Source organism: Schistocerca gregaria, chromosome 4, assembly GCF_023897955.1.
Source record: "Schistocerca gregaria isolate iqSchGreg1 chromosome 4, iqSchGreg1.2, whole genome shotgun sequence".
NCBI lineage: Eukaryota > Metazoa > Arthropoda > Insecta > Orthoptera > Acrididae > Schistocerca > Schistocerca gregaria.
The window spans coordinates 212,621,098-212,693,186 of NC_064923.1; positions in this window are offsets into that span (position 1 = coordinate 212,621,098).

The following is a 72,089-nucleotide window of genomic DNA, read 5'->3' on the forward strand; positions in this document are numbered from 1 at the left end:
TAAGAGCGCTTTCGGTACACATTTAGACAGAGAAATACATTCGGTAGGAAATATAGAGAATAGTATGAAAGTGTTGCACACGGAGCCAAAAGGGCAGCTACTGAACCTACTCGAGACCTGAATGCTTATTTTAATGAATTCAGAGACCTACTAGTTTTAGCAGCGGTTGAGCACCAAGCAGCTTGCCGTGCAGTCGTGTGCGCAGGCCGCCGTCACAAGGAGAAGGAGACAGTGCCTTCCTCCACAAGTTCCGCTACAAGAAAACAAACACGTCACACAGAGAAGCCACGAGGCGGCGCCATTGAGATCCTACTCCACGTGTGTTATCTCTTATCCACTTTTTAATTAATAGCCTCTGTTCCGTTAATAACCTACACTTACGGTTACGGTATAATCCCTTTGTCGTACAGGAATATTCCGTCTTACACATGTGATTTTATTCATAATCTTTTCGTACTACTTTTTACACAATTGTGCATTTTTCTTTGCCAGGCTAGGAGCTTCACATTATTACTATTTGCGCTTTTTATGTGGATCTTTAGTGTGGATCTTATTCCACATATGTTATGTTAGTACATGTTTCATTGTTAGATGCTCATTTTTCTATGTGAAGCAATTTTAATTAATCACAACACACACTGCATTTTAACCACTACATGTGCGATACCGGTTACTCATGCACCCTTTATCTGCATAATTACCAGAAGCATGCTGATCATCACCAACACTTACTATGTATATACATGTATAATTTCACGTTGATGCCTATATCAGGATATTGTACGTTATGTATGGCTGGTATAAATGGCTGTTAATGCAGCCAGTTGGCTCCATGCTTTTTATAATAACTTTTTCATTTTTCGAGTTCATTGATGTTTTTGGCATCTCATTCTCCGCTGAAGAAGGCACCGTTAACAGTGAAGGAAAATGTGACAGGGATAAACTGTGGTGCCCACTCTTGAGCATTGGACATACAGATGTGACCCAAATTACTTACTTACTTTCTCTTCCTCGACAATATTACGTTGACTTTTCTCTGACTTTGCTGTTCAATGTTCGCATAATTGTTTCATCCATGTATTACACTCGATGAAGCTTCTTCTTCCATTCGTCATCATCATCATTAAAAGATAAATGATTACTAAGACAAGTGCAGTTCAGTACTCGTTGTATTATTTGATTGCCACTTTTTATTTGGGCTCTATTTGGCTACTTATCTTGGCATCTCGCAGCTTTTGTTTCCGCCTTAGAAATCAGAATTTTAGAACGCTTACGAACGATATTTAGCATACATAGTGATTTTTTAAGCTTACCTTCATCGTTTGTATGATGAATTGGTCATATGCAACAAGAATATTACTTACCTACAAAATGTTACTCAATTTTATTCAAGGTTGCATATGACTCTTACATTTCTTAATTATTTCGTCAGTATACAGACTGAAGAGCGTTGGAGAGAAGCTGCAACCTTGACAGTCTCCTTTACTAATTTTGCTTTCTTCCGCTAACTTACACCCGACACCTGTGTCGACTCAAAAGTCGCCACTGTTTCGATGCATTCCTGCGCCGAGCACTTCGATGGGCTGCACTGCAGTCGCAGTTGACCGCAGTGCGACTGTGGCGCCTCCTTAACCTATATGCCGCCATCTGCCGCAGAGTGACCTCTCTTCCGCCACCAGCTTCGAATCTGTAGCGGCCATCGACGGTGTCCCGCTGGATATCTCAACATTTTTGGTTTTCTAACTATGCGTCGCCAACAGCTGCGTCTACGATCGAATGATCCAATGTGCTAATAGTCGCCTGTTCTAGGTTGTACACATTGGTGTACCTCGTTGACTTGGCAGAAGTTCTGGGTGGTCTTATTCTTCACAGAGGCTCTGATTGTGATTCAGAAAAGCACTGGCTTTGCTGGCCTAAGGCAAAATGGCTTTTCTAAATTCATGAGCGAGGCGGCTCCAGTATTATTGGTTGGCTGTACGAGTATTTAATCGGATGCCACTGATGTGAAAATTCTTAATACCGATACGTTTATTTACTGCTGCGATAAATTCGTATGATATTGTCGCCTGCGTGAAATTTTTTTTTTTACGTTATTGAGACAATGCTTTTCATGTACCAGCAGTATTTTCCGTGCAGTGATAATGAGGATTTATAAATTTGCTTTAATAAAACGTTTCTTTACGGTGTCTTTCATAAATTCCTCTAGTGGCATTATTTAATTTGCTGGAACTTGTGGAGGTACCTCTATTCTACTATTTAAGGTAATGTTGTCCTAAATTGATTTGAATAATATTGTTCTCTGGTGATCAGAACATTTTGAAATAAATGTTTAATATGTAGTGAAGAAAAGTGAGACACACACACACACACATTCCATTCTGTTGATTCCTCCCTGAAGAAGTTGTTCACAGTGTGAGTGCAGTACCATTCCTGTGCGCTGTGTCGACTATCATGGGAGTCAGCAAACACACAAACAAGGAAGGAGAGAAGTTGCGGTGGTCGATGGCAGGAATCCAAAATGATCTGTACCTTTCAAACTGATAAGAGATTTTATTTCTAAAATGAAAAGAATCAAACCTACTTTCTGGAGCTGCAAAATGCAAGTACTTTTATACACTATTACTACAAACAGAACGTAGACTAAGTAGCATCTTCCTATTATTCAGTACTGATGCTCTCAAACTCTCAAAGTCTGTGGCTCCGTCCAGCGATGGTGGGCGGCTGGTTAACTCAGTGTTGACGGGGGGGGGGGGGGGGGGCACTAAACTCTTGCCATTCTGGAGATGGGGCCCTGCCCGCTCTTTCCGCTGGCACACGGATCAGCGACTTCTTGATGTCGTTTCGCGGCGCTGGTCGGTGTGTTGTCGATGCTATAGTACTACATATTGTGAAACCTTTACATTGACCTCGATAGATAAGAGAGGCGTCCAACATTAGTGTATGATACACGTTCCATCTCCTTGCTGAACACAAGAGTTTTCTTGCCATAGAGGTACATCGGTATTCAGTCGCCTGTACAGTACACAGATAATCAAACTTCATGAATAGTCTCGACTCATAGGCGAAAACAACCCGATGCCATTCATCGAGGTTCCTTTCAAAGTGTTCCTTTGACAGTCTAACAGATGTACATTCGACCAGTCAGTTGTGAGCAGGAAGTGTTAAGTAGCGAAATGAATGAAATTAAAAATGCTGACAGTTCTTTCCTGGGAGAACTCGTCATGTACGATGACATTTGTTGTTGTGAATACGAAGCTACCCTAAAACGAGGAAGAGCGTAAAGAGTCTGTGATGGCTTGCCAAGACCGAATACAGTGCGAATGTGAGGCGCGAGTTGAACAACACCCGAAATCAGGATATGTTCTGTACGTTGTACTTGAGCAGGAGAAGACTATGTAGGGTATCTCAAGAATTAGAACCATAATTTTAACTTTTATCACTGCTTTTTGTTAATCCAGAGTCGAAAAGTTTTTGGACTGAAGGGGTACGGATAGCGTATTTCCATCCTGACAGACTTTCTTGTCGTAAAACGAAAATAAACTCTCAGCTTAAAATGATCCTCTCAGGCACGTTTACAGGCAGAACACTACACGCAATCTGCAGTGTTCTATACCCGACTGGAGACACACTCCCCTTCTCTGCTGCACCGCACTGTAAATGCAGGTTTATTTTTGCTCCCATTATGCGGAGCAAATTCCTGTAGTCAATGAATCTAGAGACAGAGCTTTTCAATAAACAAAACAGAAACTATGCAAATCCCGAGGATGGTGTAATGTTTTTTTTCTTTTTCTCTACAAGCAGTAAGCGTAACCTTTTTATGGTATATACATTGATACGCTCTTATATTTCAACGCTGTGAATTTTGTTACCTTACAGAGTATAAAATAAATTGTTACAGAAATTTATTGAAAAGGGGATTTTCTCAATTGTGATCGCCGTTTCGGAAACTGAAAGCCATCTTTTACGTACTGTACAAAGGGGACCGTACTTAGGAATTACCTGCTGTGAAACGAGGATTAAGATAGAGGTTTCAGATCACGAGATCACACAAGCAACGCCGTTGTTGAGAGTGATGCGAAACATTCCTAGAACTATTCCCGCCAATCCCACAAAAAATTCAATGTAAACACGAATGAGCGGCGTATTACTGCACTCTTATTCTGCAAGAGCTTAGAATGCTGATAAAATGGAATATATTTGCTAAAACATAACGACGAAAAAAGGGAAGGAAAGTACACTGCCCAACACAGAAACGTGAAGCACCCAGAGGACATGATGAGATATCATTGTGACTACATACCTTTATACACACCATCGGCAGTTGTCAGATGTAGAGTGATCAATATAGAGGTCACGCAGATGCGGTATATGCCTGAGAGACACAGTTATCAGAGTCTTATCAGTTGAAAGGGGCTTCAGTTAGGTCTCCATTTTCCCGGCTGGAAGAATTGTGCAATGTCCAGATTTTGGGGCATTATGATATGATAGTGGCCCTATGGTGGACTGCAAGTGAATATGAGGTCATACATACTCATCGTCAAGACTGCGGTATGCAACTGCAAGGGAGCGTCGCCCTGTGCTCAGCAAGCGCAGTGTAATCCTTTCGAATCTAGGCCCCATATCAGAGAATAAGTAGTGGACGTCCGACGTCATTGTGTCATCCTGCTCCATTGATAGGGGACTAGCTAGCAGCCGGAAAAGTGAATTACCGTCCCAAGTCTAGGCTGTAATTAACACCACAACACAAATGGGTCCTTTTGGAATGGTGCCGTGACCGGGAAACGTGGGCAGCTGATGAACGGTGTCACTTTGTGTTCTGTGGTACTCTGAATAGCCATCACCGACATGGCGGGCATCTGGGAAGAGGTCCCATTCCTCCCAAAGTATCTGCGAGGCACTGCAGTGTTACACCTGGCGTGATGGCGCGGGGAGCCATGACTCCACGTCATCGAGTGAACTCTGTGGGCGCAACAGTATGTGAAGGATGTTTTGCTTCTTCATGCGTTATTTATTTCTCATGCGATAGTGAGGTGGTCCTATTTGTTAACAGGACAGTGTTCGTCCACACAAGTCACACGTCTCTGTAACACTCTGTGACGTTACGGTACGCACATGACCACCAATATTCCCACATCTGTTACCGACAGAACACTTGCAGGACCAGCTCGAATGTCAGTTCCGTCACAGAGAGTGTACCTACAACTTCAACAATTACACTCATGGTCATAAATTAAGGATAATTGCTGAATTTGGTGCCACACAACTTGGCACTACACAAAACTCGCGCTAATAGCTTAGGCACATAGGGAACACACACTACACAGATCCGTAAGTCCACAGTACAAGTCATAAGTTGATAAAACCGTACCAAAACGCATGTGGTACAAAACGCCACTGTTTGCTGCTCATCTAACGCGACATTAATATGGGATATGAACACCTTGCACACGTACACAGGCCGCACAACGGGTTGGCATACTCCGGATCAGGTGGTCGAGCAGCTGCTGGGGTATAGCCTCCCATTGTTGCACCAGTGCCTGTAAGTGATCCTGAAGCGTCGTAGGGATTTGAAGACGTGCAGCGGTGCATCGACCGAGAGCATCCCAGACGTACTCGATGGGGTTTAGGTCTAGAGAACTGGCAGGACACTCAATTCGCCTGATATCTTCTGTTTCAACGTACTACTCCACGATGCCAGCTCGGTGGGTCCGTGCGTTGTCATCCATCACGAGGAAGGTGGGACCCACCGCACCCCTGAAAAGGCGGACACACTGGTGCAAAATGACGTCCCAATACACCTGACCCGGTACAGTTTCTCTGTCAAAGACATGAAGGGGTGTACGCATTCAGAGGACGAAGATGGTGACTGAAATTTCATGAAAAGATTCTGACACCGTAAATTGCGTATCATATCCTGGGCACTCTCTCCCCTAATTCGTGGTAATATGAAACTAGCTGTCCTTGTTTGTACTTATGCGATATCCTCCGTCAATCCTATCCAATGCGGATCCTACAGCTCGCAGCAGTACTTAAAAAGAGGATGGGCAAGTGTAGAGCAGGTAGTCTCTTTAGCAAATAGAGTTTCGTTTCCTCCTCTCTTTTTTTTTTCAGGAAACGTGTTTGCCACAATACTTGCACTGCTGACAAAATATAAACACTCTATCACAAAGTACCTGTGAGACCTCATAAGGAGCAATGATAATCCCGATGACAGCACCTCCCAATCGTCGGAGACGGCGATAGGAGTCCAGCAGGAGCAGTCAAGTACTGTAGCTACGTTTAGAGTCCAGCGCAATTCGATGGTCGAAAAGCTACCTAGCTTCTGATTAATTTAATCACTAGATTATTCCTTCCATAGTGTTCTCCACCATTCTCTTATCTCAGTTTAATTTTTTACCAAACCGTTTACAAGTGTTTTCTTCGCACTGTTTCTGTTTTTACACATATCTGTACTAATTCGGTAATCCGAAACGCAAAGTTGTTGCATCTTGTAGTTCCCCACAGTCACAGTGTCGGTCTCAAGTTATCTGTCACAACATTTCGGACTCTCCAGTGTGTATCCGTTCACCATAGAGCTTGTTGTCAGCAGTGGGAAGACCTACTTTGACGCACTTGTATTGGCTTTCACTTTCATACTTCCTACACGTGCACTAGGTCTGACCTGTCAGATGGTGGAAAAAGTTCCATCGTCTCCAGAAGCATTAATTGTAGCATAGGCGTCTGGTATTCACAAACCTATAATTTCTCATATTATTTTGCTAAAGCTTCTAAACATCAACTGTTCAACCACAACCTATGTGTGATGACGCTATGTCCTTAAAGTTATGCACCACGAAAACTGAATAGTCAAAAGTAATCAGTTACTGTGCTTTCTGACTTAGAAGAGTTTCAGTGTAAGAGTCACAAGCAAAACGCTAGTTGCAACGGTTTGCGCACTCTACTCTGCAGAGACGCAGAGTAGCAGAATTCCTGCGAAGGACATCAAAGTATATTCCTAAGCTATGACGTGGGACACCATGTAACCATAGTGTTTGTAAGAGTCAAACATTGTTCACCGTATAGTACGTAAAAGTGATACTGCAGTTATATATTCTAGATTGTAACTATCTAACCAGGTTTCCAGAAGATTACTATATATCTCAGAAATGTGTGCCAGACTGTTTTGTCACGGTTGATTCACGTAATCCAAGAAAACCAAAACAACAGTGGTCTGTTGTTAGCACCGTGAATTTACTGTGTGGTTTCGTTTCTAGCGATTCTAGTAAAGAGTTATAGAGTTGTAGTGTCCGCCCCCGGTAGTTGCGTGGTCAGCGCAACGGGATGTCAATCCTTAAAGGGCTGGGGTTCGATTCCCGGCTGGGTAGGAGATTTTCTCCACTGAGAGACTGGGTGTTGGGTTGTCCTAATCATCAATTGATCCCCATCGACGTGCAAGTCGCTGACGTGGCGTCAAATCGAAAGACTTGTACCCGCAGAACGGTCTAGCCGACGGAAGGCCGTAGTCACACGTCATTTACATAGAGTTGTAATGAACCCTTTACTAGTTCCTTACTAGACACAATTTTTTCATTCTCTAATGAACCAGATATTCCACATATTTTCCCTCCAGAGCTCCACTTTGGAGGAGTAGACTTGGTAGTCCCATAACTTAACACAGATCTTATTACAGTGGTGCATATCCAGTACATACGCTGCGACTCAGACTCTCATCAAAACCGAGAGAGGTGGCGCAGTGGTTAGCACACAGGACTCTCATACGGGAGGACGACGGTTCCATCCCGTCTCCGGACATCCTGATTTAGATTTTCCGTGATTTCCCTAAATCGTTTGAGGCAAATGCAGGAATGGTTCCTTTGAAAGGGCACGGCCGATTTCCTTCCCAATCCTTCCCTAACCCTAGCTTCCGCTCCTTCTCTAATGACCTCGTTGTCGACGAGACGTTAAACGCTAACCACCACCACCTCTCATCAAAGGCCCTTCTAGTACTCATAAGAGTACTTTTTCCCTTGGAACATATATTACACTTCTGGAAATGGAAAAAAGAACACATTGACACCGGTGTGTCAGACCCACCATACTTGCTCCGGACACTGCGAGAGGGCTGTACAAGCAATGATCACACGCACGGCACAGCGGACACACCAGGAACCGCGGTGTTGGCCGTCGAATGGCGCTAGCTGCGCAGCATTTGTGCGCCGCCGCCGTCAGTGTCAGCCAGTTTGCCGTGGCATACGGAGCTCCATCGCAGTCTTTAACACTGGTAGCATGCCGCGACAGCGTGGACGTGAACCGTATGTGCAGTTGACGGACTTTGAGCGAGGGCGTATAGTGGGCATGCGGGAGGCCGGGTGGACGCACCGCCGAATTGCTCAACACGTGGGGCGTGAGGTCTCCACAGTACATCGATGTTGTCGTCAGGGGTCGGCGGAAGGTGCACGTGCCCGTCGACCTGGGACCGGACCGCATCGACGCACGGATGCACGCCAAGACCGTAGGATCCTACGCAGTGCCGTAGGGAACCGCACCGCCACTTCCCAGCAAATTAGGGACACTGTTGCTCCTGGGGTATCGGCGAGGACCATTCGCAACCGTCTCCATGAAGCTGGTCTACGGTCCCGCACACCGTTAGGCCGTCTTCCGCTCACGCCCCAACATCGCGCAGCCCGCCTCCAGTGGTGTCGCGACAGGCGTGAATGGAGGGACGAATGGAGACGTGTCGTCTTCAGCGATGAGAGTCGCTTCTGCCTTGCTGCCAATGATGGTCGTATGCGTGTTTGGCGCCGTGCAGATGAGCGCCACAATCAGGACTGCATACGACCGAGGCACACAGGGCCAACACCCGGCATCATGGTGTGGGGAGCGATCTCCTACACTGGCCGTACACCTCTGGTGATCGTCGAGAGGACACTGAATAGTGCACGGTACATCCAAACCGTCATCGAATCCATCATTCTACCATTCCTAGACCGGCAAGGGAACTTGCTGTTCCAACAGGACAATGCACGTCCGCATGTATCCCGTGCCACCCAACGTGCTCTAGAAGGTGTAAGTCAACTACCCTGGCCAGCAAGATCTCCGGATCTGTCCCCCATTGAGCATGTTTGGGACTGGATGAAGCGTCGTCTCACGCGGTCTGCACGTCCAGCACGAACGCTGGTCCAACTGAGGCGCCAGGTGGAAATGGCATGGCAAGCCGTTCCACAGGACTACATCCAGCATCTCTACGATCGTCTCCATGGGAGAATAGCAGCCTGCATTGCTGCGAAAGGTGGATATACACTGTACTAGTGCCGACATTGTGCATCCTCTGTTGCCTGTGTCTACGTGCCTGTGGTTCTGTCAGTGTGATCATGTGATGTATCTGACCCCAGGAATGTGTCAATAAAGTTTCCCCTTCCTGGGACAATGAATTCAGGGTGTTCTTATTTCAATTTCCAGGAGTGTATTTATGTGAGGGGTCCATGATAGTTTCGCATCCTGGTTTAACCCTAGATACTTCACTGCCCTCTCTACTGGTATCGACCGAGCAGCTTGAGATTCCAGGAAATGCGCTGGATTTGCTCCCTCTAAATGAAACTAAAACCGTTTTATAACTACCCGTGGTCTAGGGGTAGCGTCTTTGATTCATAATCTAAACTTCTTCGGTCCCAGGTTCGATCCCCGTCACTGCCTAAATTTTGATAAATAATCAGCATTGGCGGCCGAAGACTTCCGGCATAAGAAGTCAGCCTCATTCTGCCAACGGCCTTGTCAAAGAGGGCGGAGGGGCGGATAGAGGTTCAGTGCACTCTCTTGTTCTAGGGGTGGGAAATTGCCCCTAAAGGCGGAAGAATCAGCAATGATCAACGACATGAGGAAGCAGAAGGCAATGGAAACCACTGCATTAAAGACACGTAACGTGTATCCACAGGACATGTGGCCTGTAGTTGAAGAAGTGTCATGATGATCTCTCCATTGGCAGAAGATTCCGGAATAGTCCCGCATTCGGATCTCTGGGAGGGGACTGCCACGGGGGAGGTTACCATGAGAATAATCAACGAAAGGATAATGTTCTACGTGTCGGGGCGTTGAATGTCAGAAGCTTGAACGTGGTAGGGAAACTAGAAAATCTGAAAAGGGAAATGCGAAGGCTCAATCTAGATATAGTAGGGGTCAGTGAAGTGAAGTGGAAGGAAGACAAGTATTTCTGGTCAGATGAGTATCGGGTAATATCAACAGCAGCAGAAAATGGTATAACAGGTGTAGGATTCGTTATGAATAGGAAGCTAGGGCAGAGGGTGTGTTACTGTGAACAGTTCAGTGACTGGGTTGTTCTAATCAGAATAGACAGCAGACCAACACTGACAATGATATTTCAGGTATACATGCCGACGTCGCACGCTGAAGATGAACAGATAGAGGAAGTGTATGAGGATATTGAAAGGGTAATGCACTATGTAAAGGGGGACGTAAATCTAATAGTCATGGGCGACTGGAATGCAGTTGTAGGGGAAGGAGTAGAAGAAAAGGTTACAGGAGAATATGGGCTTGGGACAACGAATGAAAGAGGAGAAAGACTAATTGAGTTCTGTAATAGCGAATACCCTGTTCAATAATCACAAGAGGAGGAGGTATACTTGGAAAAGGCCAGGAGATACGGGAAGATTTCAGTTAGATTACATCATGGTCAGACAGAGATTCCGAAATCAGATATTGGATTGTAAGGCGTACCCAGGAGCAGATATAGACTCAGATCACAATATAGTAGTGATGAAGAGTAGGCTGAAGTTCAAGACATTAGTCAGGAAGAATCAATACACAAAGAAGTGGGATACGGATGTTCTAAGGAATGACGAGATACGTTTGAAGTTCTCTAACGCTATAGATACAGCAATAAGGAATAGCGCAGTAGGCAGTACAGTTGAAGACGAATGGACATCTCTAAAAAGGGCCATCACAGAAGTTGGGAAGGAAAACGTAGGCACAAAGAAGGTAGCTGCGAAGAAACCATGGGTAACAGAAGAAATACTTCAGTTGATTGATGAAAGGAGGAAGTACACACATGTTCCGGAAAAATCAGGAATACTGGAATACAAGTCGCTGAGGAATGAAATAAATAGGAAGTGCAGGGAAGCTAAGACGAAATGGCTGCAGGAAAAATGTGAAGACATCGAAAAAGATATGATTGTCGGAAGGACCGACTCAGCATACAGGAAAGTCAAAACAACCTTTGGTGACATTAAAAGCAACGGTGGTAACATTAAGAGTGCAACAGGAATTCCACTGTTAAATGCAGAGGAGAGAGCAGATAGGTGGAAAGAATACATTGAAAGCCTCTATGAGGGTGAAGATTTGTCTGATGTGATAGAAGAAGAAACAGGAGTCGATTTAGAAGAGATAGGGGATCCAGTGTTAGAATCGGAATTTAAAAGAGCTTTGGAGGACTTACGGTCAAATAAGGCAGAAGGGATAGATAACATTCCATCAGAATTTCTAAAATCATAAGGGAACGACTATTCACGTTGGTGTGTAATATGTATGAGTCTGGCGACATACCATCTGACTTTCGGAAAAGCATCATCCACACAATTCCGAAGACGGCAGAGTTAACAAGTGCGAGAATTATCGCACAATCAGGTTAACAGCTCATGCATCGAAGCTGCTTACAAGAATAATGGAAAAGAAAATTGAGAATGCGCTAGGTGACGATCAGTTTGGCTTTAGGAAAAGTAAACGCACGAGAGAGGCAATACTGACGTTACGGCTAATAATGGAAGCAAGGCTAAAGAAAAATCAAGACACGTTCATAGGATTTGTCGACCTGGAAAAAGCGTTCGACAATATAAAATGGTGCAAGCTGTTCGAGATACTGAAAAAAGTAGGGGTAAGCTATAGGGAAAGACGGGTCGTATAGTCGTATACAATATGTGCAACAACCAAGAGGGAATAATAAGAGTGGACGATTAAGAACAAAGTGCTCGTATTAAGAAGGGTGTAAGACAAGGCTGTAGCCTTCGCCCCTACTCTTCAATCTGTACATCGAGGAAGAGATGATGGAAATAAAAGAAAGGTTCAGGAGTGGAATTAAAATACAAGGTGAAAGGATATCAATGATACGATTCGCTGATGACATTGCTATCCTGAGTGAAAGTGAAGAAGAATTAAATGATCTGGTGAACGGAATGAACAGTCTAATGAGTACACAGTATGGTTTGAGAGTAAATCGGAGAAAGACGAAGGTAATGAGAAGTAGTAGAAATGAGAACAGCGAGAAACTTAACATCAGGATTGATGGTCATGAAGTCGGTGAAGTTAAGGAATTCTGCTACCTAGGCAGTAAAATAACCAATGACAGACGGAGCAAGGAGGACATCAAAAGCAGACTCGCTATGGCATAATAGGCATTTCTGGCCAAGAGAAGTCTACTAATATCAAATACCGGCCTTAATTTGAGGAAGAAATTTCTAAGGATGTACGTCTGGAGTACAGCATTGTATGGTAGTGAAACATGGACTGTGGGAAAAGCGGAACAGAGCAGAATCGAAGCATTTGAGATGTGGTGCTATTGACGAATGTTGAAAATTAGGTGGACTGATAAGGTAAGGAATGAGGAGGTTCTACACAGAATCGGAGAGGAAAGGAATATGTGGAAAACACTGATAAGGAGAAGGGACAGGATGATAGGACATCTGCTAAGACATGAGGGAATGACTTCCATGGTACTAGAGGGAGCTGTAGACGGCAAAAACTATAGAGGAAGACAGAGATAGGAATATGTCATGCAAATAATTGAGGACGTAGGTTGCAAGTGCTACTCTGAGATGAAGAGGTTAGCACAGGAAAGGAATTCGTGGCGGGCCGCATCAAACCAGTCAGTAGACTGATGACAAAAAAAAAAAAAAACGTTTTCTTGCCACTGAACCTTAGAACCTGTTTCCTGCACTAGCTGCATGCAATGTCTAAAGCGCATTGTGCCATTTTTCTAACACTGCTAGCAAATTTTCCGCGTACTACTGTCTCAAAATCGTCTGTGTATCCTTGGCAAAGATAGCCCTCTGTAATTGTCTCTTCAGTGAGTTCATTCATTCACCACTAGGTTCCACAGTAGTGGGGACAAAACTTTCTTCTGGACACCATTTTGTGGTGTTTATCACTATTTTCTCATCCATCATGCTGGTTCTTACCTTCTTTGCGTGGTCTTAACGCACCTTCATATAGTGGTATGAGTGACATACTCCTCTGCAACTTTAATCACTGTTACGAGGGTCATGTTGATAAAAGCCCCCTCAGTATCCAGGAAAACGCAGAGAGCTATTTCCTGAAAATGTAGAACTTTTTCCACCTTCCCGAGAAGTTACTTAAGTACCTTTTCATTTGATTTGCTTTGATATGCTCATTGATTTTCATGTACAGGAAACTCACTTAACTTTTTCTCCCTAATGTGCACACTTACCCATTTTTCTAAGAAAGGAGGATAGAATGGTCAGTCTAATATCCTTAAAGCCATAAGTGACCTATCGGGGCCAGCCGGCCGCCGTGTCATCCTCAGGTAAGGACTTAGATAGGAGGGGTGTATGGTCATCACACCACTGTCCCAGTCGTTATGATGGTTTTCCTTGACCGAAGCTGCTACTATTCGGTCGAGTAGCTCCTCAATTGGTATCACGAGGCTGAGTGCGCCTGGAAAAATGGCAACAGTACATGGCGGCCCGGATGGTCACCCATCCAAGTGGCAGCCGCTCCCGAAAGCGCTTAACTTCGGTGATCTGACGGGAACCGGTATATCCACTGCGGCAACGCCGTTGCCTCTCGTATCCCTAGGCTTGATATAGTAATTCCCCCCCCCCCCCACTGCCCCACCCCTAATTCCTCCCCCCGGCGTCGGAAAGAAAATATCCCTCACTTTCCTCCAAGAATTAAAAATGGTTCCTGCTACTGGGCTGTCCCTAAACAGTTAAGGTAAAACCACTCCTGCTTGTTGCAGTAGAGCTGGCATGATACCATATGGACCGAGTGACATGAGTGGTTGTAACGTTCCCACTCCCCACTGGACTGTTTTTAAATCAACACATTCTCTGGCAGTTTCTCCCTTTGATTATCTGTAAACCAGTGCCTCTTAGGGACTGAGTCCTGGCCTGTGTTATCTGCCAGAGTGCATTGAGGGAAGTGAGTCCTTAAGACCACATCTATATCTCACTCGCTGTCCTTGTATACTAACCATCCTTCTGGATTAGTTGGTATTCTACTGAGGATTTTAAGAAGTCTATCTCAAGTGGTTGCACCTTCCGTAGAGTAGCTTCAGGGATGATGGCATCGGTTGCTTGTTCACTAGTTTATTTTTGACAAGGGCACCCTTATATTTTGCCCATTGTCTTTTCTTCGTTACAAGGTTGAACAATATTTGTCAGGATTGGGTGTCTGTAAATCGGCATCACAATAATTTATCAATTGTTAAGCGTTGTTGAGAACTATTTCCTCCGACTTAAAAGTTTAAGCTTCCGCATTTGCATGAATGAAATGCAATTCCTTATACTTCAAGTTCGTCTTTCATGTAAATGTTGCTGCAGAAGAACGCTCACTTATCTAAGGAAGTCTTTTGTTTTTCTACAGACGATGTTGTGGGAAGGGAAATGGAAGGAGGTACAATACTGAGGCAACAATTGACACAGCAGTGAAAGACCTAAGTGGCAACAAAACACAGGCAGTGGAAAAAATTCCATCGGAATCTGTAGTATCTTTAGGAGAATGTATCTTGATAACAGTACTCCACTTGGTACACATGTGACACCCGAAGTAGCACCAGACGTTAAAAATAATGTAAATAGCTCTATTTCTAAAGAAAGCAGGTCCTGACAGCTGTTAATATTACCATCATTTTAATGAGCTATCTTTGGAAAAAACTAATTACTTACTGAACAATGGGAAGATCGTACAGACCGACATCGAGGAATATTAGTTTGCTGTCCACGGGAATGTGAGACGAGCTAGGCAGTGCAGATCCTATCCTTCCTCAGAAAATAAACCTACGTATAAAATGTATTGATTTAGGGAAAGCTTTTGATTGTGTTGTTTGACATACACTGCATGAAATCAGAGGAGGTAGAAGGGGTTAAATATAGGGACCTAAAGGTGATCTACAACTTTCGTGAAAACTGGAGTGCAGTTTCAAAGGGCACCAAAGAAAAAGCAGTGAAAAAGGATTGTGGCCTACCCTCTATTTTATCTCTTGAGTACAATGACCATCTAATAAATTAAAGTAAGGAAAGTTATAGAAAGGTAATTAGAATTCAGCAAGATGAAATAAAACTTTGACATTTACCAACGACATTCTAATTCTGTCAGGTCATGAAAGATCAGATGGAATGGATGAGTAGTGGTTTAGGATGAATAGTGGTTGTGTGATGAATACTAATAAAAGTAAATTTTCCCAAAAATACCTGAAATTTTTTTGTGAAGTTATTTGTCTAAAATCAAAAAATCAAGTACATTAGAGAAACTTTTGACGCACGTCATTTGCAGTACATGATTTCTAGCATCAATAGAAGATGTGTTATATGTTTCTGTACATGACTTCTATCGTCATTCAAAGAAGTGCTAAATGTTTCTAAAATCTATTTTATTTCTTATATGTGAACAAAGCACATCACAAAATATTTGACCGATGTTCAATGTTTTATTATTTCAAAATTTTGTTCAGAAAACGTGGTATTCTGGACACTCTATTTGTTTTCCTAGCACTTCAGTCCTGGAAATGGACTTAAGTCAGTACTTGATTCGGAGGAAACCATTTTGACGGTTAAATGTCGTATCAATGTAACTTTTAATCCACAAAATAGCTTGGTCTTGGCACTAGTTTTTGACACCTCATTTGTCTCCCTAGTGTCTGCTGGTATCATAATTGCGAACATATCGTACTTCATTTGAAGGGGGCCATTTTTAAACTTACACATCACACGTAAAACAGATATGCGTTCAAGAGATGAGCATCTTGACACTTCATTTACATAGCTGGCAGCAGCTATGGGTAAAATACGTATTCCAATTCTCTCTCACAAGTGGCTAATTAGGAGTTTTTGACTTACCCTGGTTACTTTCAACCAATTAAATATTGTTTTACTAAATTAGACTCGTACTAGTAAATTTGATAAATAATTTGTTCATTTTCCGCTCTTTGTTTGGCTATTAAAATTCGTACAAACACTCATTGTTTAATGAATGGGAGTCCTGTTGTCGCTCCACTCCAACACTTGACGAAGAAGTACCACAACCGTAAAAAAAGTGACAGAATCTAATTGTCTGATGCTTAGGGAATTACATTGTAAATGTGACACTGAAACCAGCTGTTGGATTTTTCTCTTAAGTTCCCTAAGTACTTACGGTAGCCAGGAGAGAGAGGACATAAAATGCTGATTGGCCATAGCAGGAAAATCTTTTCTGAAAGTGAGAAACTTGTTTGGCATCAAATTTAAATTTAAGCGTTAGGAAATCTTCTATGAAGATATTTGTCTGGTATGTTGCCTTGTGGGAATGTGAAACATGGCCGATAAACAGGTTCATACAAAAAAAATTACAAGCTTTTGAAATGTGGTACTACAGAAGAATGACTGTAGATTAGATGCGAAGATCCAACACGCTACTGAAGAAGTCTCCAAACTATGGACCACAATAACAAGCATCAGTACACTCAGACGAATTTTAATGAAACTGAACCACAATAAGAGGAATATGTAAAAGTAGGAACAAAATCTAAAAGAAATGAGGGATGAATGGCAACTGGAAGAAAGACTGAACGAGCGAGTTCTGACCGTCCACAGACAACTAACAAGACGCACATTTCAAGAAGTATTTGTTTCCGAACAAAAATGGCATTTTCTCTAAGAATGTTTGACACATTTTGTTAAACAATCAGTATAACGGATGTATTTATACAATCTTTTCACGACAAGCACTAATGACGTTACGCATGTCTAACGTCGTTTATTGTGCAACTATCTCTGCATTGTGCTCACTTTCATATACGTCAATTCACCTACATAAACCCTAACGTCCCAGCTGCGGTCTCACAATCACTAACGTTAATTGTTAGTGGGGTAGGAAATTGCAGCGTTATCTCGTTATTCGTTCCCCAAGATACAGTGATTACCTTTGTCAGTAGCCAGTTTAATGTGACATGGATCAATACTGTTACTGCTTTTTTCGTGCAAGCAGTCTCTGAGACCGCACCAGGCACCTCATATTATGGATTCAATAGACAGGTCTTCGGTTGCTGTACATGTTACGGACCATGACTTCGTGGGTACTGTTTTAAAATGAATTGAGGAGAGTTTAGGATGAGATGTTGGATTAGATAATGACAACAAAATCGAAAGTGAACATAATTCACAATAGGAACTGCGCGAAAATGAAGATCAATTTATTTTGACAATTATGAATTCCTCGAATGAAACAAGTGATGAAGACGCCTAGGAACTGACTCTTTAGCTAAATATTCTGCTGGAAATACATTTAGTTGAAGCCTCTTCCAACGATGGCCAATGGCGTCCTTTTTCCATAGCTTGCACCTAAGTGGTCTGAATGTGTTCCAACAAAATCGATACTCAGGTGAACCGGTTTAATTTTTTAAAGAAGCTTGCAAACTCCTTGGTGACTGCACAAATAAAAAATGGGTCAACAATTATCACAAGCCCCATGCACTTCGTACATCCATTCATCGTGTTTTGAGTGTATCAGAACCAAGACAAAAATTCGTTGTATAACGATTGAAAAAACGCAAAACATTCTCCAGCCATGACAAAAAAGGAGAGAAAGACATCTTATACACTCCTGGAAATGGAAAAAAGAACACATTGACACCGGTGTGTCAGACCCACCATACTTGCTCCGGACACTGCGAGAGGGCTGTACAAGCAATGATCACACGTACGGCACAGCTGACACACCAGGAACCGCGGTGTTGGCCGTCGAATGGCGCTAGCTGCGCAGCATTTGTGCACCGCCGCCATCAGTGTCAGCCAGTTTGCCGTGGCATACGGAGCTCCATCGCAGTCTTTAACACTGGTAGCATGCCGCGACAGCGTGGACGTGAACCGTATGTGCAGTTGACGGACTTTGAGCGAGGGCGTATAGTGGGCTTGCGGGAGGCCGGGTGGACGTACCGCCGAATTGCTCAACACGTGGGGCGTGGGGTCTCCACAGTACATCGATGTTGTCGCCAGTGGTCGGCGGAAGGTGCACGTGCCCGTCGACCTGGGACCGGACCGCAGCGACGCACGGATGCACGCCAAGACCGTAGGATCCTACGCAGTGCCGTAGGGGACCGCACCGCCACTTCCCAGCAAATTAGGGACACTGTTGCTCCTGGGGTATCGGCGAGGACCATTCGCAACCGTCTCCATGAAGCTGGGCTACGGTCCCGCACACCGTTAGGCCGTCTTCCGCTCACGCCCCAACATCGTGCAGCCCGCCTCCAGTGGTGTCGCGACAGGCGTGAATGGATGACGAATGGAGACGTGTCGTCTTCAGCGATGAGAGTCGCTTCTGCCTTGGTGCCAATGATGGTCGTATGCGTGTTTGGCGCCGTGCAGGTGAGCGCCACAATCAGGACTGCATACGACCGAGGCACACAGGGCCAACACCCGGCATCATGGTGTGGGGAGCGATCTCCTACACTGGCCGTACACCTCTGGTGATCGTCGAGGGGACACTGAATAGTGCACGGTACATCCAAACCGTCATCGAACCCATCGTTCTACCATTCCTAGACCGGAAAGGGAACTTGCTGTTCCAACAGGACAATGCACATCCGCATGTATCCCGTGCCACCCACCGTGCTCTAGAAGGTGTAAGTCAACTACCCTGGCCAGGAAGACCTCCGGATCTGTCCCCCATTGAGCATGTTTGGGACTGGATGAAGCGTCGTCTCACGCGGTCTGCACGTCCAGCACGAACGCTGGTCCAACTGAGGCGCCAGGTGGAAATGGCATGGCAAGCCGTTCCACAGGACTACATCCAGCATCTCTACGATCGTCTCCATGGGAGAATAGCAGCCTGCATTGCTGCGAAAGGTGGATATACACTGTACTAGTGCCGACATTGTGCATGCTCTGTTGCCTGTGTCTATGTGCCTGTGGTTCTGTCAGTGTGATCATGTGATGTATCTGACCCCAGGAATGTGTCAATAAAGTTTCCCCTTCCTGGGACAATGAATTCACGGTGTTCTTATTTCAATTTTTAGGAGTGTATATGTCATTGTTGCATGGAGCCAGTTTTACTTGATTTCTCTACAAAAAATTCCAGCGAATGCAAAGATTATCTCTGAGGATAAAACTAACAACCCGAAAAGCACCAGCGTAATTTAGAAATTTAAAAAAATTTTATGGGAGTTTTTATGTTTTTATTTTAACGGCACCACCGTTTAGGATAGGGAAAGTTCGTTTTGTGCGATATTCTGAGCAAACGTTACAGCCAGGTGTGGGCCAGATTACAGTGAGTTACGCATAACAACGGTTTCGAAGTAGAATGGAGGCCACAGGACAGTCGAATCGCTGAAAAGAGTAAGTGGAGCAGTTCACAAGGCACAAGCTACAGGCTGAAGGGGCCCCGTGGCGCAACCGGGGTATGGTGTGCACGTCACTCGGAGCAGCGAGTTACTAAAACACAGGTGCACAGGTGAGTATAAATAGGGGCCGTTTTCTAACAACATTCATGCAAGTGTGACAGCTCTCCTGGATGGCGGGGCGTGTCGCACCACCGGGTACGTGCAAAGCAGATGGGGAGCCAGCATTCCAGACCACAGCGGGTCGTTGGTTCGACCCTCTGAGGCCGAAGCAGGGCCCATAGCCAGCCAGCAGTGGGCCACTCTTCGACTCGCTACGCAGTCGTCTCGGCTGCCAATACATGCCAGAGACACCACTAGGCTAGGGCTGCAGATGAGACGCTGGATCACAGATGCTTGTTAGTTGAGTGATCTGAGCCACACTGGCGAGAAGAAAGACGCAGCTGACCACTCGACTGCTCCCAGCGGAGTAGCGCACAGTTAACGGGGAAGAAGAATGCCGCACCAGCTGCAGGCGCAGCCCTGACGATGAGGTCCTACAAGGATGACACACAGCAGCGTGTTTGCACTGGGTCGCTGTGGCGGTGGCCTCAGCATTTCGGGTCGCTATGACGTGGACCAGATGAATGGGGCACTGTAGTGGAAGCAAATAAATCATTTTAAACGCTCGGGCGAGTTTTAATACGGCACCTCCTGGCACTCATCCACTACATTTGGTGTCTTCCTGCTACATTTGGTGTCAGAATTGCTGATGTTGTCTGTACAGTACGAAGTTCGAGCCCACTGCCTGCATTATGGTCACAAGATGTGGTGAGTTTTGACCAGTTTCCTTTTGAGTATTGGATGTTTCCTTGCCTTTTTGTGTTTTATGTGTATGGCTCCTGGCAAGCCACATTGTAGATGTTTTGTGTGGGCATAGTATTTTTTGTTGTAAGACTAAGTTTTAGTGTATTTGGGGCAGTAAGATTTTTTTTTTCGTGGCATTTGATTCCTTTTGTATTGGTTTGAGTATGATGTTACTGAATGTGATGATACGGAGCTGTACTTAAAAGTTTTGTTCGGGACTAACTGGGAATGAATGCAACACAATGGCAGAGTCAAGGATGCAAGGTGTGTCGGAAACAAAAGTGATGCGGATTTTGATGTAAAAGATAGCACAATTGACAGCAGACAATAAACAGTTGAATTAACGGCTAGAAGTGAGCAGGAAAGCACAATGGATCAGTCTATGTTGCCTAGGGAGCAGGAGATTGATCCAGCCGCTGTGAGTTTGATTATTCCGTTTTTTCGCAAGGAATCTGAGGATGTGCGTTCGTTTGTGGAGGACTTGGAGACTTCAGCGGTGATGAGTGGTTGGTCTGATGAGCGGTTGTCACATATAGCCCAGATTAAATTAACGGGTGAAGCGAAGACATATGTAAGGTGTTCTGAGGCCTTAAGGAAGGCAGTACAGTTAAAGCAGTTGAAGGAGGAGCTTTTAAAAAGGTACCAGAAACAGAATAGCGGTCGGTACTTTAGAGAGAGTTTGAGTACAATGATGAAGAGACAGGGGGAGACGGTGGAGAAATTTGCTGAGAGAATAAGAGAAATTAACGAGTACACTTACGAGTTGGGTCAGAGTGAGGAAGCAAATAGTGTTCTGTGGCACGAGGCCGAGAAAAGGACACTTGATGTATTTCTGAGAGGGTTACCGCCGCACATGTCACGTAAAGTGCGTGAAGGGACTCCGAAAGATTTGTATTCGTCCATTCAGCTGGCAATCCAATGTGAGGAAATAGATTTGGCAAAAGCGGTACTCGAGAGGCAAACAGTGTTTACATCGAGTATAAAATGTTATAAGTGTGGTCGTATGGGACATGTGCAGAGGCAATGTACCCAGTCATCAAGGAATAGAGGAAGGGCAGGAAATCAGCAGCATGGAGGATGCAGAAGTGGCGACAGGAGAGGTGGACAAGCGTTAAATGGCAGAGGGTGCCAACACCCACCTAAGGGAGCTCCCATTTAATTGCTGTGCTACAAATACATATTCAGAGGTGGAACGTTCAGTGGTAGGATCCATAGGACCTAAAAAGTTTAAGATTTTGTTGGACACAGGGGCGAAAGTGTCAGTGGCTACTGAGAATATATTGGGACGCAGGAAGCAAGACCCAACACGTTATAGGTTGCGTTCAGTGGGAGATAAGGAGGTCACGCCTTTGCGGTCGGTGACAGTTGACTTTCGAATAGAGAAAGTCCGATTTAATGCATGCATGGAGGTAGTACCATGGGTAATCGAGGGCTGCGACATATCCTAGGAGTAGGTTTCTTGCATCAAGATTATGCCAAATATGGCCTTGGACAACGAACTGTGGAACTTGGTGGAATGTTATTTCAGCTAGGGAAAACTGTTGTCAATGCAGAGCTGTGGCAAGGAGCGTTCAACGTAATTAACAAACCAATTGAACCGCATACATTAGCATTAAGGCTTAATTCACGTGAGTGTGTGTCTAGTGGCACTGGGAAGTCGCTTTGGGTAAGCGTGGAGTCGAATCTGCCTATGGGTACGATATGTGTTGTTGAACCATTCGAGTATAATGTTTTGGGTTCATTGAGTTGCTTTGTGAAACTTAGTGTTGTACACGTACAGGATGGCCACGACAGGCGAGTAGTTCCCGTGAACGTGGGTAATTTTAGTGTTGCAGACGCGAATTTGAGGAAAGTAGTTTTAGCACCAAATTTGGATGTGCCAGATGACGAAGACTGGTGTTCGCGAGGTAGGTGAAGTGATCAACCACTAACTGCCGATAGAACTGCATTACGTGGCAAAACTAAGCATACCCGATTCCTAACATATCGGAGACTTCGGATCACTTAGGACAGCGCCAGGCCAGCCGAAGTAGCCGAGCGGTTATAAGCGCTACAGTCTGGAACTGCGTGACCGCTACGGTCGCAGGTTTCAATCCTGCCTCGGGCATAGATGTGTGTGATGTTCTTAGGTTAGTTAGGTTTAAGTAGTTCTAAGTTATAGGGGACTGATTACCTCAGAAGTTAAGTCTCATAGTGCTTAGATCCATTTGAACCATTTTTTTGACAGTCCCAGTACTTTACTATGATGGATTTGATAAGTGGTTATCATCAGTTAGAGGGGGTCCAAAAATTGCGCTCTCTACTCCAGAGGCCATTACCAGTACATTAGAATGCCATTCGGTTTGAAAGACGCTCCACCAACGTTTCAGAGGTTGCTAAACTGTGTCTTGAGGGTACTGAAACCACGGCAGTGTCTTGTCTATTTGGATGACATTATAGTATTTTCAGGTACTATGGAGCAACATAAACAGCTGTTAAGGGGAGTCTTTATGAGGTTAAGAGCAGCTCAATTGACGTTGAGCCTGGAGAAGTGTCATTTTGCATCAAGAGAAGTAAAATATTTGAGTCATATTATCAGTAAGGACGGAGTGAGAGGAGATCCAAGGTTGGTGCAGGTTGTAAGGGATTTTTACGAACCGAAAACAGGTAAGGGGGGGGGGGGGGCAGTCATTCATCGGAATCTGCAATTTCTATCGAGATGTGGATCAGTATTTCAAGAATAGTTTTGCAGATTTAGCACAGCCGCTGACGCGGTTTTTACAGAAGCGTGTGAAATTTGGGTGGACAGAAGAGTGTCAGAAAGCGTTTAACAAACTGAAAGAAGTGTTAACATCAATTCTGGTTTTTATGTTTCCAGATTTTGAAAAGGAGATTATACTGGGATGCGATGCATCTAATCAAGCATTGGGGTCTGTTCTTAGTCAAGAAATTGATGGGAAAGAACATCCTGTAGCCGATGCGTCTAGGCAGTTGAATGCTGCAGAGAGGAATTACTCAACAACTGAGAGGGAGATGCTTAACGTAATCTATCGAATCACATATTTTAAATGTATTTCGGGTAGCGAGAGATCATGCTGCATTGAAATGGTTATTGGGGTTGCAGGATCCGTCCACTAGACTCATTAGATGGGCTGTGAGGCTTAGTGAATTCGACTACGAGGTGGTGCACAAACCCGGGAAGAAGCACGGTAATGCGGATGCACTAAGTAGGGAGGTGGAAAAAGTAGAAGTCGTAGGTTATGACCTAGCGGTATGGCAAGAATTACAGGACGCTGACAACGATTGTAAATTGTATCGGACACAGCCACAATTTAATGTCAACGACAGTGTTCTGTGCAGGAAAACGAAGTTAGGGATAACGGTAGCAGTGCCAGGGAAACTGAGAGATGAGGTTTTAAAGGAAGCACATGATCACGTGTTATCAGGTCATGGAGGGTGTAGAGCGACGAATAGGAGAGTGGCGGAGAGTTATTGGTGGAGAGGAAGAAATGGAGATGTGGATCAGTATTTCAAGAATTGTATTCTATGTGCGCAGAGAGCAGATTTGAGTCGGAAACATATACAGCTACAACGATTGCCGGAACCGACGTGTCCATTTTCTTCATTAGGGATTGATGTCTTAGGACCTTTTAAGCAAACACCATCGAGTAACAGATTCGTTGTAAGAATAATAGACCATTTTTCGAGGTATATGGAGATGGTGCCTACGCCAAATCAACAAGCAGCAATGATCGCGCAAAGATTAGTAAACAACTGGATGTTGAAGTTTTCTGTACCCGAGACCATAATTACTGATCAAGGGACCTACTTCATGTCAGATTTAATGAACGAACTGTGTAAATTGTTGAACGTAAAGAAGTTGAAGACGAGCGCGTTGCTTCGACAGGCAAACGGAAGGACAGAACGGGTACACAGAACAATCGGGAAAATGCTGAGTTTTTATGTGGATTCTCATCACCTTCAGTGGGACGAGTAAATGAAGCATATTTGAAGCGTACAATGCAAAAGCCCATACATATACCGGTTTGTCTGCATATGAGGTAGTGTACAGGAAAAAAATGCGGTTCAAAAATGGCTCTGAGCACTATGGGACTTAACTTCTGAGGTCATCAGTCTACTAGAACTTAGAACTACTGAAACCTAATTAACCTAAGGACATCACACACATCCATGGGCGAGGAAGCTTCGAACCTACGCCCATAGCGGTCGGGCGATTCCAGACTGTACGGCCTAGAATCGCTCGGCCACTCCGGCCGGCAGATAACATTGCGTCGAAATCTTTAAAATCCTTGTAAGAAAAGGCAATCAGACAACTACTCACGTTAATGTGAGGAATTTATGATTCTGGAGACACGTCAGATTTTAGGAAAAATATTGTCTACAAGTCTCGTAGACAGCAAGAGCTGGCCACGCCGGCCGTCAAAAATGCAATGAAGCTACAGGAAGGAAGGGCTGGTGAATCTGTACATCAATTCGCGAGGACAATTCAGGATGTTGGGAAACGCATACAAGAGGCAAATACGAAGACTTTGGAAAGGCAGGAAGATGCAGTAAAGCGGAAAGGAAGTTTAGCACTGTATAGAGTGGGATATGTGTGTTTCTGTCCAGCCCCTTTATGTAAAAAGGGAAAACGAAGAAGTTCATCACGAGGTATCAAGGGCCATACCAAGCTGTTGAAAAGAGAGTGAAAAAAAATGGTTCAAATGGCTCTGAGCACTATGGGACTCAACGTCTGTGGTCATTAGTCCCCTAGAACTTAGAGCTAGTTAAACCCAACTAACCTAAGGACATCACACACATCCATGCCCGAGGCAGGAATCGAACTTGCGACCTTAGCAGTCTCGCGGTTCGAAAAAGAGAGTGAAGAGAGCTGCTAAACAGAGAGAGAACCAGGAAGATCGAGTACAGCATTAAGTGCCGTATGCCTTGCGATCGATAATTTAGTAGAGTATTTGTAGTTTTTTTTTATGTTTACTGCTCAGATGCCAAGGCATAATCTGGTCTTGTTAAATCAAACTCTGGAGTCAGGTCTGTTGAGATCAGTAAACCAGTTCATTTTAAAGCAAGAGGGGCGCAATCAGCCGATCAACTTGTTCAACATGTCGCTCAGTACAGGGAAAAACAACGGCAAATAATGTTCATTTTGAGCACCTCTGTGCCAAGTGTCATCACAGCCTTAACCTAGTTATGTGTTGTTTTCTATCTGATCAGGTGGAGAGCCAAATCCAAAAAGGAACCAAGGGTACTCTACGTCCTAGTAGATTGGTTACCGAGGGCGTGAGATGAGTAGGTAAGAGGTTGATCGACCAGTGGTCGTTCAGTAAGGAGTTTTTACGATTTGTTTCATGTCACGGTTTGAAGAGGGCACTAGACAACTTTTAAGTTTTCTACTCGTAAGGAAATATGCCATAGCTGTCGACCCAAAGAAGTTAAGATCTAGCAATGGCTCGAACTGGGGTCTTTCCGAAGAGGGGAATAATGTAGCGGCACCACCATTTAGGACAGGGAAAGTCAGTTTTGTGTCCTATTCTGAGCACACGTTACAACCAGGTGTGGGCCAGATTGCAGCGAGTTACACATACTAACAGTTGCGAAGTAGAATGGAGGCCACAGGGCCGTCAAATCGCTGAAAAGAGTAAATGCAGCGGTGCGGATGGCACAAGCTACAGGCAGAAGGGGGCCACTGGCGCAGACGGGGTGTGATGAGTACGTGACTCATAGCGGTGCATTAGCAAAACAGAGGTGCACAGCTGAGTATAAATAGGTGTCGTTTTATAACGAGATTCACTCCAGTGTGACAGCTCTCTTGGACAGCAGGGCGTATCGCACCGCTAGCTACACACAGAGCAGATGATGCGCTAGCATTCCAGTCCACAGTGGGTCGTTGATTTGACCCTCTGAGGTCGACGCCAGCCAGCGGCGGATCACTCTTCAGCTCGCTACCGCATACAGTTGTCTCGACTCCTGACAGACGTCGGAGACATCCCGCGGCAAGGGCCACAGATGCGGATGCCGGATCACGGGCGCTTGTTCGTTGCCGCGATCTCAGCAACGCTGGCGAGAAGAAGGATGCAGGTGGTCGCCCGGATGTTTCTAGCAGAGAAGCGTTGAGCCAACAGGGAAGAAGACTGCTGAGCTGGTGGCAGGTGCAGCTCGCGGTTCTGGGCGCGCAGTCCAGAACCGAGCGACTGCTACGGTCGCAGGTTCGAATCCTGCCTCGGGCATGGATGTGTTTGATGTCCTTAGGTTAGTTAGGTTTAAGTAGCTCTAAGTTCTAGGGGACTGATGACCACAGCAGTTGAGTCCCATAGTGCTCAGAGCCATTTGAACCATTTGAGCAGGTGCAGCCCTGATGATGCGGTCCTACGAGGACGACACAGACTGCGACGGTCGCAGGTTCGAATCCTGCCTCGGGCATGGATGTGTGTGATGACCACAGCAGTTGAGTCCCATAGTGCTCAGAGCCGATTGTTTTAGGACGACCCACAGCAGCTCGTTGCACTTGGTCGCTGGGGTGGAGGCGTTAGTATTGCAGGACCCTGTGATGCTGACCAAGGTGAATGGAGCAATGCAGTGGAAACAAACAAATCATTTGAGAAACTCAGACGATTTTTAATATGGTACCTCCTGGCACGCATCCACTACATTTGGTCATCCAGATGCATTCGGTGGCAGAAGTCTCCATACACTATTATGACATGTATAATAAACAACAAGAATAAAGCAAAAACTGAAATTTAGAGTGCAGCGTACTTGCGTTTTCATATCATTAACATCATGTAATATAATGGCAATTCTGTGAAATTCATTGGAATATATTTCTTGTGTTGTGTTAATGTAACTTTTCACATAAGAAGCTGAAATGTTTCCCCCAAATTGCTGAATCCCATTTTTATGACTATTTAAATGTAGTGGACTATCACACCGCACCTGGGACAGAGGGTGGCAAAAAAATGATCTGGGAAGCTAAGAGTTAAATATTGCACCTACTGATCTCTTATTAAGAGATTCACTATCAGAATAACTCATTATATTAAAATAAATTGGCCCTTGTAATTAATCTATCACAACAAATGCTCAGTGAAAGATTTAGCAAATACAAGCACGCAGTGTTGTACTCGTGGAATAAACTCTTATTTCTGCACAGCATTTGTAGAGTTCTCCCAAGCTTTTCACTTTGTAGTTCACAGACAAGACTGAAAATTGTGAGTTGTGGCCCTCGCGTCCAGTTGTTGCGTATATTGTTGGCTTTCATCTCTAGGTATTTGGGCGACATGTCTTTAGTGATATTTGTTGCGTTTCGTCAACATGAGTGGCTGGTATACTGGAAGATTCATGCTAGATACTAGGACGTCTGAACAGTCTCCATGCGAGCAAAAACTTTTCAATCCACGTAGAAAAGGTTCAGTATCTTTTTACGTGTGATGGTTACGAGGAGCATTGAACCCCTGTGCCACAAGTATATCCGAAACCGACACAGATGCACCGGTAACTGGACAAACATTCAAATCACCATCTAATGCAGAAAAGAGATAACGCGTGCAAGTCGAATATGTGAACAGTAGTGCCGCAAACGCAAGTTGAAGAAACTAGCGTGAGGTTTTTGCTACTCCAGCAAGAAGCCTTGCGAAACTTAATACAATCTGAAGTAACACGTCACAAGAAGAAATGTCAGGTACAACCTTTAAGGCATGCACTCCTAGGGTGACGAACAGAATCGGCCGTATATTGCAAAAACTCAGCAAACCAACACAAGAGACCAGAATTTGTCTCAAATCGCAAAGGACGACATGGATTCGCTCGTAAATGCGAAAGTGTACCGCATACCGGGTACATGTAGAAACGTCTTTGTTCGAATGACGAGACGACTGAAAGTGTGGTGCTCCTGAAAAGTAACTGGTACGTGTGGTTTTAGTATTGTCCTTCGTATCGAGAATTCTAAGATTAAAATGACACATGGAGTTAATGGAAGCTTAAATGTTTCTTGTTACAGAAAAGAGAATGGCGACAGGGAGGCCATTCGCCCACCCTCTACCACTAAAATAACCAGATCCAGTAATTAACATGCACATGCTGACCCCGTGAAGATAGCGGATTGAAACCAGGAAAAAAGTCAGGGGGAATACAAATGCTAAACAAAGTAGAGGCACCGTGTCCATTCTTATAGATATATGCTCAGTAAGGAGTAACATATAATGGCACGTTAGTGTTGCGGTCGAGTCAAACTCTTCTTCCCCTCAGACCTCTGACTCATCTCTATTTGGTTGGGGCACCAAAAGCTCAACTTATATCTAGTGTTGGCATTCTCGTGATCTTAATCGAAGACACTCAAGGTCTGTACAGTATATTACCTTAACAATCCTCACTTCAAACACTGAAGCTTTACGAGACAGTTCTGTTAAACATATTCTTTTTTATGAGCTAATGTGTAATTACCACTGTTCAAAATATTCAGAATTTAATGCCAGTTTTATTGAAGTAACTGCAAGGTTACCTATTTCACGCAGTAATAAGCACGGAAAGTGCGCCAAATACAGTGGCGTCATTTAATTCGTCTTTCAAATAATAACTGTCTTCGTACCGAAAAATTGTGATTTTATTGTTTCCAGTTGTTCTCTCTTCCCTTGCTGAACGTGGATAGCACAGATGTAAGGAATCGCTCCGTATGATTTATGTGAATAATAACGATGTGTTATATTGGAAAAAATATTTTATTTCAGTGAATCAACTAAGCTATTACTTCTCTCATTTTAACAGTCAAATGGAAATGACTTTTGGCCGTTGTAACGGAGTAGGAGGCGGTCCGTGTGATGACGCTCTATCGAGCGCCGTCAGTGCTCTATCACCAACTGTTTATTTATTTAAAGGCTAACCTGCAGTCTTAATACGAAAGTCGGTAATCATTTGCAGGACAATTATCTTTGTGAGAATATTATCTTACTGACGTAGTGATGCGTTGCCTATCATACAAACAACCTACACAGACTTGTGTCATGTAGTTAAAGCTTTTCTACACTCCTGGAAATTGAAATAAGAACACCGTGAATTCATTGTCCCAGGAAGGGGAAACTTTATTGACACATTCCTGGGGTCAGATACATCACATGATCACACTGACAAAACCACAGGCACATAGACACAGGCAACAGAGCATGCACAATGTCGGCACTAGTACAGTGTATATCCACCTTTCGCAGCAATGCAGGCTGCTATTCTCCCATGGAGACGATCGTAGAGATGCTGGAGGTAGTCCTGTGGAACGGCTTGCCATGCCATTTTCACCTGGCGCCTCAGATGGACCAGCGTTCTTGTGGGACGTGCAGACCGCGTGAGACGACTCTTCATCCAGTCCCAAACATGCTCAATGGGGGACAGATCCGGAGATCTTGCTGGCCAGGGTAGTTGACTTACACCTTCTAGAGCACGTTGGGTGGCACGGGATACATGCGGACGTGCATTGTCCTGTTGGAACAGCAAGTTCCCTTGCCTGTCTAGGAATGGTAGAACGATGGGTTCGATGACGGTTTGGAAGTACCGTGCACTATTCAGTGTCCCCTCGACGATCACCAGAGGTGTACGGCCAGTGTAGGAGATCGCTCCCCACACCATGATGCCGGGTGTTGGCCCTGTGTGCCTCGGTCGTATGCAGTCCTGATTGTGGCGCTCACCTGCACGGCGCCAAACACGCATACGACCATCATTGGCACCAAGGCAGAAGCGACTCTCATCGCTGAAGACGACACATCTCCATTCGTCATCCATTCACGCCTGTCGCGACACCACTGGAGGCGGGCTGCACGATGTTGGAGCGTGAGCGGAAGACGGCCTAACGGTGTGCGGGACCGTAGTCCAGCTTCATGGAGACGGTTGCGAATGGTCCTCGCCGATACCCCAGGAGCAACAGTGTCCCTAATTTGCTGGGAAGTGGCGGTGCGGTCCCCTACGGCACTGCGTAGGATCCTACGGTCTTGTCGTGCATCCGTGCGTCGCTGCGGTCCGGTCCCAGGTCGACGGGCACGTGCACCTTCCGTCGACCACTGGCGACAACATCGATGTACTGTGGAGACCTCACGCCCCACGTGTTGAGCAATTCGGCGGTACGTCCACCCGGCCTCCCGCATGCCCACTATACGCCCTCGCTCAAAGTACGTCAACTGCACATACGGTTCACGTCCACACTGTCGCGGCATGCTACCAGTGTTAAAGACTGCGATGGAGCTCCGTATGCCACGGCAAACTGGCTGACACTGATGGCGGCGGTGCACAAATGCTGCGCAGCTAGCGCCATTCGACGGCCAACACCGCGGTCCCTGGTGTGTCAGCTGTGCCGTACGTGTGATCATTGCTTGTACAGCCCTCTCTCAGTGTCCGGAGCAAGTATGGTGGGTCTGACACACCGGTGTCAATGTGTTCTTTTTTCCATTTCCAGGAGTGTATTTTGAAAATATTCCTGTTATTCAGAAAGGAACTTAAGAGTGCTACTCAAAGAATGAAATGTTGATCACTTGTTGAAGGATAAGAATTTTTCATCCACCGTTGTGGAATACCTACGAAAATACCACTATTGTGAAAGTAAAACGAATGGTACAGAAATAAATACATCAAACGGCGACCAGTTTCAAGGACTTTGATTTTTTTTAATTATTGAATTTTATTACGTACAAAATGTTCGTGTAGCGTAAATATAAACTGTGTTTTCTCCTTTTGAAGTATTATGGTCAACCAGTCAGACAAGCTACATTGGAAGGATGAAAATGAACAAACAAAAGAAGAGTACTTAAATTCAAGCACAGAAGACAGTATTTATTTTAGTAAATTTTTATTACCAGTATTTACAATTACAAATACAATGGTATACGGTAGGCAAGGAAATAAATGTTTGCCCCACTATCTTTGTGTGTTGCAATTTTATGTCAAAAGGGTAGATGGAACGTAACCAACGACTTATTTCAAAATTAATCTTAAAATAGTACATCAGATTAGTTACAGAAAGGAGGCTAACTTCGTTTCTCATGCAAACAATATGCAGCAACACGATTACGTAACAAATAAATACCCCACTCATACGGTTATAGTTGGTGGGGACTTCAACCTACCCTCGGTATGTTGGCAAAAATACTTGTTCAAAACCGGTGGTAGGCAGAAAACGTCTTCCGAGATTGTCCTAAATGCATTCTTCGAACATTATTTCGAGCAGTTAGTCCACGAACCCACTCGAATTGTAAATGGTTGCGAAAACACACTTGACCTCTTGGCCTCAAACAATCCAGAGCTGATAGAGAGCATCATGACTGATACAGGGATTAGTGATCACAAGGTCATTGTAGCTAGGCTCAATACCATTTCTTCCAAATCCATCAGAAACAAACGCAAAATAATTTTATTTCAAAAAGCGGATAAAGTGCCACTAGAAGCCTTCCTAAAAGACAATTTCCATTCCTTCCGAACTGACTATGCGAATGTAGACGAGATGTGGCTCAAATTCAAAGATATAGTAGCAACAGCAATTGAGATATTCATACCTCATAAATTGGTAAGAGATGAAACGGATCCCTCGTGGTACACAAAAAACGTCCGAACGCTGTTGCAGAGGCAACGGAAAAAGCATGCGAAGTTCAGAAGAACGCGAAATCCCGAAGATGGGCTAAAATTTACAGACGCGCGAAATTTGGCACGTACTTCGATGCGAGATGCCTTTAATAGGTTCCACAACGAAACATTGTCTCGAAATTTGGTAGAAAATCCGAAGAAATTCTGGTCGTATGTAAAGTACACAAGCGGCAAGACGCAGTCAATACCTTCGCTGCGCAGTGCCTATGGTACTGTTATCGACGACTGTGCCGCTAAAGCGGAGTTATTGAACGCAGTTTTCCGAAATTCCTTCACCAGGGAAGACGAATGGAATATTCCAGAATTTGAAACACGAACATCTGCTAGCATGAGTTTCTTAGAAGTAGATACCTTAGGGGTTGCGAAGCAACTCAAATCGCTTGATACGGGCAAGTCTTCAGGTCCAGATTGTATACCGATTAGGTTCCTTCCAGATTACGCTGATACTCTAGCTCCATACTTAGCACTCATATACAACCGCTCGCTCACCGATAGATCTGTACCTACAGATTGGAAAATTGCGCAGGTCGCACCAATGTTCAAGAAGGGTAGTAGGAGTAATCCATTTAACTACAGACCTATATCATTGACGTCGGTTTGCAGTAGGGTTTTGGAGCATATACTGTATTCAAACATTATGAATCACCTCGAAGGGAACGATCTATTGACACGTAATCAGCATGGCTTCAGAAAACATCGCTCTTGTGCAACGCAGCTAGCTCTTTATTCGCACGAAGTAATGGCCGCTATCGACAGGGGATCTCAAGTTGATTCCGTATTTCTAGATTTCCGGAAAGCTTTTGACACCGTTCCTCACAAGCGACTTCTACTTAAGCTGCGGAGCTATGGGGTATCGTCTCAGTTGTGCGACTGGATTCGTGATTTCCTGTCAGGAAGGTCGCAGTTCGTAGTAATAGACGGCAAATCATCGAGTAAAACTGAAGTGATATCAGGTGTTCCCCAGGGAAGCGTCCTGGGACCTCTACTGTTCCTGATCTATATAAATGACCTGGGTGACAATCTGAGCAGTTCTCTTAGACTGTTCGCAGATGATGCTGTAATTTACCGTCTAGTAAGGTCATCCGAAGACCAGTATCAGCTGCAAAGCGATTTAGAAAAGATTGCCGTATGGTGTGTCAGGTGGCAGTTGACGCTAAATAACGAAAAGTGTGAGATGATCCACATGAGTTCCAAAAGAAATCCGTTGGAATTCGATTACTCGATGAATAGTACAATTCTCAAGGCTGTCAATTCAACTAAGTACCTGGATGTTAAAATTACGAACAACTTCAGTTGGACGGACCACATAGATAATATTGTCGGGAAGGCGAGCCAAAGGTTGCGTTTCATTGGCAGGACACTTAGAAGATGCAACAAGTCCACTAAAGAGACAGCTTACACTACACTCGTTCGTCCTCTGTTAGAATATTGCTGCGCGGTGTGGGATCCTTACCAGGTGGGATTGACGGAGGACATTGAAAGGGTGCAAAAAAGGGCAGCTCGTTTTGTATTATCGCGTTATAGGGGAGAGAGTGTGGCAGATATGATACACGAGTTGGGATGGAAGTCATTACAGCATAGACGTTTTTCGTCGCGGCGAGACCTTTTTACGAAATTTCAGTCACCAACTTTCTCTTCCGAATGCGAAAATATTTTGTTGAGCCCAACCTACATAGGTAGGAATGATCATCAAAATAAAATAAGAGAAATCAGAGGTCGAACAGAAAGGTTTAGGTGTTCGTTTTTCCCGCGCGCTGTTCGGGAGTGGAATAGTAGAGAGATAGTATGATTGTGGTTCGATGAACCCTCTGCCAAGCACTTAAATGTGAATTGCAGAGTAGTCATGTAGATGTAGATGTAGATGTAGATGTACATGGTTTGCCCATCTCGTCCATTTCTTGTTGTAAATTCATTCCTTAAGTTGATGCGATGTACGTATTGTTAAATCAAAACTGCTAAAATTAAATCAAAACCAGTAAAAGTATTACAATAATCCTAACCACCTGAGCTATTGTAAACATTGACAAGATCATAATATAGGATCAGTAGGAAACAGTGCTCACGAATAGTAAGCCGATAGCAGTGAATTTGCTAATCGAGTGAGTGATTGAACCCTTAGCTAGCGAAATGTAACCGTAAGCTGAAGCTGACGGATTAATTCCGCAAACTAACCACTCTGTTGAAACGTTTGTGGCATTATATAAGAAAGCAGAGGCAATTATGTAATCAAATTTAGAAATTTCGATTTCTTGTCAATAAAAGTGGGCACAGTTCAGTCAAAACATGATGCTCTTAAATCCGCTCAGGACTCGTTCCAGTACAAGGAGGGTAGTTTTAGGTCCAAAGTGGACAACATACTGTCCAGACAAGACGCTTTTGAGCTTGAACTGAACGCCGTTCCGGATGTCATAAATATCTTAAAGATAAAATAAATTCAATAGAATCAGAACAGTTTAGCTTAAAAGGAACAGCCCACTGTTAACCAGGAAGAAAATTTAAAATATCGTTTTGATGTACAGACTCAGAAACTTGCGAATGATTTTGCAAGATTGATAAATGAAAAATACAAATAAAAGAAGGTAAATCAAAAGCAGGACACTGAATTAAAAGTTGTTGCACTACAGGCTGGTGCTGAAGTATTATCAGAGCGAGATTCTTCAGGACAACTAAGTCAAGCTGAATTACGTCAGATGAAAACCATGTTAAATACAAATCTTCCTGAATGACGCAGTTATATAACTGCACCAACTAATGACATCGGAAGGAAATTAACCGGTGTTCAAGAAATAATGCCTGATACACCAGCTCTTGGTTCTTTGGCACGTGATACTTATAAGGCTGCAAATAAGTTTGATAGGGTAAACAGAGAGAAAACTGGTAGTAGTAACCTGTCACATACCCAAGCCCCATACGGGATGGGGCAGCACCTTTTGTGTCTTCAATTCTATTGGAAGAAAATTCATTGAAACAGGCATTTTCGCTGGACAAAAAACATTCTGTAATTTTCTTAAGATATTTTAAGGGAGCATTAAGTAAACGTGGACAGATTTATAAAAGATACTGTTCACTACTGTGTGTTAGGTTCGTGCATAAGTTCATAGCATTTTTGTTTTGCATGTTGCTATTCCGATTGCTACGGCATTAATTACCTGTTGTGATTTTTGTTCGTAGTTCACAGTAGCTATCTGAGTTGATGGGGTTTGATGAAGATAGTTTAAAGGAATTAATCCACAATGATTCACGACTGTTTACTAGATAACTGGCAAGTGTGACGAGCTGTGATCATTCAACCATCGTGCGACATTTACAAACATTCGTGAAGGTTCAAAAATAGTATGTACGGCTAATACATGCTCCAAGCCAAAATCGCGCTGGCGATATGTAGGTCTCTGCTTGCTGTTATCAATGGGATCATGAACAACACCAACCATTCCTGCATTGTATCGTTACTGGCTATGAGGAATGGTGAAGGGAAAAAAAAGGAATGGTTGAGCCCAAACAAATCTGCAACTCACCGTACAGAGACCTGCGCGCATGTACAAAACTTAATGTTACGTATCTGCCGGAAAAGCAAATATCGGGTGTATTACCAACTACTTCCCTGAGATGTAACCTTCACTGCTGACATTTGTTGTTGTAATATCTCTTTACATTCGATGAATTATTCTGATACAATTCTACCCTTGAATGACTTTTACAAAATTTCTATCTTCATACTCGCAGAATCCATGCGCAAAATAGTTTCATACAATAGCTATGCCATGAGCGCATAATTATTCTTTGTAGTACTCTCTCTGGTGGTTGTTAGAAGAAAAAAGCTTCCGAGATTGTCTTCGTGCCGATTAGCCTCAGCTTTGTTTGAAGAACTGTAATCTGACTATTGAGATTTATGACCGAAGATAGCTGGTAAGAAATTGTACGATTAAAAGGGAAATATATATATTGTTCCTTCAAACAAAGGTGTGTATTTGGCAACTGAGAATTAATGATAATCGTCGATATATTGCGTAGTTGTTAATCAGAAGGGAACTTCCGAAAGACTGGATACGAACCTGCATTTAATAAGCCAAGAGCTCCATTACTTTTTCGGAAGGTTAAACTTCATCAAAGCCAAATATCCGCTTGATCTGAGGTTTCCCGACTGATTCTACAACGCTCCCAAAATTACGAGGCCTTTTATTTGTACAGATTAGCACCCTGCCGCAAAGCACGAGCCTGCAGAGAAGAAGAATCATCGCCTAATTTCATTCTAACAAGTAAAATTTCTGAATCATTTTGAATGACTGAGCTGTGACTGTGTTTCCTATCATGAATGATTGATTGCTCGGACGAATTGAGAACTAAATAGGTAGGAGGAAAAATTACATTGTCAACAACTAAGTTGTCTTACAGACGCAGTCCAATGACGGTGAACAAGAAGAATGTGTTGAGTAATGCTACTCAAAGATTACGTCAGCCTGCCTTATACTAGACTAACGGAAAACACTATACAGTAGTTGTTTTGGGAAGTTATTCCGCACACACATTATTCACCTGATCTTGCCTCCCCAAATTTACATCTTTTCCGCTTTGTATCGAACAGCTTTCAAGGAACTTCGTTTTGCGGACGAGAATGCGGTCCTACTGTGACTCGACGAGAACTTCGTCTCAAAACGACGTGATTTCCACAGTCGCGGAATCGAAATCACACTAGTGTTGGAAGACTATTGAAAATAGTGAAGGAGAAAATATTAGCGATGACTTACGTCTCTGTTATGTGTATCTGTTGTGTTTCTTAAGCTTATGGAAAAACGCACGAACTTAAGCACCAGCTCATTACTAGGGGATACAGCACTATGGCTGAAACAGCTTTCCTGTCATACTACTGGTCTATCCGTGTACAGGAAAGATTGCGAAAATAATTTTTTATTCCTGAGCCACGCAGTAGTAAAACCCCTGGTACTGGGATAAACCAGTCTCATACGACGAGATATTAAGAATTTTCAAAGCCAAGCTGCTTCCCATTATTACAGAAAAGCTATTGTATGTCCTGGAAATTAATTTGGAACGTTTTAAGTCCATTTTAGATTCCACTGACTTAATCCATGAAGACTCGAAAGTGTGTATTGGTAATGGTATCGGCCAGTCGGCGCCGTCAGGCAACCATTATAAGAATCAGAATAGGAACCATGACCATCACGTCAGTTGTGTGTCAGTGCAGGTAGGACCTCAGACGAACAACTGTGCGCAAAACCACCACAGTTAGACAGTCTAACAGAAGACAACATGATAACCGGTACTATATTAGGTATCATATGAATAATGCAAATCAATGGGCTAATAACCAACAAAATAAATCGATCTTTAACTTAGGAAAATGCACACAATCGAACATGAATGCTTCTAACCAAGGTAATCAAAAAATACAACACGGTGCAGTTGAACAAAATTGGTGTACACAAAACTCTGAAATTAGTGTAGCCTTTTTTCTTTACTTTCTGATCTGACTATTTTATTTGAGGTGGTAACTTCTTCTTTCTCTTTGTTCTTCATTTAAATTAAATTTCTCCTTAATTATGAAATAAATGAGAACAAAATTTTTTCATTTTGTGAAACTACATGACAAAAGTAATAATACAGCAAAGTCTCTTTTGATGATCTTATATGTCTTCATCCTTAAAATGTAAAGTAGTTACTCCTCCTTTTCAAATCCTTTTTGTCTCTTTATCTTCTAAAAATTAAATGTTTGCTGCTTTGTAAATGGAAAGAATTCGGATGTTTTGTCTAAATTCAATCGCTTCTCGTCTATAGAAACTGAGGGTTTTGTTTCTTTTTCAGATAAATTAATGAAATAAATAAAAAAATTCTTCTCCTTCACATAACGTATTTTCTTTTTACTACACATATCCTGCTTCAAGATCGTAAAGGTGTATGTAAAATAAAACTAACATAATGAAAAAAAACACAAAGTAAAAAGAGAACATTCACCAGTCTACAGATTGCTGTTAATATATCAGATGCAAGGACACCATGATCTTCCGTAATTTGCAAAGTTGTTTTGATAACTTCGTTTTTTCTGCCATCCGTAGTGTAATGTTGTAAGTTTAAACTTAAATTTTGTCAGACTAGGTGTGTTTAATGTTATCTCGTAATGTAGACTTACGAACTGACCAAGTAGTCAGATTACCATACAGTTTTTTCTGGTCGTGGTATCGCTTTTGGTATGGTATCACAACTTCTTGTATCCTGAAATACTGCATTGCCGGCTACTGGAACGATGCAAGCTTTCGTTAAATTCTGTCCCACATTTCGCGAGCGGGATGATTTGTGAACCAGTGCGTAAGTGTGTTCTCTTCATTACACTAACCGCAATGCGGGAGATCCGCCAGATGGATGGATTATAAATTTGTGCGCACTGGGATCGTTTCGTTGACGACGATGTAAGCTATTTGCCATGCATATTCTTTCCCATGCCTCAGGACAAGTGACATGATGGTATCCAGTTCCCATGATGTTAGTATCTGAATCTTTCATAATACGGCAGTACCATTTCTTTGCGTTGCACGTTTTACCTTCCTTTGTTGTTCTCGATTATGGTGATATTGAGAAAGCTTTCAACGTTTTCTGTCAATATTAACTACTTGACGACTGAATGAACTGGAGATAGGAATATACGTGTTAGGCTGATACAGATGAATTTTGGTCTTTTACAGACATTGTGTACTAGTAATACTTGGCATTTTTCGTCAGTATTTATTTATATGATACCCACCTTCTTCAAAGGGTAACGTAGGTATGCTTTATTTTGCCTTGAAAATATTTTCACAGCATACTGGATATCCATTCGCAGACAATAGACTTCTGATTATTGCCGTTGGGCCGGCCGTTGTGGCCGAGCGGTACTAGGCGCTTCAGTCTGGAACCGCGAAACCGCTACGGTCGCAGGTTCAAATCCAGCCTCGGGCATAGATGCGTGTGAAGTCTTTAGGTTAGTTAGGTTTGAGTAGTTCTAAGTTCTAGGGGACTGATGACCTCAGATGTTAAGTTCCATAGTGCTCAGTGCCATTTGAACCATTAGTGCTGGTACTGGAAAAATGGCCGCTCTGCAGTACACTTTGGATAAGATCACCTTGTTAATTCTACTTTCTGAATCATGGGAGTAAGCTATTGAGTTCCCATAGGAGAGAGGTTCGACCGCAGTTGCATACACGGTCATCGACAGCGGACATCACTCACCGACTGACCGCTTTATTCTGAATGATCCAGTTAGTTGCCTGTTGCTCGTGATGTGGTACTGAGATTCTCTCAAAATGACTCTGATATGTTGAGAGCGTTTGTTGCAGATACTAAATTCTCTCACTGCGTTTAGTAGAAAATTGTAGGAGATCAGGTCGAAACCTTACTTCGTCCAGAGACCACGCACATTTGGTAATCACGTATCATATGCTTTATTACGTCCCTCAATCTTGCTTTTACTCCTCTAGCTAGTATTTTGTTGTCGGCGTTCGTCAACGTTATCTGCCTAAGAGATTCGGTATTTGTTGGCGGATATTTCGTGGGAACCGATACGATGAGACACTTCTGGAATCTGCTGGGGAGCTGCTGCACATTCCATGCGTCACAGAATACGTTAATTTGCTTTTCTTTCAATATATCGCAAAAACTATAGTAAAATGTAGCTGGTATGCCTTTTATTTCTGGCCACTTTCCTCTGGGCTTCTCATTAGTGCTTCACATACCTCTATACCTCTACATTTTGCTGAGAGAACTGTTGTTTGCTTCTATCAGCTTGTTGTCAAGATCATTCAGAAAAACTGGCTAGATGTTCTCTTCTACATCTGCGGTAGTATACAACTCACGGAACTTTGCCGCACAACGCGTTTGATATAAGAATGCTTTTGTATTGTCTCGTTTTCTGTCCTGATTTTCTCAATTATTCTGTGTTTTGTCATTTTCAATGTTCAGACTAAGTGGTAGAGTGATGTTCCCTCTTCTTACATAATATTGCCAAATCTCCACCTCGATTTCAGACGCTCTAGTTATTCTTCAATGCACTGTCATTGTCTGTGCTTTAATCTCCTTTATATGTGAACTACTGGTGTTTAAATCTCAGATTCTCGGAGAACCTAAAATAAAATTCCTCTCTACCCCTGCCACTCAAATTTTGTTGCAGCCATGTTATAAAAGAAATCTCCGTGGCTCGCGTTTCGCATGCTCTACCCACCAATTTAAACCGCTGAGCATTTCATTGTGTTAACGACGCAGGCCCTCCATTGTGTCAGCTCTATAATTCTTAAATCCTCGTTTCTGAGTCGGGCAATATCTAACTTCCAGTATACTTTTCCACATTCTGTTAATGAATGAATAACGACCGCAAAAATGTATACGCCAGTGTTGTGAGATAGTGACGTTACGTAAGAAGTGTTGTGTGGAGTATATCCGGTTTATTCCCCTGACTGAATGACTATTGACTTAGGTGTACATTAATGAGCCTACGTTGGTCCCACGTGTCAGTCATATTTAAATCTTTAAGCATGTATCCCAGCTCTATGCATCGACTGAAACTCGACTTTTCGTCTTTTATGTTAATAATAGATTTAAATTCACCACCAAATACGACTCTGCTTCATGTCGTTGGTAAAACACACACAATTTCCTGGGTACAAAACTCAGCCCTAGTCTCGTTACGACTACTGCCAGACGGAGTCATCACATTTGCAAAGATTGTATCTCCTATTTGTGCTGAAATTCCACTACGGCTTAATATCGCTCAGTTTCTCCTACTAGACTATCGTCTTTTGTTAATATCGTCATACCTGCGCTTTAAGATCTGTTGGTTGGGAGTTATGTTGTATCCTGTAATTAAACTGACTGTTAGTTTTGACTTACTTTAATAATTCTATATTCATTTCAGCGTTGTCTAAGAACCATCGGAGACAAGTCAGATTGAACGTAGTTGATATTCTGTTGGAATTTTAAGTATAAAATTTTATAAATTCGATATATTCTAAATCTACATCTACATTCATACTCCGCAAGCCACCCAACGGTGTGGGGCGGAGGGCACTTTACGTGCCACTGTCATTCCCTCCCTTTTCTGTTCCAGTCGCGTATGGTTCGCGGGAAGAACGACAGTCTGAAAGCCTCCCTGCGCGCTCTAATGTCTCCAATTTTACATTCGTGATCTCCTCGTGAGGTATAAGTAGGGGGAAGCAATATATTCGATACTTCATCCAGAAACGCACCCTCTCGAAATCTGGCGAGCAAGATACACCGCGATGCAGAGCGCCTCTCTTGCAGAGTCTGCCACTTGAGTTTGTTAAACATCTCCGTAACGCTATCACGGTTACCAAATAACCCTGTGACGAAACGCGCCGCTCTTCTTTGGATCTTCTCTATCTCCTCCGCCAACCCGATTTGGTACAGATCCCACATTGATGAGCAAAACTCAAGTATAGGTCGAACGAGTGTTTTGTAAGCCAACTCCTTTGTTGATGGAGTACATTTTCTAAGGACTCTCCCAATGAATCTCAACCTGGTACCCGCCTTACCAACAATTAATTTTATATGATCATTCCATTTCAAATCGTTCCTCACGCATACCCCCAGATATTTAACAGAAGTAACTGCTACCAGTGTTTGTTCCGCTATCATATAACCATACAATAAAGGATCCTTCTTTCTATGTATTCGCAATACAATACATTTGTCTATGTTAAGGGTCAGTTGCCACTCCCTACACCAAGTGCCTATCCGCTGCAGATCTGCCTGCATTTCGATACAATTTTCTAATGCTGCAACTTCTCTGTATACTACAGCATCATCCCCGAAAAGCCGCATGGAACTTCCTACACTATCTACTAGGTCATTTATATATATTGTGAAAAGCAATGGTCCCATAACACTCCCCTGTGGTACGCCAGAGGTTACTTTAACGTCTGTAGACGTCTCTCCATTGATAACAACATGCTGTGTTCTGTTTGCTAAAAGCTCTTCAATCCAGCTACACAGCTGGTCTGATATTCCGTAGGCTCTTACTTTGTTTATCAGGCGATAGTGCGGAACTGTATCGAACGCCTTACGGAACTCTAGGAAAATAGCATCTACCTGGGAGCCTGTATCTAATAATTTCTGGGTCTCATAAACAAATAAAGCGAGTTGGGTTTCACACGATCGCTGTTTCCGGAATCCATGTTGATTCCTACAGAGTAGATTCTGGGTTTCCAAAAACGACATGATACTCAAGCAAAAAACATGTTCTAAAATTCTACAACTGATCGACGTCAGAGATATAGGTCTATAGTTTTGCGCATCTGCTCGACGACCCTTTTTGAGGAGTGGGACTATCCGTGCTCTTTTCCAATTATTTGGAACCTTCCATTCCTCTAGAGACTTGCGGTACACGGCTGTTAGAAGGGGGGCAAGTTCTTTCGGGTACTCTGTGTAGAATCCCTTTTACCGTTGCAAATTAATTCCGGTGTCTCTGCTTATTGTTCTTGATCTTTTGTTTTGGATTTTGAATAGGCTTCGTTTGTCTTTTCCTCTATTTCCGCTTGGTTCTACATAACGTCACAGTCGCCATCTTCTATGCTCTCTTTCCTTCCTTACGTTTCCTGACAGGCACTGACATTCAGCTCGGGAGATAGCCTCTTAGTCAGGCAGTGTTATGTCTGGTATCACGCTTTCCCTCGGTGAATAATGGAAGTTGCTGCGCACTCTTGTATTGTATTGTATGTTAACTGTGGACCTAGAAACGACGGAGAGGCTCCGTCCCCGCCGCAGCCGCACTGGTTCACAACCCCACGACGACCACCGCAGTCCACTTCACCCCTGCGCCGCCCCACACTGAACTACTCTTTCAGGGTTATTGTGCGGTTCGGCCCCCGGTGGACCCCCGTGCGGACGTCTCACACCAGACGAATGTAACCCCTATGTTCGCGGGGTAGAGTAATGGTGGTGTACGCGTACGTGGAGAACTTGTTTGCCCAGCAATCGCCGACATAGTGTAGCTGAGGCGGAATAAGGGGAACCAGCCCGCATTCGCCGAGGCAGATGGAAAACCGCCTAAAAACCATCTACACACTGGCCGGCTTATCTGACGTCGACCCAAGTCCGCCGGGCGGATTCCTGCCGGGGTCCAGGCGCCCTTTCCCTATCCGGAAATCCGTGCGATAGACAGCACGCCTAACTGGGCGCGCTTGTGCACTCTTAGTTTACACCATTTCGCTCCCCTTCGTTCGTACCCACAGAGATTCTCCCTGTAGACATTTCAGTCAAAAATTGACGCAAAGTTTCTCTAACAGAATACTTAGTCGTGTCCAGCAGCGATTGTTCTGTTGTTTCTAATCGTGAATCCGTAGATGCTTCCGCTGGAGGTGTCATCGATGTGCTTTCATGGTTTAGTTCCAAAGCAATTCCCATTGTGTCACCATGAACTCCCTCTATCGTGGACGTTGGTTGTCAGGCATTTTCTCTGCCTCGTGATGGCTGGGTGTTGTTAGGTTTAATTAGTTCTAAGTTCTAGGGGACTGATGACCATAGATGTTAAGTCCCATAGTGCTCAGAGCCATTTGAACCATTTACGTTGGTTGTTGTAAATTGTCCCTTCGCGACTGTAATATCTCTTTGAGCGTCGGATTGTTTACCGTTTCTTGCGTTAACTCTGCTAGAATGAGCAGCGTTATCATCTTCAGCTATGCTATTAGCATGGGGGTGACCGTCAGTATTCCCCGTTCCTGAACCAGCCTACCTATTTACAAGTACTCCTAAATGCGGAAGTCACATTCGATTAAAACAATCGGAACATCACTACAGAGTTCAGCCTTGTTGTTTATTGTTTCTCTAGCAGTAACCGCAACTGAATTACTTAAGCAGATGTGACACTACTTTCTACCGGTTCACTCGCTACTTATGCCTGCTAAGAGTCAGAAAATAAAGGTTTACTTTCAGTTCGGTTAATTTCGAGACAGATTTTCGTCTGAGGACGTCGTGTTTAAGAGGATTTCTTTCTTTGCATTTGAAGTACGCTGATAGCTGCCCCATAAATCTAGCTGCCCCATGGGCTTGACGTTGATAGCCCCAAGTACTCATTAGGGACGGGATCGGTTTTTCATACTTCTATTTTGGTATATATTATTCCAGATTGGATGAGAAACGGATAAAAATCTTCCCAGACCTCGTCCCGAACAGCACGAACGTTTCCATAACGTTGCACTTTGTCTTATAACTTCGTTTGGAACCTCCAGGGGGATGTTAAAGACATGCAAAATCGTCAAGTTGCTTCCGACTGGACTAAGGGCAAACAAAGCTATAGAGGCTCTTACTAATGTTAAATTTACTAGGACATACATGGAGTACTCTCTCGTACACTAAGAGCAAATTTTGGAACAGTAGACCGACTATTTAGTATTCGGTTTCACAGTATTTGCGTGATATGTTGTTAGTTTCTTGTAGATAGTTACGTGTCTCTGGATTTTGGGAGTGAAAATTCCAGTTTCGCAGTATTCTTCCGGGAGAGGGTTTCCTTTGTTGTTTGTACTTTATACTTTCTCACACAGTTAGGAAAGTGTAAAGACTATCGCTTTTCGCGCAACACAGCTGCGTAGTAGACGCTATAAAAGACAGCACCGACTGCACATCAGTTATAAACGCTGGCTACACCGCACCCCAGTAAATACACGTGACCGACCACTACGAGTACCGGAGCGGAACTGTGAGTAGCTGAAATAGTGGAGGATACCCGCCCCATGCCAAATTCGACAAACTAAAAGCGACCTCCTCTCGCCCTCAAAAGCCGGCCGCAGGATGGAGAGTGGGCCACAAAAGCAGCTGAATCAACTTGTTGCCGTAAAAAGCAGGCATGCCTGTCACAGAACAAAGCTGTGGTAAGAAACATCAGAATTAGCATCCATTGGTTTATGGAATCGGTTAATGGGATATTCAAAATACCAACCTTGCCATTTATAAACTTCTGAACTGAAGGTCATGTTGGTACCAAGTCACGTAGTGTGAGGGTACTAGCACAAGTTAAGGCAAATGTGTGAAATGGAGCCATTTGTTGCACATTCTTAACACTGGGCATTGAATTTTTACACGAGGAGAACACAAAACTCCATCTCTCTTTTAGTGAATGCAACACTGAAAGACCTGAGTCGAAACAAGGCCCCCGGAGTAGACAACATTCCATTGGAACTACTGACGGCCTTGGGAGAGCCAGTCCTGACAAAACTCTACCATCTGGTGAGCAAGATGTATGAGACAGGCGAAATACCCTCAGACTTCAAGAAGAATACAATAATTCCAATCCCAAAGAAAGCAGGTGTTGACAGATGTGAAAATTACCGAACTATCAGTTTAATAAGTCACAGCTGCAAAATACTAACACGAATTCTTTACAGACGAATGGAAAGACTACTAGAAGCCGACCTCGGGGAAGATCATTTTGGATTCCGTAGAAATGTTGGAACACGTGAGGCAATACTACGACTTATCTTAGAAGCTAGATTAAGGAAGGGCAAACCCACGTTTCTAGCATTTGTAGACTTAGTCTCTTTAAAATTCTGAAGGTGGCAGAGGTAAAATATAGGGAACGAAAGGCTATTTACAATTTGTACAGAAACCAGATGGCAGTTATAAGAGTCGAGGGACATGAAAGGGAAGCAGTGGTTCGGAAGGGAGTGAGACAGGGTTGTAGTCTATCCCCGGTGTTATTCAATCTGTGTATTGAGCAAGCAGTAAAGGAAACAAAAGAAAAATTTGGAGTAGGTATTAAAATCCATGGAGAAGAAATAAAAACTTTGCGGTTCGCCGATGACATTGTAATTCTGTCAGAGACAGCAGAGGACTTGGAAGAGCAGTTGAATGGAATGGACAGTGTCTTGAAAGGAGGATATAAGATGAACATCAACGAAAGCAAAACGCGGATAATGGAATGTAGTCGAATTAAGTGTGGTGATGCTGAGAAAATGCCACACTTGAAGTAGTGAAGGAGTTTTGCTATTTGGGGAGCAAAATAACTGATGATGGTCGAAGTAGAGAGGATATAAAATGTAAACTGGCAATGGCAAGGCAAGCGTTTCTGAAGAAGAGAAATTTGTTAACATCGAGTATAGATTTAAGTGTCAGGAAGTTGTTTCTAATAGTATTTGTATGGAGTGTAGCCATGTATGGAAGTGAAACATGGACGATAAATAGTTTGGACAAGAAGACGATAGAAGCTTTCGAAATGGGGTGCTACAGAAGAATGCTGAAGATTAGATGGGTAGATCACATAACTAATGAGGAAGTATTGAATAGGATTGGGGAGAAGTTTGTGGCACAACTTGACCAGAAGAAGGGATCGATTGGTAGGACATGTTCTGAGGCATCAAGGGATCACCAATTTAGTATTGGAGGGCATCGTAGAGGGTAAAAATCGTAGAGGGAGGCCAAGAGATGACTACACTAAGCAGATTCAGAAGGATGTGGGTTGCAGTGGGTTCTGGGAGATGAAGAAGCTTGCACAGGATAGGTTAACATGGAGAGCTGCATCAAACCAGTCTCAGGACTGAAGACCACAACAACAATAACATTCGTATTGATGAGGGAGATGCAACATTAGGTTTAATAAAAACAGAAGCCAAACATGGCAAGTTCTGTCCAAAGGTAAAGGTTATTGAAACGTAACTGTTGCATATTTGCAAACTCTCACACAATCATCTCGTTCTATGAATATGAATCAACAACTTCATTTCAGTGATACACAGACTAATGAAGCTACTATCGAAGAGAAAGTATCTGAATATATGTGTCCTGACTTACAGCTGGAAGCAAAGCTAACTGATTTGCTATCAAAAGACATAGTCGCAGAAAGCCCGGTATCATCAGAAGACATGAGTATAACATTGAGGTAGTTTTTCACAAAACTTACTGCCACGCCACCTACGCTATCTCACGGTCGAAAAGAGAGGCGGCACCAAATGAAGATACTCTGAGGCACCAAAGATACTGGTTTAGGCATGCTTATTCGAATACTGAGATATGTAAAGAGACGAAATACAGTGCTCCCTGTAGTCGGCAACGCCTATATAAGACAACAAGTGTCTGGCGCAGCTGTTAGATCTGTTACTGCTGCTACAATGGGAGGTTATGTAGATTTTAGTGAGTTTGAGCGTGGTGTTGTAGTCGGCGCTCCTGTGATGAGACACAGCATTTCGGAGGTAGCGGTAAAGTGAGGATTTTCCTCTACGTCTATTTCACAAGTGTACCGTGAATATCACGAACCCTGTAAATCATCGAATCTCGGACATCGCTGCGCCCGGAAAAAGTACCTGCAAGGAGGGGGGCATCAACGACTGAAGAGAATCGTTTAACGTGACAGAAGTGCAAACCTTCCGCAAATTGCTGCAGATTTCAATGTTGGACCATCAGAGCGTATTCAACGAAGCATCATCGATATGTGCTTTCGCAGCCAAAGGCTGATGACTGAACGAAATAAAGCTTTACGCCTCGCCTGGGCCCGACAACACCGAGATTGGAATGTTGATGACTGGAAACGAGTCTCGTTTCAAATTGTATAGAGCGGATGGAAGTGTACAGGTATGAAGACGAACTCATGAATCCATGGACCCTGCATGTCGGCAGGGGACTATTCAACTGGTGGAGAGTTTATAATTGTGTGGGCCGTGTGTAGTTGGAACGATATGAGACAGGTGATACGTCCAAATTCGACTCTGAGAGGTGACAAATACGTAATAATCCTGTCTTATCAACTGCATCCACTCATGTCTGTTGTGCATTTAGACTATCTTGAGGAATTCCAGCAGGACAATGTGGCATGCGACACAACCAGAATTGTAACAGGGTAGCTCCAGGAACACCCCACTGAATTAAAAAACTTCCACCAAGCACCCGAGTCATGAACATGATTGAGCATATCCGGTATGCCTTGCGACGTCCTGCTCAGAAGAGATATCCACTTCTTCGTACTCTTACGGATTTATGGACAACCCTGCAGGATTCATGGTGTCAGTTCGCTCCAGCAATACGTCAGACATTGGTCGAGTCCACGCCACGTAGCGTTGCGTCACATCCGCGTGCTCGCGGAGACCCTACACGATCCTAGGTAGGTGTACCAGTTTCTTTGGCTCTTCAGTGTAGCGGAACCGCCTTGTGACCATGTAGTAGGGTATTACTGGCAGTACCTAAGCATGGTGGAAATATTCCTCTTGTGCTTGATGCCAAAGCAATAAAACTAATTGTTCTTCCTGTTCGCTCTATACCAGAAAAACCAAGAGGAGCAGATGCAAAAGTTCTACGGTGTTAAATTGCTAACCAGTATTGTATCGCCAGCAAAAGTTTTGAAAAAAGTATACGCAATGTTTATACTTTTTCTCTTTTTCACATTTGATACGTTGATATGTAAGTTTTATGTTATGCTTAAAGTGTCTGTTTCATAGACATGGACAAAGATTAACTGCGTCACTCTGAAATAGAATGCTAGTGCACATGAGGGTAGAGGCATTAACCTGACCACTGTTTTATGTATGTTGTATAGTACGTATGTAATGAAATCATAATTAGTCTATAGACAAAATGAGGTACTCTGACAACAAGTTATTTCTGTTAGTAAATTGACTGTAACAAGTATTTTAAAGTAATTTAAAAAAAATGCTTAACCTATTTCCCGCTTGATATATATACTCTGTGGAAAATAATTTCAAGAAGCAGTAATGTACTGAATCTTCGACAAATTCGAATGAGTTCACTGGGGTGTGCTGCAGCCAGCGTTTACAACACATGTGTAGTCTGTGCTGTCTATTACAGCATCTACTACATACTGCATAGTGTTTACATTTTCCTAACTGTGTGAAAAAGTACAAAAACAACTAAAATCTTCACCCGAGACAATACTGTGGAACTAGAAGTCGGCAAAGACCGGCCAGCACTCTCAAAATCCAGAGACGCATAACTATCTATATGAAAACGGACAACAAATCAAGTAAACTCTGTGCAACGGAATACTACGAAAGAGTTCCAAAATTTGCTATTAGTATACGAGAGAGTAATTCATACGGTCACACAGATCGCAATAAGGGGTCGACGTAATGTAAATTTTATATTATGTATTAATGATGTAACTGTATAGCTGTTCCAAGTACCCACTAATCGATGAGCTGCTTGACATGTAATGAGATCTGTAGTCTCTGCTGACACACCAGCCTTTTCGCCTGGGTCCCTACATGTCCACCAAGGTTCCAGGCATCGATTACTGAAACCATATTACTGCCGCAGTTCCGGCTTACCCCGCCATACCCGAAGAGAACCATATCGGCAGCCACCGACCAACAGTTCCACAGTGTCCAACAATTTATTCCAGCCTGAGAACTACAAAGCTCTCTGTTCTATCCAAGCATGAATGATTATAACAAAAAATACATCAAATGAACCTTTCATTCTTGAAAATTTAAAATAAAGCTTCTTGAAAGCAAACAGAAACTCCCAATACTTTCTTTATATAGTACCTATTAACTGAACAATATTGACGCTCTATTAGATCTTAGATTTGAGTAACTCTCCATACCTTGGTAAGCCACTACTTGTTATGAATTTTATCCAAATAGGAACGACCCATACGATCGCAAAGAATTTTGAAGAACCTAATTAACAATTATGTGTAACTGAATTGTAAAATACGCATGGTATTCACTTAATGTACAATTGCATAGAAGTTACTGTCACGTATGACGTTAGCCTGTATGCTCCGTTTCAGTTTTAGCTCAGGTTTCCTGCGGACTTTGCCTGAAAAAGAGCGCAATACGTCATTAATAATCTTGACCATTGTAATAATGATCCAGACTTCAAAGATGCAGTTTATTCTTCGATTACCTAATGTGAACCGGATCATATGTGTTACGAGTCTGAAACGTAAATAACATAATCGAAAACAGCTGATGAAAAAGAATTGTTAAAATGTTTGCGTTTGAATAACATATAGTAAAAATAGGATTACTTGACTGGGATATCATGAATGGCCTGACCGCTACGGTCGCTGGTTCGAATCCTGCCTCGGGCATGGATGTGTGTGATGACGTTAGGTTATTTAGGTTTAAGTAGTTCTAAGTTATAGGGGACTGATCACCTCAGATGTTAAGTCCCATAGTACTCACAGCAATTTGAGATATCATGAACGTTATGTAACTAACCGTAATGACGCTATAATTATCGTGTACCACACACTTTGAAGGTTTTGCTGGTAACAGCTAAAGGTAAGGATATGGATAGCTGAATGATGATAGTGGGCTAGCATAATGCATACTACTTTCAAGACTGAAGGTTTCTGTGTAGCGTATCTTTACCGGAGTAACCACCATGTGAAACATTGATAACTTACTAGACAATACTACTAAAAATGTTAATTTTTATGAACTTATGTGTTTACTACTATTTAAAATATTCATAATATAATGTCAGTTTTATTTAACCCACTGTAAAATTCCTTATTACAAACAGTAATACGAAAGGAGAGTACACTAAATACAGCGGTTTTATCTCAATCGTCTTTTCAAATAATAACTATGTTTGTATTGAAAAATCATGATTAGACTGTTTTCAATTATTCTTTTCTGCCTTTCTGGAGGCCGGATTGTGCAGGAATAAGCTAATCGCACAGTGTGTGTCATGCGAATATTGGCAATGTGTTTAATTCAAAAACTGTTTTATTTCAGCGAACTGATCAAGTCATTATTCCTCTCATTTTAACTGACTAGTGGAAATAATCTTTGGTCGTTTTAACAGAATTGGAGGCGGTCTGTTTGGTGACATAACGATCGAGCGCCATCAGTGGCCAATCGTTAGCTGTTTATTTATTGAAAGGCGGACCTGCAGTTTTTTAATAGGATGGCTGATAATCTTTCCCAAAACGTTTATCTGTGTGAGATTATTAACTTTTTGACACATTAATGCGTCACCAAATATACGCTACTGACACTGACTTTTGTCCCGTACATAAATATTTCAGGTTAAGAAATTACTCCACCAGATTAGAAAGAAACATAAGAAAGTGAGTCAGAAATACGCTTGCTGATTGTTTGTGGAATGTAAAGAATATTTCGTCCACCTTTGTTGAAGTGGATCCTCTCGATGAATACTTTCGAAATTAATAGTATTGTGGGAAATAAACCTTTGGAACGAAGAGAACAACTGGTCGTATTGTAAACAGTTTATAACCACCTAACTTTTTCGCGGAAACATTTTTGACTGATAATGTTACATTCTGCTCTCAATCATCTTGTATGATCCAGGACCCAAAAGAAAATATGAACATAGCCTTGGTAATAATTTCCTCTGCGCCAGATACACAGGGCCCAAGCAATCTCATTTTAAGCAACCCGCAATGCTATATTGGCTCTTCAAAATCCAGGAGCGAGAGCTTTTATTTTCTCTCGCTCGTTGAGCGCAAACTAGTAGTCTTATAAAAAGACTGAAAAGGATGTTTTTGTTAGAAAGTTCATGTGTTGAAGTTTTGTACTGGGGTACTATTTCGCTGGAGGCCAAACTTTTCGAGTTAAAGGAGAAGAAAGTATAGAAGAGACCTTCAGACGCATCTCCATCTCCACACTCATCGCTCAGCAGACAGAATTTGTAGAATGTTGTGCTTGGTACTCCATCCTACTAATTTACAAAAATTTGCTACTACACGAACTATTGCACATATTCGACCTTTTTTGCTGCCTATTGGTTGGATTGTTACTCCACAAGCATAGTCGGCTATTTCGTTAAAATTATTAATTTGAACGTGCCAGTGAGGGTTGTGAAAGAAAAAGGACTTTTATACACGTTGCACTGAAGCAAACTGCGTTGACAGTTTAATCTAAACTTAACCCTTATAAGCACAGCAGTTTCGCAGTCTGAAGGCCTGACGAATACTACTATGTAGCTGTTCATTTTACTCTTCTACACCTCACGAAACTATTAGTTCACACAAACGCCAGTTTTACAGTTTGTAGGTGCTCGACTACGCCGGTATCCTAATAAGGCCACTCAACGAAGACCAAATAATTGTCCAATGTGGAAAACAATTTCTTCAGTTGTAAATTTTTGTGATGCGGTAGGAGGGAGTGCCAGGAAGAACATGCTAGAAATCCTCATCGACAGGAGCTGAGATTAGGAGTAGGTGTGTGTCTAACGTCTTTTTCTATTTTTTTTAATAACTCAAAAACTGTGATCTTTAGGGAAAACATATCTCAGCACAAAATTTAGCTACACTACATTTCCTACAAAGAGGTACTTCTCAATTATTCTCTAGGGCCAACAGTTTACACTTAGCAAGCAAGAGAATATGAAAATATTGTGTGTGGTTTTTGAAAGCCAAAGAAAAAGAAAAAAATATTGGGTTGTATAAAATGGCATCGGTAGGATGACAGAGTCATCTGAATCAACCTGTATTGCAGCAGACGACCTTTCTTCTCATCAGTCTTCTCACTGGTTTGTTGTGGCCCACCACAAATTCTTCTCCTCCTGTGCCACTTTCTTTATCTCGCGATAACATCTCAGTCCCATATCTTCACTTTTTTGTTGGATATATTCCGGTCTCTGTAATCCCCGACAGCTCTTTCTTCTACAGCTCCCTCTGGTACTATGAAAGTTTTTGCCTGATGCCTTAATAAATGATGTGTCGTCCTGTCCTTGCTGCTTGTCATTGTTTTCCATCGGTTCATTTTTTCGCTGTTAGTGCTAAGAATGTCCTCATTTCTTGTCTTCCGAGTCCAATAAATTTTCTATAGTTTTCTATTGCACCACACCTGTATCGATTTTCCCACAATCCATGGCTGACTTCAATAGAATGCTGTGCTCCCTCGTACATTCTCAGGAATTTCTTTCTTCAAATTAAAGGCCTACGTAAGTATCAACACACTTCCTTTGGCCAGCAAGGTCCTCCCTATTAGCTCGTGTTAGCCTTGTTAAATACTCTGTTTCGTCTATCTTGTGATATATTGCTCACAAGATAGCAGAATACCGTAACTGTTTCTACTTTGTGGTCACTAATTTCGGTGTTACGTTTGTTACTAATCTCATTTTACAGTACTACTCACTACTTTTCTCTTTTTTTCTTTTTGGTGTACTCTAGGTCCATATACTGTACTGACTAGATTGCTCATTCCATTCAGCTGGTTCTGTAATTCAATTTGACTGAGGAGAGCATGCGACTTACTGGTGTTAATTCATTTACGAACTAAAATTCCTGAAAAGAGATTAAGCGATAGATAGAGATGGGCGATGCACAGCTCTGTCTGCAATGGTGGCTCAGTGCAGCATGAGGATGAAGCCACACGTCTCCTTTCAGGACCAGCAGCTAAATTCGCTGCAGAAGTAGCTGTATCATGTGAACCTTCAGTCTAATTGTTCAGTCGTAAGAATGTAATGTAAATTATTAAGTAAAACAAATCTCATTAAAATACAATAATAATAATAGGCAAAAAGCGTTATATTCTATCGAGTAACTGATGTACCGGACGCCAAAGTATTTGAGTTGAATTAACTTACATATTCAGTTAGTCAAACATAAAAATTCTTAGGAATGATGGTCCTACAATAATCATTTCAGCGTGAAGTAAAATAGTAGTAATTCCCAAGTGCAGTTAAGCTTCCGTGTATGCATTATTAGAATAGAAGCATATTTACCCACCCACCCGTTGACCACTGTTCGAATGGAGAAAAACAGTCCCAAACCGTTACGCCAAACACAGAATATTTGCCAGTTCATAAATTAATGATTCCCGCAATTGTCGATATTAATTCCCAAATGCAGCTGAAGTTAAAGTTAAAAGTTACTCATTATGTACCACCCGCAAGGTACCGAGGATCCAGCCAACGCTAAGGAGCTAAGTACATTAGGCCCTAAAAGTTTCTCAATAGGGATGAATATTAAATTATTCGTGCGGCTGCTTGCCACCCACATTCTATCGCTTTTACAAGCATTAAACTGCACTATTAGCTCTCAAACACTTTACCTGAAGACCGATCTGCACAGGCCGAGCACACTCTCGATTCTATGCCCTTCACTCGTCCTCCATAGTTAACAACACACTTAAAATACAGAAAATGGACGAGCATTTAAAATATATGGAAGTTATGAGTATGGCATGTGTATTACGTCTCTCTCTCTCTCTCTCTCTCTCTCTCTCTCTCTCTCTCTCTCTCTCTCTCTCTCTCTCTCTCTGTCCGTCGGTTCACCTCAGACGGTACACATAAGTCTGTAGAATTTTAAGCATAATTAATTGACACACGAATTTGGTGCATGCAGTTTTACGACAAATGACTAGATGAAGATGTTAAAATACGCCAATCTCTAAATCTGACTCAGTAGATGCATCGTTTAACACGGATTCAATGTTAGTGGCCCATAATATGTTCCAAATATATTTAATACTACGAGTGTCTGTAACATTGGCCGAATTATCGTTTGATTAATTTAGCTAGAAATCAAGAAATAATGCATCAGCATGTTATATGGATAACTAGGGAGAGGTATGAGAAGTTCCAAGACGCGTTCATTTGTCAGGTAACTGTGAATAATTCGGTGATCTGACACATTTACATAATTCAAAAGATAAAAAAGTAATAATTATGTACATAAAATATGTGCCATTGCATAGCATTCAGGGCTGATAGCTACTGTCCTAAGCTACCGTCCATTTCCTTATTTATTAAGATCGCATGAAAAGTAAGTGGTAATTCAGTGAGTTTTGTAAGGATATTAGTTTACTGTGACTACCATACGTTTACCGCTTTCGTGATATTTATAATATAAACGTCTCAATAAATGCACTCAGAGCCGTACGTTGTTATAACTCGTTTTGTGGTAAAATGAAACTGTGAATTACTATTGAATTTCGAAATACTTTATAGTAGCCATATTCCACCACAGTGCGAATGCTACAATCTGAAGGTCCACTACACACCACACCAGACCTTCAGACGGCTAACCGCCTAACCCCGACTCTCGCTGACTGGGGAAAGCCGCTGGTTTCTAGCTATCGGATGCCTGCTAGCAGGCAGTCGTATGGTTTACCGTGACGCACTCAGCCGGTTCCACTACCTTCGGTATTTCTTGCCATCCCAGCACTTCCGATTCCAAAATACAACAACTTTTACTTGAGTGACAACTCACCTTCATATGCGATATGTTACAATCAGCGAATTTTATTGTTAATACCTTTTCACCCCGAATTTTAAACCAACTCTATAATAAACTTCTTTCACTTCCATTACTCCTTCTTCTATGTGTAGACGGCGTCCCTCGCTTACACTCCTTTTAATTCGAGCATTTCTTTTTTGATATTCCATTGTTATTGTTCCTTCTAGATTCGTGCACATGCTATAAATTACCTGGCTTTCCCTATGGCTTTACTGCTACTTCTCTAAGAATTATGAACGACTTGCTCCATTTTGCATTGTCAAACGCTTTTTCTATTTCTATAAATCCTATGAAGGAATCGTACGCCTATTATTAAACCAACGTCAGAACTACTCTCGAGTCCTTTTAATTTTCTGAAAGCCAACCTGATCGTCATCGAACACATCTTTAGTTTCCTTTTCCAGTCTTCGGTATGTTATTTTTGGCAGACGCTGCGATGTGTGTTTTGTTAAGCTGATTATACGATAGTTTTCACCCACATCTGCTCTTGCTAACTACGATATTTGTAAATGATATTTTTCCTAAAATCTGATGCTATGTCTCCAGAATCATAAATTTCTAACTCTAACCTGAATAGGTCCCTCGCCCCCCCCCCTGCCCCTCCCCCCTCCCAATGAACCATGGACCTTGCCGTTGGTGGGGAGGCTTGAATGCCTCAGCGATACAGATGACCGTACCGCAGGTGCAACCACAACGGAGGGGTATCTGTTGAGAGGCCAGACAAACGTGTGGTTCCCGAAGAGGGGCAGCAGCCTATTCAGTAGTTGCCCCTAGATGATTGACTAATCTGGCCTTGTATTACTAACCAAAACGGCCTTGCTGTGCTGGTACTGCGAACGGCTGACAGCAAGGGGAAACTACAGCCGTAATGCATGCAGCTTCACTGTATGGTTAAATGATGATGACGTCCACTTGGGTAAAATATTCCGGAGGTAAAATAGTGCCCCATTCACATCTCCGGGCGGGGACTCCTCAAGAGGACATCGTTATCAGGAGAAAGAAAACTGGCGTTCTACGGATCGGAGCTTGGAATGTCAGATCCCTTAATCGGGCAGGTAGGTTACAAAATTTTAAAATGAAAATGGATAGGTTAAAAGATATAGTGGGAAACAGTGAAGTTCGGTGGCAGGAGGAAAAAGACTTTTGGTCAGGAGAATACAGGGTTATAAATACAAAATCAAATAGGGGTAATGCAGGAGTAGGTTTAATAATGAATAAAAAATTAGGAGTGCGGGTAAGCTACTAGAAACAACATAGTGAACGCATTATTGTGGTCATGATAGACACAAAGCCCACACCTACTACAGTAGTACAAGTTTATATGCCAACTAGCTCTGCAGATGATGAAGACATTGATGAAATGTATGATAAGATAAAAGAAATTATTCAGGTAGTGAAGGGAGACGAAAATTTAATAGTCATGGGTGACTGGAATTCAACAGTAGGAAAAGGGAGAGAAGGAAACATAGTAGGTGAATACGGATTGGGCGTAAGAAATGAAAGAGGAAGGCGCCTGGTAGAATTTTGCACAAAGCATAACTTAATCATAGCTAACACTTGGTTCAAGAACCATGAAAGAAGGTTGTATACTTGGAGGAACCCTGGAGATACTAAAAGGTATCAGATAGATTATATAATGGTAAGACAGAGATTTAAGAACCAAGTTTTAAATTGTAAGACTTTCCAGGGGCAGATGTGGACACTGACCACAATCTATTGGTTATGAACTGTATATTAAAACTGAACAAACTGCAAAAAGGTGGGAATTTAAGGAGATGGGACCTGGATAAACTGACTAAACCAGAGGTTGTGCAGAGTTTCAGGGAGAGCAATTGACAGGAATGGGGGAAAGAAATTCAGTTAAAGAAGAATGTGTAGCTTTGATGGATGAAGTAGTGAAGGCAGCAGAGGATCAAGTAGGTAAAAAGACGATGGCTGGTATAAATCCTTGGGTAACAGAAGAAATATTGAATTTAATTGATAAATGGGGAAAATATAAATAATATTTTAGAAGAAAGATTAAGGAAAGGCAAACCTAAGTTTTTAGCATTTGTAGACTTAGAGAAAGCTTTTGTCAATGCTGACTGGAATACTCTCTTTCAAATTCTAAAGGTGGCAGGGGTAAAATTCAGGGAGCGAAACGCTATTTACAATTTGTACAGAAAGCACGTGGCAGATATAAGAGTCGAGGGATATGAAAGGGAATCAATGGTTGAGAAGGGAATGAGACAGGGTTGTAGCCTCTCCACGATATTATTCAATCTGTAAATTGAGCAAGCAGTAAATGAAACAAAAAAAAATTTGGAGAAGGAATTAAAATCCATGGGGAAGAAATAAAAACTTTGAGGTTCGTCGATGACATTGTAATCCTGTGAGAGACAGCAAAGGACTAGGAAGCGCAGTTGAACGGAATGGACAGTGCCTTGAAAGGTGGATATCAGATGAACATCAACAAAAGCGAAACGAGGAAGGTAGTCGAATTAAATCGGGTGACGCTGAGGGGATTAGATTAGAAAATGAGACACATAAAGTAGTAAAGGAGTTTTGCTATTTGGGGAGCAAAATAACTCATGATGGTCGGAGTAGAGAGGATGTAAGATGTAGGCTGGCAAAGGTAAGGAAAGCGTTTCTGAAGAAGAGAAATTTGTTAACATCGAGTATATATTTAAGTGTCAGGAAGTCGTTTCTGAAAGTATTTGTATGGAGTGTAGCCATGTATGGAAGTGAAACATGGACGATAAATAGTTTGAACAACAAGAGAATAGATGCTTTAAAAATGTGGTGCTACAGAAGAATGCTGAACATTAGATGGGTAGGTCATGTAGCTAATGAGGAGGTATTGAACAGAATAGGGAAGAAGAGGAGTTTGTGGCATAACTTGACAAGAAGTACTGGCCGGTTGGTAGGACATGTTCTGAGGCATGAAGGGGATCACAAATTTAGAATTGGAGGGCAACGTGGAGGGTAAAAATCGTAGAGAGAGACCAAGAGATGACTACACTAAGCAGGTTTAGAAGGATGTAGGTTGCAGTAAGTACTTGGAGATGAAGGAGCTTGCACAGGATAGAGTAGCATGGAGAGCTGCATCAAACCAGTCTCAGGACTGAAGACCACGACAACAACAAGAACGTGAATAGTTGTCTGGATGCGGTTTCTTACAAAGATTTTAAAAGTTTCGATGCAATGTTATCTAATCTCTCTGTCTGGTCGTACAAACACTAATTTTGAATCTGTAGCAATCAGCTTGCCCTTAATTTCTGATATGAATTTGCACATTTGCTATTCGAGCAACGCTTCAAGTTTAGCGTAACTAATTTGAGCACTGTGGATGATGTGGGTTTACAGTAAGGTAAGTAACTGTTTAATTAAATGTTAAAAATTCAGCTCAAACACCATTTGACAATGCAAAAACATTAAAATTTAGGCGTTGCATTGGTCAAGCCTTTATCATCAGAAGTATTCTACAAAAACCCCTAAATGGGATCAAGATACAAATTTAAATAGAAGTACTAAAATTTCGTGCTGGCTACCCTTGCCACTCTGTCATCATAGGATGTATTTCCACATAATTCCTCCACCTGTGAAAATAATCTAAAAGGAAATGTTTTATTCCATCCTGAATATTGGCAGTATCACGGTACCAGCCACTCGTGTGCATGACGCATATAAATCAGCAAAGGTTTTTATCAACTGGACAGATGGTGGAGAAGCATATCCTAATAAGACATGGTTGCAAAGGAAGTGACCACTGGGTTTCAATAGTTTTACTTACATTTTTGTCTTATTCGCTTTGAGAGATTATTATATACTGAGTCTTACGAAGAAGTATTGGGCCTCGAACAGGCTCAATTTTAATAATTTTACGTTGTGAAAATGTGTCTTTGCCAACACTGACTGAAACAACCAAGACCTCGTATCCATGTCGAGCAAAATCAAACTATGTGATTACCTAAACATCCCACTTTCTTTTCTCCAGCACTGCGATCACACCTCTGTGGGACTTGCGTTCCACCTGTAATACCCTTATCACTGCTTTGACTTTAAAAACTAAATTTTCATCTCGTCTTGATGCAATGTGTGTATTTCGAACTGGAATAAGGGCCCGATTTTCGGTGACCGTCGTGGCATATCAGCTCAGTTTCATTTAAATGAGATTAAAAACTAAAATTTACACAAAAATAATCGGTACCTTTAAATGTAAGTGGTAATAAGATTTACGATAAGATGGACGTAATTATTTAGGATGCATGGTTTCGTATAGATCACGACCGTTGTGGATATGCTACAGCAGTTACTTGAAAGCGTACAAAATAAATGAAACTATAACTTTTAAGACTAACAATTCACACAGGTGTCTCAAAACAGTGGAAGTATGTATACGAAAATACGTACAGAGAGAAGAATAATTTTCGAAGGTCCAGTTACCGGAATGAAATGGTGATAACACATACCGAGGAGGTCTAATCTGAGCATTGGTCGATTATGAAACAGAGTATTAATTTGATTGCTTTAATAGGTTTTAAATACGTGAGATTTATGCACTAAAGGCCTACGTTATTACGAAACATTTTATTTACGAATGATTCGCAAGAATGAAGCAGTCTAGTCAGTTGTAATGAAAGAAAAATCCATTCTTTATAATTAGTATAAGACATAGTAGTAGACATTAATAATCGTTGGAACACAATTACAAATGTAATACGGGTTATTAAATTAACGTTAGGGATAACACTAAATATAAGAATGTACTTGTGCAAACTGTAACACAGTAAAGTTGCAATATATATTCAGCAGAAATGTGTATCTTTTATACAGAGATAGCCTGGACTTCATCGACATATATCTGAGATAAAGTCTTTACATTCCAACGGAGGAGTGATATGGGGATATTGAATGTCAGTGGTGTACTGTGTGAAGGACACTATTTTTAAGATAATGTAGAAAGCTGTAGACAGAAAATTCAGATCTTAATACTTAATTAGGCTCAAGCAGCGGAAAGCAGTAGACAGAAAAGTCAGATCTAAATACTTAATTGGGCTCAAACAGCATCTAATACATGAAACTTTTTGCAATGTATTAATATGGCAAGGGAAAGAAAAGTTTACAAAAGACTCTATGGTAAAGTAGTTGAAACCTGACAAGTAATGCACCATGACAAAACAACAATATCTAAAATTATATTGTAAGTAGTACACAAGAACTCAGATTAAACTACTAAGAGCATGAATAAACGGCGTTGAAGTATAGTACATTACACTAAACAACTTTCAGCACTAATATCTGTCCGTAGTAGGCTGTATATAAGATGATGTAGAATATGAAATGTGAGAAAATTTGAAGAAAATTTTCAACCATTGTTAGTATCCATCTGGAATTACATTCAGACGTCAGAGGTAAGAATCATTGTCCTAGATCATTACAAAAATTACATAAAATACTACTATGGACACATACAAAAAAAACTATACCAATGTGAAATATCCAGGCAAAAGAATAAGTAAGAATTACTGCTCAGCAACAAAAAAGTAGGAAAAAAAATATCACTTCAGAGAATGAATGTCAATAGAGACATACCGAAGAGCTTCTCTGATGGTTAGGTGAGTAGGGTATAGGGATAGAAATACTGCAGAACCACAGCTCTGCTTGAGACTGTGAAATGCATCTATATAAGTAAATTACTTGCGGAATGCAGGTAGTATCTCGACTTGAGTGTGGATAGACCAGTTTTAAATTTCCATTACTTGTATTCATTTATTAATACTCACACAGAGTCCGAAAGTTTACTGTTCCTAGTGAAGCAAGCGAGTTACATGACAAATACACATGAAGTAAGCCAGCTTATCAAACGAACTGTGCAGTTCACATTAAATAAATCACATAGTTACACTTGGAGTAAGGCTCAGAACACCGAGTTCGATTAATTTTTATAACAGTATAAAATCAGATAGGCAACGGCCTTGCATCAGTGGATACACCGGTTCCCGTCAGATCATCGACGTTGAGCACTGTCGGGCGTGGCCGGCACCTGAATGGTTGACCCTCCAGGCCGCCATGCGCTGTTGCCATTTTTCGGGGTGCACTCTGCCTCGTGACATCAATTGAGTGGCTACTTGACTGAACAGTAGCGATTAAGGTCAAAGAAAGCCATCATAACGACTGAGAGAGCGGTGTGCTGACCACACGCTCCTTCATCCACGTCCTCATTTAGGATGACACGGCGGTCGGATGGCCCCCATGGGCCACATGTGGCCTGAAGACGGAATGTATTAAATCTGATTACAGAACAGGAAAAATTTTACAACTACAATAACACAGATGTCATTATGACTTCGCCTGACTCCCTAATTGAAACTACTTTTCCTATTAGGACAAAAAGAGTCTCTTACATAAAGATAAATTATCTTGTCATAATGATCGTGGAGCGTTGGAATTCTCGTCTTACTGGAGGTGTTTCAGCGTGAATTTTCTTCTTGAATTAAATTGGGATGGATGAGATGGATATAGATGAGTCTTAAGTATAAAGTAATTGAAACACATTCTTAAACACAAATGAAGTTTGATGCAGCCTTTCCATTACGCGACCCACTAATTCACAGTTCGGGATTGACAGGGGGAAATAACACTATTACAGACGGCGAAATATTTAAATTCAAAGGTATTAAAATGTAGAGAAGATTATTTTGTCTAGCTCGTAGTATGTTAAGAGGGATCGCCAAGATGGCAACTCATAAAGCAACGGCCACGCCTGAGTGGAAAAACTAGACAAATACGAAAAAATTACTTACGTTTTAAATGCATATGGAGCACAACTGCATGGATAGGGAATGGAAGTAGTTACTAGCCATAGGAGTTACAGGGATTGTAGGAAAGGTTTGTTTGGGCAGTAGCGTCTACCACCTCAGCCACAAAACTTTGGTAGTCAATAGTTCGAAGTGTCTACCCCGAGTGCGCGTAGCTTTAGCTCCGACGTCCGACAATCCTGTATTATTCTGAAGCAACGAAATTAATACCAAAAGTGGACTCGGAGAGTCTGACTCCAAGGCAATGTAGGTCAAAGTATGCAGCATGCAGTATGGAAGCAGGTAGCTGCGTCTATATTCGCGTCAACAAGGAACCAAAATGAAACTGCAAATGAATGACAGAGTAACGAATGATGCCTGGATTTTGAAGCCTTGATAGAGTGCTTCCACTGCCAAAAAACATATATGTACTGACAAACAGCCTGCTTCAGCCTCGGGTTCTCCGGCCGACGTTTATCTGCTGATTTTTCTGATGTTGCACCAGGAAGAGTGGCTGACATTGTCAGAGCTTCACCTCCCCCCCCCCCCCCCCCCAATTGCTGGTGGTGGACTACAGTCGAGACCGCGGCTGCAGATGACATGTAACTGGTGCACCAACGCCCAAAGGCTTTTCCGTGGTCATTACCGCTGCAGTTGTAGCCTTGCTACTTGCAATCATCGTTCACTGCGGGACGGGAATCCAGGGTCCGTTCCACCATGCGGCTTTCGACTTCTTCTCAAGGTGAACGGATCTTGGATCCTGGATTCCTGTCCTATAGCGGACGGTGATTGCAGGTACTAAGGGGAAGAACGGCAGCTGTAATGACCATGCCGAGTCCAAGCGCTAGGTGCTTATAATCTTCGGCCTCAATCACGGCTATAGTCCATCACCAGGAATGGAGGGTGGAGCTTCGACAATGCCAGCCAATCGAGCAGACAAATTGTGGAAAAAATCATAAAATAAACGTCGGCAATGTGGCCACGAAAGCCATAAAAACTTTGCAATAGTCCGTGTTGCAAACAACTGCAGGGAGGCTGCGCTGACCTACTCCTAATACACTCCTGGAAAATGAAATAAGAACACCGTGAATTCATTGTCCCAGGAAGGGGAAACTTTATTGACACATTCCTGGGGTCAGATACATCACATGATCACACTGACAGAACCACAGGCACATAGACACAGGCAACAGAGCATGCACAATGTCGGCACTAGTACAGTGTATATCCACCTTTCGTAGCAATGCAGGCTGCTATTCTCCCATGCAGACGATCGTAGAGATGCTGGATGTAGTCCTGTGGAACGGCTTGCCATGCCATTTCCACCTGGCGCCTCAGTTGGACCAGCGTTCGTGCTGGACGTGCAGACCGCGTGAGACGACGCTTCATCCAGTCCCAAACATGCTCAATGGGGGACAGATCCGGAGATCTTGCTGGCCAGGGTAGTTGACTTACACCTTCTAGAGCACGTTGGGTGGCGCGGGATACATGCGGACGTGCATTGTCCTGTTGCGACAGCAAGTTCCCTTGCCGGTCTAGGAATGGTAGAACGATGGGTTCGATGACGGTTTGGATGTACCGTGCACTATTCAGTGTCCCCTCGACGATCACCAGAGGTGTACGGCCAGTGTAGGAGATCGCTCCCCACACCATGATGCCGGGTGTTGGCCCTGTGTTCCTCGGTCGTATGCAGTCCTGATTGTGGCGCTCACCTGCACGGTGCCAAACACGCATACGACCATCATTGGCACCGAGGCAGAAGCGACTCTCATCGCTGAAGACGACACGTCTCCATTCGTCCCTCCATTCACGCCTGTCGCGACACCACTGGAGGCGGGCTGCACGATGTTGGGGCGTGAGCGGAAGACGGCCTAACGGTATGCGGGACCGTAGTCCAGCTTCATGGAGACGGTTGCGAATGGTCCTCGCCGATACCCCAGGAGCAACAGTGTCCTTAATTTGCTGGGAAGAGGCGGTGCGGTCCCCTACGGCACTGCGTAGGATCCTACGGTCTTGGCGTGGATCCGTGCGTCGCTGCGGTCCGGTCCCAGGTCGACGGGCACGTGCACCTTCCGCCGACCACTGGCGACAAATAGCGATGTACTGTGGAGACCTCACGCCCCACGTGTTGAGTAATTCGGCGGTACGTCCACCGGCCTCCCGCATGCCCACTATACGCCCTCGTTCAAAGTCCGTCAATTGCACATACGGTTCACGTCCACACTGTCGCGGCATGCTACCAGTGTTAAAGACTGCGATGGAGCTCCGTATGCCACGGCAAACTGGCTGACACTGACGGCGGCGGTGCACAAATGCTGCGCAGCTAGCGCCATTCGACGGCCAACACCGCGGTTCCTGGTGTGTCCGCTGTGCCGTGCGTGTGATCATTGCTTGTACAGCCCTCTCGCAGTGTCCGGAGCAAGTATGGTGGGTCTGACCCCTCTCCAGGTGGCACCAGCGCCAGAACATGAAGACAAACATTACCCCACATGACCATGTGGGCACGAACAAAATTTGGATGGAAGCAACTTTTCTTATCTACAACTGCCACATGGGAAATTTTAATAAGATTTATTTATGGCAATCACGTAACTATTTTGATATCAGTGTGGCAGTCTGGTAATCACGTCCTTACACAAAACGTGCCTAGTTTCACAGCTCTTCTCAAAAATTAATTGACTTGGCAAAATTTACGCGATAAGTATATGTACTTGCCTAATACTTTTGTAATCGAGTCGTTCTAGCTATAATTCGATTTGTGATTTCACCTGCTGTGGCAATTTGCGAATGAAGTTGAGAATCAGTTTATGACATAGTTTTTTTTCGTTATGCATTGGCTGTATTATTTGACTTACCTTCACCAACATGAGCGCAGATCTCTCTGGAAAAGTGTACGATCTACGACATGTTCTCTGCCGTACCGATCCCCGTTTTCGCCAGCCAGCTGCGAGCGAGAAAGCTTTGAGTCTTTTACAACAGCCACGCACAACAGCAAATAACGTAGGCGCCAGAGCGGTACCGTAAATATCGTCCGAGTCTCTCACGCTTCAGTTCCCGCCTCTGTGTGCTTCTTTTGAGGGCAGCCAGAGGATTTCAACTTTGTGCCTTTCGGAATTAATCTGCAGCGGTTGCGTCTCTGAGTGGGCGGCGGATGTAAATACTTGCCGGAAGATTGAGGGCACTACGTCGTCGTCTGCTCAGTAAGAGAGCTATATTGTGTCCCCCTTCAAAACTGGACTCCCGTATGCTTTACCGCTCCACAACAGCTGCAATACATTAAAGCAACACGGGCAGTACGCTCGCTCGCAAAGCTTAGTCCATTTCTTTGGAATGTTTGATGCTAAACTACTGTGTGACCCAAAAGTCTGTTAACGTCAGAAAATCCAATTCTTCGCGGAATAACGTAGGTAGACACTTAAAAATTTACATATACAATTCAGATGACATGAGTTTGTTGAACCCCGAAAAGTACACAATTTGTAACAGATGGCGCGTCATATGATACTAAAGCAATACTCAGCATTAAAATTGGTTTTTAGTAAAAACGATGTTCCTTATAACAAATGCAGAAAAATCGACTGTCACTCGTTAACAACACCTGTAATCAAGGAACAATGTTTTGAACTTAATTTTAATTTTAAAAACCAACAGCCTCAGTTTCAAAGTTTACCTAGATTTACAGAGGTTTCAGTCAGGATAACACAACCTTTTGTCCACAGTGGACATCGTCAAGCCAAAACTACAAATCCATAAAGTATCGTTAGACTATAAAAACGTATCTAAACTGCGACCACTTTTAGCTTTAGCTTGACGATTTTGACTATGAACAAACGTAGTTACTTTCATTCTGAAGAAGGTATGGTTATCCCGACTGAAACCTAGGTAAATCTAGGTAACTTTTGCAATTGAAGCTGTTGGTTTTTAAAATTAAAATTAATAATTATTATGTTGCTGACAGGGCCGCGAAATTTTGGAAATATTTAACGTTTTGAACACCACTGTACAGGATATTAGTACTTATGGTGAAAAATTGCAGTCGAAGGTTTTTTTTATCATCCTTAAGGAGATCAGACGACCGCGGTAGAATTACGATTTCAGGTAACTCCAAAAGTAATAATCACACGGATTGAGGCCTAGGGACCTGCTAGATAGGTGGCTCAGCACAAGATCCTCACCAAATGATGTGCGCAGGAGGTCTTTCATGCATGTAGGAGTATGGGGTGCAGCGCTACCGTGCAAGAAAGTGCTACATTCCGGCACTTGTTTTTCAGCCATGTGACTTTATTTTCAAGTTCCGTATGACCAAATTGAGGAGCAAATCTCCAAGGTCATGGAACGTGTCAGTAGATGAAATTACATCATTAAAGTAATAACAGACAAAAATAAAATGCTTATGAACCAGAAAAAAACCGATCCATAAGTTTAAGAAAACACAATGAACAATACAACAAGAATCAGCTTAATTTTTCAAGGAACTCATCGGTAGTATAGGAGTGATCCATGAGGAAATTCTTCAGTTTCGATTTGAAAGCGCGTGAATTACTGCTAAGATTTTTGAATTCGAGTGGTAACTTAATGAAAATGGATACAGCAGTATACTGCACACCTTTCTCTACAAGAGTTAAGGTAGTCCGATCCAAATGCAGGTTTGCTTTCTGCCTAATATTAACTGAGTGAAAGCTGTTTTTTCTTGAGAATAAGCTAATATTGTTGACAAGAAAGGACAGTAATGAATATATATATATATATATATATATATATATATATATATATATATATATATATTGCCCGAACGGCCCATTTCTGTGCCAAAAATATCCTTCTGGAATGGCAAGAGTTACCCCTAAATGTAATACGACACGACATAAAGAATGAAAATAAGCAAAGTAGACTAAATTTGTGTCAATCGATCACTCACTTGAGATACCTTTCGAACAGTAAAAATGACAGCGTCAAGTCTTTGAACAGGGTCCTGAACGTGTGCTTCTCACGACAGTTTACTATACAGGGTGTTACAAAAAGGTACGGTCAAACTGTCAGGAAACATTCCTCACACGCAAAGAAAGAAAATACGTTATGTCGACATGTGTCCGGAAACGCTTACTTTCCATGTTAGAGCTCGTTTTATTACTTCTCTTCAAATCACATTAATCATGGAACATTTGCACTGAAATGAGGATTGACACATTGTTGAATGAACCATTCGCAGAAGTGTACCCGTAGAGGCCAATCAGCTGGTGATAGTGCCGGCACACGCTGTACATGGAACGGAAACAAGTGGTTCTTCCGTAGCACTCTCCATACAGTGACGTGGTCAACGTTACTTTTTACAGAAACTTCTCTGACGCTTATCGTCAACTACACGAAGAATTGCCTCGTCCATTGCAGGTGTCCACGTCGTTTTAGGTCTTCCCCAGTCGCGAGTCATAGGCTGGGATTTTCCGTGCTCCCTAAGACACCGATCAATTGCATCGAACGTTTTCCTGTCGGGACACCTTCGTTCTGAAAATCTGTCTCGATACAAAAGTACCGCGCCACGACTATTTCCCCGTGCTAATCCATACATTAAATGGGCATCTGCTAACTCCGCATTTGTAAACATTTCACTGACTGCAAAACCACGTTCGTGATGATCACTAACCTGTTCATGCTACGTACTGATGTGCTTGTTGCTAGTACTGTAGAGCAGTGAGTCGCATGTCAACACAAGCACCGAAGTCAACATTATCTTCCTTCAATTGGGCCAACTGGCGGTGCATCTAGGAAGTTCAGTACATACTGACGAAACTAAAATGAGCTCTAACATGGAAATTAAGCGTTTCCGGACACATGTCCACATAACATCTTTTCTTTATTTGTGTGTGAGGAATGTTTCCTGAAAGTTTGGCCGTACCTTTTTGTAACAACCTGTATATCTGAACACAGAAATTTGAGCTGTTCAGTTTCAATAAACATATGCCCATTCTGTGAAATTAAAACGTCAGGTTTTGCTGAGTTGTGTGTTGGTAACTGTAAAAACTGAGTCTTACTATGATTTATCTTTATTATCTACATTTTATGAACATAGGTCATGAACTGCACTATTTGAAACCGCGCCAATGTTGCCACAACATCCTTTACTATCAAGCTACTGTCATCAGCAAACAGAAATATTTTAGAATTACCCATAATACTAGGAGACATATCATTTATATAAAAAAGGAATAGGAGTTGTCCCAAGACTGATCCCTGGGGCACCCCCCACTTAGCTGTACCCCACTCAGACCCCACATCACAGCCATTTTCAACATGGTCAATAATGACCTTTTTCTGTCTGTTGCTGAAGTAAGAGGTGAACCAATTGTGTGCTACTCTCCGTATTCCTTAATGGTCCAACTTCTGGGGCAATATTTTGTTATCAGTACAATCAAACGCCTTAGTTAAATTAATAAAATATGTATAGCGTTCGAAACCTTTTGTTTAACCCACCCATTACCTCAAAGAAAAGGAGAATATAGCATATTCAGTTGTTAGGTGTCTTCTAAAGCCGAACTGTGCATTTGGTAGCAAATCGTGTGATATAAAATGATCAAATAACCTTACATAACAGTATTTTCAATAACTTCAGCAAACACCGATGACGCCATTCTATGACATCTCGGTGTACCTCGTAACCGTCACGCTGACAATTTGAAAAACATGACTCCACATTTCCTGGAAGTAAAAGGGTCCAATCACAATCGATGTGGTAAATCCGCAACACAACACGACTTTCTCGTCGTGCAATGGGGTTTCCGCAACAGTTGTAGGATTTTTCGGTAGCCCAAATTGTGCACTTGTGGATGCTGAAAGACCTTCGATGAGCGAAACGGGCCTCGTCGGTCCACAGCACGTAGACAACCAATAGTCCGCTTCCCTCATTGTTTGAGTGTCGCACACCACAAATGCACTTCATGTTACAAAATCGCTGGCTAACAGTTAATCATGAAGCTGGATTTTGTACGCATGGTATTGGATGCTACACCTTAGCGCTCTCCACACAGTAGTTCGTGGAATGCAATTGTGCCGGCCGGAGTGGCCGAGCGGTTCTAGGCGCTTCAGTCTGGAACCGCGTGACCACTACGGTTGCAGGTTCGAATCCTGCCTCGGGCATGGATGTGTGTGATGTCCTTAGGTTAGTCAGGTTTAAGTAGTTCTAAGTTCTAGGGAACTGATGACCTGAGATGTTCCATTGTGCTCAGAGGCATTTGGAGTGCCAGTGCGACTTGCGACGTGACGAACGCTTAGTTCACCATGTGCGGATGAAACCGATGAATTCTCGATTTCTTCCCGAGCTGTCCGAACGGCAGTATCACTTTTGTCTGGTCGCCCACTACGAGACCGATCGCCTAAGCAACCTGCGGCTTCGTACTTAGTGATAATTTTCTACACAGCGACGTTTCTCACAGAACCTTTACCGCTTTGAATACCTTTCTGATCGTAAAGATGAAGTCTGGTTCTCCATTCCGATGGTAAAGTTTCAATAATAACACATTTCCTGGTAAAGTTAACAGGCCACGATCGATGGCGCATCTGACTCCCTCTCTCACTAAAGCTCATTTTGTACACGATTCCCATGAATACGAGATAATATTGTCCACCTTATAGTAAATCTCATTACATTTGATGGTCATGTGCATACCCAAGTTTTTAATCTTCCATTATGACTCATGAAACTAATAATGTTCAGTTCCAATACTGAATGTGTTGGTTAGTAACATATTCATTTAAATACGACTAGGCGAATATGCCACGACTGCCGGGAAAATCGGACTGTTGATTCCAGTTTTAAATACACACATTGCGTCCAAAGATGATGAAAGTTCAGTGTTTAAAGTCCCGTCAGTGATAAGGGTATTAGAGGCGGAAAGCGCGTTCCACAGAGATGTGACTGCTGTGATGGAGAAGTCGAATTTTTGGGTAACTACATAGTTTGATATTATTCATCAAGGATATGAGGTCGTGTTTGTTGCAATCAATGTTGGCGCAACCACTTTTGCACAGCGCAAAGTCATTAGAACTGACGCTTTTCGTGGTTCAGGCCTTCTCTTAAGAATTATTAATCAATAATCTCTGAAAGTGAACAAGATAAAAGTAGAAATAAAACTAACAAAACTTAGTGATCTCGATTCTCGTGCGGCTTGATAGACGTGCTGCTGTACAGTGGAATTTGTTGGCTGGCTTTAGCACTCTGTTTTGGTTTCAATAAGAAGCAATGTCATTTCAGGTATGCGTTAAGTTTACCTCTCTACCTACATTACTCGGTGAATGAGTCCATTATCAAATGACGGACTTTGGGATCACCTGTACTGCGTTCAGTAACATTTCAATAAGGTTCTAAAGTACGATTTGCCATCACTATTCCCTTTTTTGTATCTATGCCCTTGAGTATTTGCATGCAGAGGGTATCATAATTAATGAAGGGTATAACACAAAACATGAAAACTTTTCGATAAAGATGTATGCGTAAATCGACCTTTTGCGATAGCGCAGCGATTGTGTGGTTACGAGCCGCCATTATCCTAGTTAGTACAAATGTATTTCAGATGTCGATTTTCCAATAAAGTCTCCATCAAATTCGACTCTTGTATTATCTAAACACACATGCTGACAATGAAATCATCAGTAACGTTTCACGTTGAATATGGAGTTAGTGGTATTTCGTGATCGTTTTATTTGGTTACACGTTCTTTAAGGACAACTTTATGAACAAGGCCACATTCAACTTGTGCGATGTGATCATTCAGGATTGCTCGAAGATGTTTAATTTCAGCAACATTAGCGAACGCGGTAATACATGATGGTGAATCGCCAAGATATGCTGCTGATGTAAGAGAGTATCTAATGCACCAAGGTAAATAGGTCGATCAGAGCCTTTGTATCTTGGCATCCATGATCACCTGGCCCAGACCTAGGGTTTGGCAAAGCGGGTCATCTGCCAGGGCGGCAATTTCAGGAGGTACCAAATTCCTATTCTTGAAGAAAAAAACCTTGTTTCACAAAGCATTCAACGAACGCTGGTGTATCGATTATTGATATGATTTTGAAATGCATCCCAGTTTGTTTTTGAACACGTTCTAAGTTTATTTCTGAACGAACCGTAAGTTGATTTTTGAATGCATGCACAGTGCACGTAATGTCTCTGTGACGGGAATCCTCGTCGCGTCTAGAAATAAAAACTTTCCCGCAGAGGAGACGGGGCAATACGGGCTGAACCAAATATCAGACTACCAGAGTGGAAATAAAAGACTAACAGTAAATAACAGGTAAGAAACGTTACATATTATAATCTCAGGATATGCAAGAAAATGAAATTTTGACAGAAAGTTTTCACCAGCACACTACACTACTAAGGCCCAGTTGTACAGTTCCCGGTTAGCGGCCGATTACGTTCTATTCTCGGAGTAGAGCGGAAAACGCATTGTACGAACACTTAAAGACGCCTAACCGGAAAATAAACGCGAGATAACTGAACCGTTGATTCTGGCAGGGTTAGGGAAGTTAAATGGAGTATGCGTTTTGACAATGCCAGGAATAGGTACAGAATTAGTGATGACAAGACTACTTGTTACCACGAGGAAGGAGAAGAAAAGGGGACACCACACAAATTATATGGAAGAGTATGACGATTTAAACTTAATATAAAAATTTCGTGCTACTACGTTTCCATCTCGTGCTTGGAGTGTGTGAAGAAAACAAGAAACTATTTCCTAACATGAAACTTTTTGCTTTTACTAGGTATAATAGGCATTCGATATTACTACTTAAGTTATTTCTGCAAATGAGGTACATAAAAATGACAATATGTGCCAAAACAGTCTCGGTTATTTGGCGTGTGTTACAACTGCTGTAATATTAGAATGACCTCTCTCGTTTTATCTAGCAGACAGTGAAGAAACAGACGTAATCAAATCGAGAAACCACACCAGTCTTGGTACTATTCGCACTAACAACATTTTCTGTATTAGGCAAAGAGATTTTGATTGTTCATCTATCGAACCGGTTGCGGAACTTTAATGTGGTAATAGATTTATCGAAAAAAGGAAAGCACGTCGTATAAAGCTGTAGCAAGGTCAGAGACAAAAAGATGCTGGGATCTAAGAACTGAAGAAACGAGTACTGTCTTTCTAATTTCTTGTCTTTACTG